The following is a 72,018-nucleotide window of genomic DNA, read 5'->3' on the forward strand; positions in this document are numbered from 1 at the left end:
CAATGACACAGGGGGCCTGCCACGGATGCTGTATTCCCATCTCTATTGTTCTTGTCAGCAGGGACCACTGAGTCCCTCCATTCCTGTACCGGGAGAACTGAGATGTCCTTGTGACAGAGCTCCCTGTTAACATGATGGTGTACATTGGACAGGATTTTTTGCCACTTTTTGGTGTCTTTTTCAAGGAGTCAGTGACTCAGAGGTCTGCGCTTTGAAATCCTTACTCACATTTTACTTGGGCAAACCTCCCACAGATTTTGAGAATGGAGACTTCAGAACTTAGTCCAGAAAAAGGAAGGGACAAATCAATCTCCAGAATTCAGACAGCCAGAATATCTTCCATGAGCCAACTGACATGAGGCAGCATGAGTGGGAAAATATCAAGCAGGAAGTGATCCCTGCAGGATGGACACTTCCCTCCCCCTTCCCATTTTCAGTAGTCGTTACAAGGATGCACGTGTGCGTGCGAACCTTGCTGTGAGTGAACTTGGAAGTGGGAGAATGGGTTGGGTGTGTGTTGGGCAGATAAGTTTGATCAGGAAAACAGGCTGGGCTGGGCTGTTATAAAATATTTCTCTGAGACTAAAAGGTGTTACACTGTGAGTTGCTTGGTTGAGGTAAGAAATGTGTGTCTTGGGTCATTTAAACATACGTGGGAAAATCAGTGAGAACCGTGAGATAGTACGACAGTCATTTTTTTATTTATTTCTGAATTATGATTATCTGATTGTTTTCATCTCTTCTTTTATATGAACATCCATCCCTGGGAAGAATTTCTGTGATTTCTCACACCATGTGGTTATAAGTATATAGATAGCATAAGGGAGGTGAGAGTACTTTTCTCCTACATTTAAAATGAAAAACTCAACCCAAGCAAAAAATCTTCCATCAACATGAAAGGCAGCGTCTTCTGATGGTCATGGTGAGGAAGGAGGGACTGTCAAGATCTCTCTGGATTTCAGCACCTTTCTCATTAAAGTCCAGGAGGCCAGCACCTCTTATCTCATGGTAGCAGATATACCATCCCAGTTTTAGCTTTCTGCTTTGGAGAATGGATGCTGTGGTCCTGAAGCAGCTCTGGTTTTATCCAGAGGCTCAGTTTCCTTGACCACTTTTTAGTCAGGGTCAAGCGTAACAGTTGTGCTGATCTTATTCAGGCTGTTAGCTTTTGGCAGCAGGCAAGGATAACGTGTTTGTACTGGTCTACTTAGATTTGACATCATCCTTGGGTAGAACTGGACAAAGTGGATTGAGGCATCTGTAGATCCTGTCAAACACAGAGCTGTATTTAATTAGCTCAATCTAATTCAGAGGGACCTTTGCCACACCTCGTGCTCACTGAAGACACACAGCCCAGTGACACAGTGCTGTCACTGTGCAGTTGTCACTGAGCTCTGTGTCCTTCTGCATCTACACTAACTGCAGACCCTACGGAAGCAATCAATAGCAGCAATAACCATAGACATTTTTTCCCCTTTTCTTGGCTGGATTATTGCAGTTTTCCATCTCTGGGTTAAAAAATTGAATTTCAGTTTTCCATGACTTTTTCTGCTGCAGATAGGACTTTTGTGCTACTCTACTGAAGAATGTATCTCTTTGTTTGCTTGTATAGGGGAGTTTTTCATGTACATCAGACCAGTATTTTATAAACAGAGTTAGCTTCTACACACTTTGGGTGCCATCAAGACAGCATTTTTGCTTTGTAAACATTCTACAGGTCTCTTGTTCTTTCTTGAAATCATACATTTGCCTTTCCAACTCAAAACTGGAAACATCTTTCTGATTATTTCCTGAACGGTGGATGACAGGAGGAGAATTTAAAACGGGAAAATCCAATAGTGTTGGATGTTGTTTTCATAATAACTCAACTTAAATTAAATATACAGACCTTTGGGATGTGTCGTAATTTACTGAAAAATGCAATCTATTCTTTGAGGATGCTTGTGAATAGCAAACCAAGTGTGTCTGTTGTAGTATGAGAATACCTCTAATTGTTTCCCCTTGATTTTGTGTTAATGCATCTAGACCTCAGGGCAGAGAAGAGTGTATTGTATCCACTGCAAATAAATCAGTAGAATTAACTGCTGATATATGCAAACTGACCTTGAGAGCTAATACATGGCTGCTTCTAATATCAGGAATCTAGTTTAGAACAGGCAGCATACGGATCTGGCCCTGGATCAATGAAGGAAATGTCTTGAACAAATTGGGACCACAGAGGTCAGTCTTCTGAAAAACATAATTAAATTGGGCCTGACCTGGAAGACTCACACATCAAAGAACTGTGGTGATCAAATGATTAGGGGATGAAGGAAGAGGGGGCGCAGCAGAAGGGGAAAAAGGAACAGCAAAGAGTGTAGGAGACAGCAGCTTTAAAGATGATGTTTGAGAAGCAGAGAGTGTTTAGAGGTATAAAAAAGGAAATTTAGTCAAAGACAGGTTAAGTAAAAAAGCCAAAATGTTTGAAACAAATACCAGGATGTGTTGGCACACACTAGAAAGCAAAGAGCATGTAAGGAAATGAGGAACAATAAAGCATGCAGAAAGACAATATTAGGAATGCAACGAGAAAATCTTTGGGTAATGGAGCCTCTTGTTTGCAATATAAATTTAAATGCAGCATATAGCAGCTGGCCACTCTTATCTGATAAGACTGTCATTCTGTGAGTAGTTGGTGAGCAGAAACTGTGAAGTGAAGCAGAACATATATTTGAAATATTTGAGGCTTATATGTTTTATTTTATTGCATGTTTTCCTGTCATTTTAATTTTAAGAGACTTGTTCTTTTTTGCTGACTTAGTGCCAATGAAAGGTGCTATATGGAGAGCCCTGGGGATTGAAGGGTTTTGTTTCCTCGTAAATAAACATAGCAAGTATAGCTGAAAAGCAGTTATCCTCATCTTGCCTTCCACTCACCTTCCTCTAGCCTCGCCTGGAAGTCTTCCCATCTTTCCTGGAACAAAGTCCCTGCAGACCAGAGTTTGACAGGAAAATAGCAGTACCTTGTATAGTTACACATTCAAAACCTTCAGCCTCATCACCTGACTGAAACATCATGATACACTTGTATTATTGTTATTTATAAAGCAATAGACTAGGGAGGTTTTATGATTACCTTCCATTTGCTCTCATGGTGCTGTTTCCCTGTGCGCTCATTTGCACTAGTCAAGTTTTCTCCACAGCCAGGAGAGTTAGAAACGTACTTCACTACACGTGAACTTACTACTGGCGAAAGCTGAGACTCTGAGCTCTGGTCAAGTCACTGCAGTAGAAGAATGTGAGATGTCAGGAAAGCAGGCAAAGCTTCTTTCTGGGGCTTCTGTGCCGCAGGTATTCAGGACAGGAGATGTGACACTGGGGACTAGAGTCACTTCAGCCCTGCACAGACATCCACCGCCTCTGACTTCTGTCGACAGCCTTGGGATGATAATGAACCAGTGACTGAGCTAGGGAAAAGGCTGTAAAAGCTGTCTCTTACCTGTCATCTCCCTTCCTGTGCCATGACAACAGACTTCCCCATGAACTCTCTTTACACACACACACACACACACACGAAGTCTCCAGGTACCTTGCAAACAACTGATTAGTAGAGGTCAGTAGATATCTTTATCTCTATCTTACAAAGGAGAAAGAAAAGTTAAGTGAAACTCAGTCAAGGCTGTGTATCAAGACAGTGGTAAAGTCATGCAGGAGTTACTGTTAAGGCCAGATTTCTTACCCAGAGATGCAGGCACCATGGTCTCTCCTTTCAATGTAATTACACAAACACTATCCATGACACTAGATTTGTATTAACAAATTGTATAGTGACATTCCTTACATGTGGAAACAACACTGTGCAAAGAGAAGATACGAGAGTTGAGAGAGCTGGGTTTTCCAGGAAGGACTTGGTGAATAATCTTGGGCAAGACATTTGAGGCAGATTGTATCTTTTCTTACTCACCTGTAAAAACGAGGTAGTAGCAGTCTCTTCTGTAAAGTGCATTAAGAACCTGACATGAAAGAGCATGTATTACTACCAAAAGTCCATGCCTCCTTTCTCTTTCCCATCCGATGACACAGCAGTTTGGAAATATGCAGCTGCATAACCAGATGCAACATAGCTGTTTGCACGGTAGAAATAATGGGAGTGTTAAGTCCTCCAGAGAAACAGTGAATTATCCTCCTGCATGGGAATCAGAAAGTGAGAGTGACTAGAAAGAGAAATTTAGCTGACAAATCTAGTTCTGTCCAAACTAAGTAAAAAGCAAGAAAATACCGTAAAAAGTTTACCAGGCTGATGAAAGAGCCTGGAGGCTGTGGAGGCTACGTATTGTGTCATGCAATGGCATAGCAGCGGTTTCACGTTTCCTTCTCAGATCTCTGCTAATTTCTTACCAAACTGTTAGCCAACCGCAGTGACAAACCATTGGGGTTGTACTCCCTGTAACAGGAGACCTCTGCTACCGAATGCCCCGGCTAACATGCTTAGGAATCCTAATCTGAGGCATTCAGCAAAAGTGATTTTTTTTTAGTGTGGGCTTCAATTTGCCTTGCTTATGTTACAAAGCATCTCCAAATCTTTGCATTGAACTTTCTATGGCCAATTAAATTTAGGAGAAACATCAGAAAAAGATCTTTTTATATGTATCCCTTGTTTTTCTTACTACTGCCTTTTCGTGTGTAGGTTGTATGTGAAGGGAAAACTGCAGTCTGTATCGCAAATAAAGAATACTTCCTAAGGAATATTGGACAGAATTTGTGTCTAGGTCTAAATGAAGGATCAATAAAAAAAGAAGGTAAGAAGCCTAGATAGAGAAAAGGATCACAGTTTTAATTATCCCCCTTTTCCTTTGATGTGGAAGGAAATAAGAATATATGAAGTCTTTTATAAGAATTAAAGTAAGCTAGGGATAAAGAGCTACCTGAGGAGTTTCTGTTATGGCTCAGAGCCGAGGGAAATTTGGATTGAGATTATGAGAACAGACCTTTAATGGTATTTGCAGAAAGCAAAAGGGTCTGCTGGTGGACATTTATTTTTCAGACCATAGGCAACATCTCTGACAGCGCTGCTCCTTAGTACCTTTGCAGCTTCTCTATGTGTTCAAAATGAGTAAGAGATGGAATAACTGGTAACTTCTCTATTGTGCTGATAAAGCAAAATACAGGTTTGCTGTAAAGAACCAGATAAATAAATGAACTGAATGGCTAAAAATAGCTAAGGGGCTCAGCTTAGCTGACTCATGAGTTTGTAGACAAAATCTGATGGAGACTGGCACACAGCATTTAAGTAGGAAGCAAAGATAAATGTTGGGGGGCATTAAATGAATGAACAAAAATGAATGGACCTGCAAACGCTCTGGGGGGAAAAACCAAACCAGCCCAAGCCATTTCTAATAAGTGCTGTTGAAAATGCTGTTCTGCATTTCCTGTATCCCTCTTTTTGGGAAATCACCATCCACCACAGATGTGGCTGCACTGGAAAGCTCTAGGAAACGGGTCAATAGGCCTGTTGTTGATGCAACACACCCCCATGCCTGGGGATTGGATTATTTCTTCCCCTGGCCAGGAGCCACTAGGTAACTGCTCGAATGCTTCAGGGCTTCTCTTACCCCCCACCTGCAGCTTCTCATCAGTTGGCTCAGGCAATTGAGGGACAGTGTCTTGCGCCTGAATAAAAGTACGTTGTGTGCAGCTGAAGTAAATACAGATACACATGCACATACCAAGTGGTGCTACCTAAGTCTGGCTCTTTGCCCAGTGTCGACACTTGGATGTTCTAAATGGCCTCTTTCTCTTCAGTTTGGTTTTGTATACTTACAAGTAACCGCATGTTTAAATTTTTGTACATATTCAAAAGCCGCACAGATACCTAAGCAGTTTTTTGTCCCAAGAAATCAGGCAGTTAAAGCCTGTGCTTTCCAGTCAGTGAAGGTAGAAAAATGTAAGTGCAGCTATTTTCACAGGTAAAATCACACCAGTCAACAAAATCTGGCTATGATTATTAAGGTTATCATGTGCCACTCACAAGTTCTGACTAGAGCTAGATAATTTTTTCTATTTTGCCAGGAGTTTCACCCACTGATGTGTATCAGTCCATGTTGACAAAACCTATTTGTGAGACTGTTCAGGTTTCATGAGACCTCTTTAGGAAAGGTGTTGAATGAAGTATTCAAAATACTTGTTTCTAGTGTTTCTGAGATGTAATGTTTTCATTTTGAAATGATATGTTTTCTGTAGGTATTTGCCTAAAGTAGCATGATATTTAATGAATGAGTAAAACTAACATGGCTATTGGATTCATGCTACAGGACTGAATTAATTTAGTTACTACAATCAACCTTCAGGAATTAAAAATTGAACTATAAGCTTTAGGACAGACACAAATGAAACTGACCTTGGCATTGAAGGTAAACATAAATCTAGAGTGAAAATTTCCATCTTCTGCAGCACAAGAAATTTAGGCTAATTGCTAAGTGGAATTTTAATCCCATATTTCTTTTCCTCTGTTCTCTGTGTGTGCATGAAGGCTTCTCAATCCAAGCTTCAAGTGGCAAGATGCCAGATCAGACAAGGTCTAGAGATTAGTTATAATGAAGTAGCAGCACCTGTACCCTTTGGGTGGAAACTCTCTTATTTCGTTAATTAGATCATTAAATAATACTCAGATTTGTACAGTGTGTTTACAGAAACAGCAGCCCCCACTATAGCAGCAGTGTAGCTATTTTCACAGAATGGTGTTACTATCTAGTGCCAGTTCTTTAAAACCATCTCCAGAGTATGGACCTTCAAGGCCCATTGAAGTGAACTGGAATGGGACATCCAGCTTCCTTGAAGTGTTTTCCAGGTCCGCATCCTCTTCAGCATTTACATCCCTGAGCTGTCCGGAATGCACTTTTCTGTGGAAAGTAGTAGAAAGTCTGTCTTCCAAAGGATGTGTGTCCCTGACTGACCTACTCCTGAATTATATTAGGACTGTAGAGTGATCTTACTGTTTATTAGACACTGGAGAACCTGTGTGGCTCAGAGCACCTTAACAGCAGAGTGGACTGCCTCTTGTCTAAAAAGGCTGAACTCAGGTTAAAGCCTTTTCAGCAGCCAGGATATTAATAATGTGATTTCTCTGATGCCCAACAAGAGGTGGACTCACAGTGCATTATTTCCTTTGCAGAAGTCTAATAAAGATAATGAAATCTCTCTCCTCTACTTTCACAAAATTTACTCTGTATTCTTGAAATGCATAAGTAGTAAATATTTCTGAGGCTTCTGCACTTCAGATTTTATCTGAAGAGATGAAAATGTCCCAAATGTATTGTGGGGAAGTGCCAGACAGGCAGATGTTCGGAAACACACAGAATGTATTCACTAAATTTTATTTTCTCACAAAATAAATCTCAAAAGCTTGACTAATTGTGCATATTTCTTAAAACCAAATGGCTTATGATGATGTCTTCATTTCAGCAATGTGCTAGTAAATGTGAGGTGAGATCTAACAGGCTTACACCTGGTTTCCTCTTGACTTAAGATCTCTTGTTGCATTTCCTAGGAACTAGGATGTAAGCACATCCTAGGATGTAAATTCTCTAGGGTCACTAAGGCTGTTAGACATACACACGGTCCGGCAGCCAAGGGTCCATATCTTTGGCAGAGAAGTTACAATTATATTATGTTTCTCCTGGGCTAAAACCACTGTGGAAAATGAAAATCCTCATGCACACATGTATGTGAGCACATACACTTTTTCATTAGTGCTGAAAATGCCCTTCTAGGTGATGTCTATATACTGCAAGAAAGCGACTCTAGGAAGTGAATTTGTATCATGTATTTCAAGAGCTCACCTAAGCAGCACTTGCTAGTAGTGTCACTATGTCAAACAGAAACAAGGTGCTGATATTTTTGACTCTGAAATTTGTCTGATAAGATTTGGGGTTACTATTGTCTTTCAAGTATTACAGATGTTAAACCTTCATCGAAGTGTCCAAGGTTTTTTTTTTTTTGGCCTAAGTAACCTGAAATGTGAAGACATGACTAATTGTAAGGGTTAACTGTGCTGAAACATTAGCATAAGGATTTGTTCTTTTAGGGTGTATGGAAAGTACTGCTTTTAATGGAAGAAATGAGATGCCTTAGTAAACTAGGAGACATGAAAGGATGAAAACATTTATCTGCATTAAAGCTGTGAGCTCCTGTGCCAGACACCATCAGTGTTACAGCACTCTACTTCAGCAGAAGCTGCTGTGAGGTCAGAGTTTCCCTTACCAAAATCCCATAGTGAATAGAGGTTTACAGTGTGTAAAGTAATGTATGTTCCACTATGCTCATAGCCTGGTAGTACAAGGATGCTCAGGTTGTAAGTGAATTACATCTGACCTAGCTCTGCACCTGATGAGTTACATTGATAATTTGGGCTTTTGATAAATGCATTGCTTCAGTCTTGGCAATGGTAAAGGAATTGAGTAAAGTTAGTACTTAAAAAAAAGAAATAGCATGACTATTCTAGAAGAAAGATCAGGAAAGCATTATGAAAAATAAAGAAAAGCCTCCCAAAAATGCACACAATAGACAAAAGTTTTGCAAATGGAAGACTGAAAGAGATCGATATCTTCCTGTGTGAGACAGCTCTGTCTAAGAAAATATTGGATTCTATCCTTGGGGATCTGTTGGATGAATTAAATCAGCCTTCACAGAGTGAGCCCTCTTGAAAATTGCCTTTTATGGATTGTCCTGACCTCTGTTCTGGATCCAGTTACAACCAGTTCTTTAAAGACTGCAACCGTAACAGAAATGTTCTTACATTTAAGACCATCCTATGAGTCAATTTCTTTTGGAGCCATACACCTCTTTAGCCTAGCTCTTCCTAAATACTACCAACCTAGACTGCTTCCAGGCCTGGGGCATACAGACCAGGTAGGACAGACCCCCAACTGCTTGGTAAGGTCAAAATGAGAGAACAGCACTCAAATGAAGTAAACCGCATAAATGAACCTCGTGATGGTACAGGAGTAGCAAAATATTTTTGGTTGCAACCTTGCTATGGCTTCAGTATTCAACAAAAAGTTGTGCAAAGGGCGATTAATTTGTTACACTTCACCCAGAGTTCCTTTTTCTCTGTTATTGTGGAAGCAATACCAGTCAAATTAATATGGGTGGAGCTTAGCAAAGACAGACACAAATACCTGGAGAAATGTGTGCTTGTAAACGTTCCCCCTCTATGATTTATAAGATATAAGGTGGCTGGAGAAAACAAACATTTCATGTTAGATCTATTAATTCTTTTCAATAAAACTAGCTCCTAAAAAGGCCTAGCCAAAATCCAAATTGCACTGTACATACGCACACCTGATGACGAGCAGTTTTAGCCCCTAGGAGTGCAGAAGCCTAGACAAACACAAAAGTCAAAAACTAAACAAAAATAGTGTTAGTTATCCTGAGTTTGAGCCTGTAAGCACATAGATACCTAACTGACTTTGAACACCTGGACAGTCTCACAGATGCCCACAAAGCTTGCAGTAGCGTAACACCCAACCCATGTTTCAATGTATGTGGTACTGAGGACAGCTTCAGATGCACAGACATTCACTTTCCTTACAGCCATTGCCATTGCTTGGTGAGTTAGGCATAAACTACCTGCATGGATCACGGAGAACACGAGACCTACCCTTCCCACACAGTTTTTGGCAATGCAAGGGATTAAGGAGCAATTTTTGTCCTGACATAGTCCCATCCCATTTTACACATTGTAGATTAAACTGCTTCAGAGAATATGCATGAAACTTCACTCATTGCTGCAGTCCTTCAAGCTTTGCAGCTGGGGACTAGATTTCCTAGTCACAGAGGTTCACTGAAAACAGAGAAAACAGAAGGTTAAGGAAAAGCAAAATGGCAGCTCCTAGAAAAGAAAAACCAATTCTTCCACAGCACTTATAAAGCTGAAGAAAAATATGTTAACCCACCTATACAGTCCCTGGAAGCTGGGTCCCAGGGCACTTGGAGACAGAGGAATCAGAGCCACTATACATCCACCTCTCTTTTTGTTTTCTCATCTTTCTTTTTTTTTTCCCAGCCCATATGCTGCAGCTATAGCTTGTTTGTCTGACAGTTACCTTGTACTTGGTGCTGTGATACACAAAGGTTATTGGAATTTATATGCAAAGCTCAATGAATATAGAATTAAAAAATGCCTCAGAGACATTCCTGAAATGAGATGCCAAATCTCAGATGTTGTATCTTTATGAGGAAAATTTGAATACAAAACACCAAGGTTTATGACTCTTGCACATATTAATTCATACCAATCCATGTTATAAGAGGACTAAAGGGGCTATTTTTCATCTTGGGCTGAGACAGGAACTCTGCCAGATTTACTTACTGTGAGAAATCTACTTTATCTGGCTGATAGATACCTTTAAAATGTAAATCAGAATGGTGAGCTTATCACAAGGCTACCATCAGCAGCCCATAAAATGCTTGGTGTTGCAGGTCACAAGAGATTTTGGGAACAAGGTGAGCAAACTGGTCGGCAAAAACAGACCCTAAACTTGACACTTTATTTTCTGTCTTAGATGAAATTTACCAGAACTGAAATAAAAACAATTTTTATTGTACATCCATCCCCTTGGCAACCAGTAATTATCATGACTTTGTGGGAGAGTCATTATAATTGTGCAGACTCAAGATTTCTTACCTGATCTGTGGCCCAGGTGCTTTGCCTGTCTGGAGAGAAAAAAACCCCAAAACCGGCTGCCCTACTGAAACCCCAGATGTTCTCCTTAAGGAGCCCTATCAACCTCTGTTCTCTCCAATGTCCTATAGGTAGCTCTTTGGGTTTGTACCCTTTTTGCTGTGTTGTGAACCAGTCACTTCAGGATTACATTGTAGAGAAACCCAAGGCTCAGAAGGTTGAAATACCGGTGCTGGCAAAAGATCACAAAGGTTAGAAATTTCCTCTGCAGACAAACAATATTTACATTAATACTTTCAAATGCATTCAGTGACTGAAAGGACAGCAGCCATGATATTTCCATCCTAGTACGGTTGTTACTGATTTGTCCTCCTGCTGGTAACAGCACATATTGCTCTCTCTGTGTCTTTTTCATGCATACAAGCAAGCACACTCAGGCAGATGATGCTCTTTCAAGCCATCCACAGATGGTTTCCCCATCAGAGCTTACTTTGCCATTTAGACCTCCTGCTTCACTGCCTCCTCTCGGTGTTGCAGTCCCTATTTTCTGTAATTAACTTCTGTTCCTCCCCCCATTTTTTTTCACAAATGCTTTTCACTCTGATGCTTAGAGTCAACCATCTCCCCAAAGCACTGTGATATTTAACAGCATCCGGAAAAAATGTGGTTAGAGAATTGGGACACTTAGAGGAGACACTGCTCTCGTAAGTGTGCATTCACATTTTTGAATAGATATTCAGAGGGTGGGAATGTAGATGAGAGAGAAGCTATGAAAGGGCTTATTACTAATTAACTGTATCTATTTCTCCCCCTTTTAAACTGCTTTTTGTTTATAATTTCAGCTGGTGGGGTAATACACTAAATTAAAGCTGCAGAACACAATTATAATTAAGATTCAAAAAGCCAATTGCCTGTTAGTAAACTACCAATTGATAATAATGTAAGGGATATTTATAGCTCTTGGCTAAGTATGCCACAGATTTGCATCAATAACATACTTGCTAATCTCTAAACATTTTATTCAGTAGCCTTTTATTTACTATTGAAGGTAAGATTACTCTTCCTAAGCCATCCTTTCTAAAAGTATCTCGCTTTCATCTTGTTTGCAGAGTTCAGCAAACACAGATGCTTCAGTTCTTTCCTCTCCTACGAAATAGTAATAACAGTATATAATTACTAACATCACACCATACAGAAAACCTTGCCATAAAGAACATACTATACATAGTTCAGCCCTCATAACATCTTGCATTTTTACAGCTTCTTCTTTCTGAGTCATCTCATGTGTTCTGTAAGGGAGAAACCAAACCACCTTATGCAGGAAAGGAGTCTGCCAGCTTTGGGCAGAGCCCCAAACACAGGACCCTAGTTTTTGTTCCTTTCACAAGGAGGTAGAGCAAGACCTATTTAAAGAGTTAAAAAAAAAAATTACTGAAGTGATAGGTTTTATTGTGTGTTTACTGTGTGTTACTAGGGGCTTAATAACTAATTTTTATAATTTCTTTTTATTGTTATAAAACATATGCATAACTGTCATTTCAGCTGTGTGATGAAGTGTAAATAATTGGGATGTGATTTTTTTCTGAAATGTGTTTCTCGTGTCGTATATTTGCTAAAGTTTGAGTGGCCTCATAGTACTAATTATTGGAGTAATTATGAGAGACCGTATTATCCGATCATGTGTACAGTAATAAGAGACCCAGCTTAGACACTGGTGACTGTCTGCCATCCACTGCTTAGGCACCGGAGGAGCAATTGATGAAGCATGAGGGTGTCTCATCTCTTATTGTGCCATGACTGCTCCTGAAACACAAGAGCCAAAAAACTGCTAAGCATATGAGCACCTGCGTGATTGAGAAGGGATATGGCATATACCAAAGACAGAGGACAGTGATGCAAGGTTATATGGTGGTGTGATGTAGATTAAATAGAGGCAAAATGGCCACATTGGAAATTATAGCCTGAATTGTGCGTGTAGGTACTGCCTCAAGTGAGGGGTTTGGAGACTAGAGCACACCATCTTGGCAGAAAAGCCTAGGAGATCCCCTACAAAAATATAGCTTTTTGTCAACCTGCCCCTTTCCTCACAGGGAGAACAAAGGTTAGAAATGTATGACCTGCCCATTCCTCAGCCCTCCTTGATAGCAGAGTCTGGGCCAGGGAGAGACAGAAAGAAAACAAATTTACCTACGTCCTGCACATTTGGGAAGGATGTCAGCAAACCTATGTAAGAAGATATTCCCAAACCTGAAGCAGGGCTGCAATTTCTCCCAGCCACAATTGGCTCTCTGAGTCAGCCTGTGAATATATTTTGTTTATTCTTCAAAGGCACATACCTTACAGCTTAAGCTGGAAAAGTATGTGAGAGCTAAAAAAAAAAAAAAAGGAGATAATGTTGCAAAGAAAAATGGACAGGATGCAAGGGATGGCCGTGGATGCAGGTGAGAGCTTTGCTGTCACTACAACAGAAAGAGTTGCAATGTGAAAGCATGAGGTCATCAGAAAGCTTGCCAGGAGTCTAAGGTAGCACAGGTTTCCCCTGCATCTCTTTTTGGAACTAGACGATGTCATGCTTCCCATAGATTGGCTGAGTTCAGGGTGAATCCAGGTGATGATTATGCAAGTGATTTTTGCTTCCTCTGCTGCCTATCATGAATTTTATTATGGTGGGCAGGTGAACTGACTCGCCCCAGGACTGGCCAGATAATTACATGGTCATTACTAAGCACATTACTGAAGGGTAAATATGCAGTTATTTTTATCCATGAAATCAGGTCTTTCAACCCTAAGACTAATTCCACATTATTCTGCAGCAGTATATAATTACTATAAGACAGCTTCTACCCTCAAAGAAGCAGGCACTATTCCAAATGAAATCTTTCAGGGTTTTAAGTAAGCCATGCATCCTGATGGCAGGATTTGTCCTCTACCAGCTACCCAATAAAAATTATAAAACTGTAACTAGAAAACAGGTAGTCACAAGACCCTATTACCGGGCATAAGCAGTAACAACTCCTATTCCATTCAGATTTGGAAACAAAACCACTTTTTTTTTTTTTTTTTTTTCCCTAGAAAGAAATGCATTATGTGGAGAAACATGTTGTTATAATATTTAACCTCCCCATCTCAGAAGGCCGATCACTTTAGTTGTGACTCCTGACAGGAGGCACTGCAAAGTCTGTCTGGAGGTAGACGTTCCGTAAAACATAAGAGGAAAAATTGTATCATAACTCCTGATGTTCCTTGTAACTCTTTTCATTTCTTGCAGGTACTGTTGCGTGATTTACCATGGAAAAATTGCTCTGCAGCATCCTGGTGTTTGGAATGGCTGTCATGGTCAACGCTTGTCCCAAATACTGTGTCTGTCAGAACCTGTCTGAGTCACTGGGGACTTTGTGTCCCTCCAAGGGTCTTCTATTTGTACCGCTAGACATAGATCGAAGGACTGTTGAACTCCGACTTGGGGGCAACTTTATTATTAATATCAGCCGACAGGATTTTGCCAATATGTCTGGACTTGTTGACCTTACTTTGTCCAGAAACACCATCAGTTACATACAGCCCTACTCTTTTACTGACTTGGAGAGCCTTCGGTCTTTACATCTGGACAGCAACAGGCTGCCTGACATTGGAGAGGATATTTTGAGAGGCTTAATTAACCTTCAGCATTTGATTTTAAACAACAACCAGCTAAGCAGCATCTCTGATGAAGCCTTTGAGGATTTTTTGCTGACATTGGAAGACTTAGACCTTTCCTACAATAACCTCCGAAGCATTCCCTGGGAATCTATAAGGAAGATGATAAACTTGCACCAGCTTAGTTTGGATCATAACCTGATAGATTATATTACAGAGGGGACATTTGCAGATCTTCAGAAATTGGCCAGATTGGACCTAACATCCAACAGACTTCAGAAGCTCCCCCCTGACCCTATATTTGCCAGATCTCAAATAATTCCATTAGCTGTTACCCCGTTTTCTCCACCTTTGTCTCTCAGTTTTGGGGGCAACCCGCTGCATTGCAACTGTGAGCTACTGTGGTTAAGGCGACTTGACAGAGATGATGATATGGAAACTTGTGCTTCTCCTCCAGGTCTAAAGGGAAGGTACTTCTGGTATGTACGGGAGGAAGAATTTGTTTGTGAGCCTCCTCTTATTACACAACACACTCACAAGTTGCTGGTTTTAGAAGGGCAAACTGCCACACTGAAATGCAAAGCCATTGGGGATCCTACCCCCATCATTCATTGGGTGGCCCCTGATGACCGTCTCATTGGGAACTCTTCAAGGACAGCTGTCTATGACAATGGCACATTAGATATCCTCATTACCACCTCCAAGGATTACGGGACTTTTACATGCATAGCAGCCAATGCTGCTGGAGAGTCCACTGCAACGATTGAGCTCTCAATTGTTCAGCTCCCCCATCTCAGCAACAGCACAGGCCGAGCAGCCCCACCAAAATCCAGGCTCTCGGACATCACAAGCTCCAGCAAGTCTAATCGTGGGGAAACAAAAGGTCCACCAGAAAGAGCTGTCCTGGTGTCAGATGTGACCACTACCTCAGCTTTGGTCAAGTGGACAGTGAGCAAGTCGGCCCCTCGGGTAAAAATGTATCAGCTGCAGTATAATTGCTCGGATGATGAAGTCCTGATCTACAGGTAAATACAATTGCTGTTGGGTGTTTTGATGACGGCAGGGAGCAGAAAGCAGGATATGAAGTCTTTCACTCTTAGGTCACTGGTTTGACTTTGAACTGAGGTAGCACTGCCACCAGTAGCATTATAATGTTGGATAAATTTGCACTGTGTCTGTCAGTTTATCTGTTGGTCTGCTCATCGCTTTTCTAAGTCATGCATTACAAACCTCTGTAGTATTCATTCTCTGACAACAGCTGTTTTCAGTAAAATTCAGGAAGAAGTAGTACTGCAGTGTCATGGTTTAACCCTAGCCAACAACTAAGTACCACACAGCCAGTCCTTCACTCCCCCCCAATGGGATGAGGGAGAGAATTGGAAGGGTAAAAGTGAGAAAACATGTGAGTTGAGATAAAGACAGTTTAACAGGTAAAGCAAAAGCTGTGTGCGCAAGCAAAGCAAAGCAAGGAATTAATTCACCACTCCGCATCATCAGGCAGGTGTTCAGCCATCTCCAGGAAAACAGGGCTCCATTACATGTAACAGTTACTTGGGAAGACAAATGCCGTAACTCCGAACATCCCCCACTTCCTTCTTCCCCCAGCTTTATATGCTGAGCATGATGCCATACGGTATGGGATATCCCTTGGGTCAGCTGGGGTCAGCTGTCCCAGCTGTATCCCCTCCCAACTTCTTGTGCACCTTCTCACTGGCAGAGGATGGGAAACTGAAAAGTCCTTGACTTAGGGTAAGTACTATTTAGCAACAACTAAAACATCAGTGTGTTGTCAACAGTATTCTCATACCATATCCAAAACACAGCACTGTCACAGCTACTATGAAGAAAAATACTCTATCACAGCTGAAACCAGGACACATAGTTGGTAGCCTCCTTACTAAGCTTAACAAAGAAAGAAAGACTTGACAAGCTAGAAATCAGAATTTTCCCTTTCCACCTCCTGTAGGTGGGATTGAAACATACTACTGAGAGAGGAAGCAACGTGGGAGGAAGTTTGTGCTGTCTACCTATAACACAGGCTCTAATTATTCTGCAATTCAAGATTTGGGGTTGTTAGCAAGAGATTTTTCACCTGTATGAAAGAGCTCGTTTCTTACTTCAGTAACATCTGTTTTACCCAACAGTAATGGCTGACAACTTTGGAGCATTTAATGTTTTATACAATATTAAATGCAAGAAGAGATAGAGATAATTTCAAAAGCAAGCCCTGAATGTTCATTATGCTCCTCCAGTTCTACAACTCCTCTGATTTTTAATGATGTAAATCAAGACTCACTCTTGCAGTGAAGAAGCAATAAATTTTAGGGATTAAAAATGGGTAGGAGTAGTACAGGAAAACAATGGTACTGCTTTTTCCTTCTGTCTTGGAAGACTGATTGACATAGTATGTTCATGCTAGTGATGAATCCCTAGAAACCACCCTTTCCTGCCTTTTTGTTGCAAAGGCAGCAATATCAGATGTATTGAGAGGCATGAAGTCTCTCTCTGGCTAAATGTGAGCTACCAGCAGAAGTCAGAATCTCATGGCAAAGTAGAAGCAAACACATGAACTCTTATAGCTTTATAAGCGTCCTGAAGCCAGTGGAGAAAAATTGGATCTGGTAGAGGTATAATGGGATTTGTGTTTTGACCCTAATTTGAGAACAAAGTCTGGCCCAAACTTAGTCAAAGCCATTGATTTCCTCTATAGTCTTGGGGTTGTTATCTGCTGGCCTGCAGACTACTCTGCCCTTTTCCTACTGCCTGCAGTGAGCGCTGAGGCACTAGTCAAGTCACGATACTCACCCTCCAGATCCCAGACAGACCTTCCTATTTTCTTCTTTACCATAGTGTAGTTTTCTTTACCCTGAGAAAGTGAAAACGAGGCAGTAAATGTTCATGGGATGTTTTTCACTCACCCTTCTCCTACAATGAAATCTAATTTTAAAGTTTTTTCAGAACTGAATGTTTGGTTGACATGGATGAAATTTTGTGCCAGCAATACTTTTATCTCAATAAGTTGTAGAATAGAAATAATAAAGTGATTTATTTAGCTATTCCAAACATACTCACTCTTTGCCAAAAGTAGGAATATTGACCAGTAAGTTCAAAGAACAATTTTTTTAAAGGAATGTTTATTCAAATACTGAAATAATCTGAGGAAATTCCATTCTGTTCACTTTCATTCCTCAATTATAAAAATATGCTGAAATAATTAAATCAATTAGGAGGTGGAAATTATTTGCCTTGCTCTGGCTAACGTACGGTGGAACTGGTGTGTTAGCTTTGGGCCTTGCAACTATGTGGAGCTAAGTAGCATGAAAGGATAAGGTAAAACTAAGTAATGATAGAGTATTAGGAATAGTATGAAATAAAATATGCTAGTGTCAGTTTTTCCTGAGGCAAAGCTTTTGGCAAAAACTCAGCAGTATTTAAGATCTTGAGCCCAGTGGAAGTCTGAAAAAATACTCTGAAGAAGGTATATAGTCATGTGACACCGTGTAGTGAATTTGGCCCAGTGAACAGGAATATCCCTGCAACCAGAAAGAAAAATTTACAGAGGTGTTAGAAGTGATGGGATATGTTGATTTGCTGAGGAGGAGAATGGCCAGGGCAAATAAAACAAACAATGCAGAAGTGAAGACATGCAATCTATTAGCTGGAGGAGTGGGGAACCGGGTGCTGTGGGCAGAAGTGAGAGAAGGATGCCCTCTTGTCAGCCTGGTCGGCAGGAACAAGTGGCTGCCAAGGAGTCAGGCAACCCTAAATTCTTATCCTGTCCCCACTGCTGCCTGTCAGTGAGGTTTTGGCCCTTTGTTGCTTTACTTGGCTGTTACTCAGTTTTCCAGAAGCACAGTAAGGACAGTCATATTTCAATAAATCTCCCATCGGGCCTTTTTGAGGATTCCTTGATGATACATAGCTCTTTTCATTCACAGCTCTCAAAAGCACTTCACCAAAGAAAACAAATTTTATTTCTCTACATTTTGCACCAGGGAAACATGAAGCATAGAAAGATGAAGTGAATTGTCCAGCATCTGAGTTAATCAGTGGCTCTCATGATATCAAAACTAGCTCTTGTGAATTTCAGTCAGGAAACCACTCGGTCCCTTAGAGTTAATTAACTAAAGCTGTTTTGCTTTAATCGGTCAGATGCGTATCACTGCAATGAGTGTGTAGATAAACCTAAGGGAAAAGGATTTCTACAGCGCTCTGCTCTATAAAATGCTGTGTGTATGCTAAACGGGATGGGATACTGCTTAGCTGCTGAAATGATGGGCACTTGCTATATGTTAAGATACGCTGGTATGCCAGGACTGCGGCACACTGGCTGTGCTCAGCTTGAAGGAATCCTGCCTCACTAGTAAGAAGTGTATGCACAGAAGACAAAAGTTTGCTGTGTTCTCTGCTAAGAAATTTTCATGAACATTGTACTTATAGTGAAAGAGTGAAAACAGAAGCTCTTCCCTCCCCATTGATATTAATGTCTCTCCTAATCATTACCCAGGACACCAGTCGTACTCCTGCTTCCACCCCTGCTGTGGTCTTCCACTTGCAGGAGCTGCAGATGGTGCAAAGGGGACTACAATGGGATGCAATGGCCCCATGAAAATTCAAAGGTGTGGGAGACAGTGGCAAGTGTTGTCTGTTGGGCCTTCTGATTTCACTGAGCTAAAATGGTATCAGAATCTGCAGTTTGGCTCTGGCTACACCAGTGCCACCGTAATGAGGATTAGCAGGAAGAGCACTGTTTGTCTGCTTCCACCATCTGACCTTCCCTTGTATTTGCTGTCTCAGGGCCATTGCTGAAGCTAGCAGCAGGCTTTTATCTCTTTCAGTGGATTCAGGATGCATGTTTCTGATATTGATCTAATGAGCATGGTCCTGGATGAGCACTCTGTTCCACTTGGCTTCCCAGAATGAGAAGGAGAAGCTGAAGGGAAGGAAGTGATAGCTTGTGAAAATGTCTCAAAGAGGTAGCTTGGTCAATGTCAACTTGCAAAGACAATGACTGCCCCTAACATTGGCACCAAATTGGTAACCTGAGGCTGCTCAAAGGTGACATGCTGTACTACCTTTTCCAGATCATTGGCAGAAGGGAATGTTCCCTCTTCAATGGAGCATGCACTTAACTTTTAGTGATATCTCAGAGCTTCCTTTTTGCGCCTTAACCTGTGTTCATATTGAAAAAGATCCGACAACAGGGGCCTGTGCTGAAGGTGTGTGTCACACACAGGTGAACATCATTGCTTTACTGATCTAGGTGTGCTCACAATGAGCTCTCTTTCTCTCTCTGACTTGTCCTTGTACTGTTTCTATTAATCCTGCTGTCAAGATAACGATATTGTTTCACCTGGAACAGAACCAGGATTCCTCTCTTTCTAGGTAGAGTGAGAGGAAATATTGTATGGCTTTTTGACTTTTTTATTTTCTACTTGCTTTTCTTATTTTTTTCTTGTTTTGTATTTTTTCCCTTTTCTGATTTATGTTGCTTATTCATTCTAACTTTTCTTTCCTCTTCACCCTCCTTAACTGTTCTACTTATCTTTGTGCCATTCAAACCCATGCTACCCTGGATGGAGAAAATGGAAATTATTGGTAATGTTATGAAGCCACATTATGGCCAGCAGATGCCACAAAGAGAAGATAATAGATTGTTATCTACGTCTTCTGTTCATACACACAGATTATAAGAGCAGGCTCTTTTAAAGTGGAAATTAAAATTTCTCTGAGAACTGCAAGTAATTTTTTTTAAACTGCTTTCACACAATAAGGTTCCTTGGCTGGCACATGTAGCAGTGGTTCATGCTGCTCCAATCCAGCAAACTGGATATACATGGGCACTGATGGGATGCGCCCGTGAGTGCTGAGGGATCTGGCTTAATGTCAGTGTGAGGCCGTTAACTTTCAACACTCATAGCCCTTGGGAAAGATACCTGAGGACTGGAGGAAAGCAAATATCACTTCTGCCTTCAAAACAGACGAGAAGGAGGACCCAGGGAACTACAGGCCGGTCAGCCTCACCTCAGTCCCTGGGAAGGTGATGGAGCAACTAATCCTGGGAACCATTTCCAGGAATGTGATGGACAAGAAGGTGATTGGGAGTCATCAGCATGGATTCAGAGTCATGCTTGACAAACCTGATAACCTTCTATGATGAAATAACTAGGTTGGTAGACAAGACGAGAGTAATAGATGACTACTTTGACTTCACTAAGGCTTTTGACACAGTCTTGTAAGAAACTTGTAGAGAAGCAGTTGAAGTATGGGCTGGATGAGCAGAGAAGTGGATTTAAAATGAGCCATATGGCTGAGACAGAAGGGTTGTGATCAGTGGCATGAAGTCTAGTTGGAGACCAGTAACTAGCAGTATACTCCAAGATTCAATACTGGTCCACAACCTATTTGACATCCAATCCTATTTAATATCTTCATTAATGCCCTGTATAATATGGCAGAGTGTACCCTCAGCAGTTTTGCCAATGACACAAAACTGTGGGGAGTGGCTGATAGACCATTCTCATGCTGTCATCCAGAGGGACCTTGACAAGCTGGAAAAGTGGTCCGAGAAGAACCCTCAAGTCCTGCCCTTGAGGAGGGATAACCCCATGCACCAGATATGTTGAGGCCACCTGGCTAGAAAGCAGCTTTGCAGGAAAGGACCTGGGTGTCCTGGTGGACATGAGATTGAACATGAACCAGCAATATGCCCTTGCCATAGATAAGGCTAATGGTATCGTGGGCTGCATTAGCCAGAGTGTTGCCAGAAGGTCGAGGAAGGTGATCCTTCCCCTCTGCTCTGCACTGGTGGGGCCACAACTGTGTCCAGTTCTGGCTCCTCAATAAAAGAGACATGGACTTACTGGAGAAAGTCCAGCAAAGAGCCACTAAGATGATTAAGGAACTAGAACACCTCACACATGAGGAAAGGCCGAGACATCTGTGACTATTCAGCCTGGAGAAGAGAAAGCTTGGAGGGAACTCATCAATGTGTACAAACAACTGAAAGGAGGGTGTAAGAAGACAGAGTCAGGCTCTTTTCAGTGGTGCCCAGTGCCAGGACAAGAGGCATTATCTGAAGGTGCACAGATTTCATCTGAACATCAGGAAGTACTTTTTTACTGTGGTGGTGACTGAGCACTGTCACAGGTGGCCCAGAGAGGTGGTGGAGTCTCCATTCTTGGAGATATTCAGAAGCCATCTGGACATGGTCCTGGGCAATTGGCTCCAGGTGGCCCTGCTTGAGTGGGGGGGGTTGGACAAAATGACCTCTGGAGGTTCCTCGTGACCTCAAACATTGTGTGACTCTGTAATCCTGAGTGCCACTCAGGTGGGCACTTGTGTTGACATTGTGGGCTAATCACTGAAGAAAAGATATTTGTAATTGTCCCTTTAGAAAAAGACAATATAATTTGCAAAGGCCAGAACCAAGTGAATTTGGGAATGCTTAGACAATTATGTGGGTTTTAATGCAGCAGCTTTTCTACTCTTTCATCTTTTGCTGTAATATAAATCACGCTTAAACACACGTCAATGACAGTAAATGTGTATTGTACCCATTACTTCTAGCCAAGACCAGAAGTTTTTTACAAAATGCACAACCGAAAATCACTTCTTATTTGAAGGAAAAACAAGCAGGAAGAGTAACCAATGTCCAACAGAGAAAGGGATATAAGAAGACCAGAGGCCTGCAAAGTAATGTCTGTCCTTAGACTCAGGGTTAAAGGAGCAAACACTGGGAAACTTGCTCTATCATAGAAATCCTTCCTGCTCCTGGGAAAGTTAGGAGTATATTTTACTCAGTCTAGGCTCTCCTTTCAAAAATGTTTTAGAGGTTTAAGAGCATCAGACTTAGGATCAGTGCAAGTTACGTGCTAGCACACTTAATTCATTTTTAATAAGGGAATGAACTCAAATATAAAAATGTTGAAAATAGTGTCTCTGCATCTCAGTTTTGCCTCTGTAAGCTGGGATCACAGCACTGCCTTGCCTTATAGGGATAAACACATTAGAAAATATGGTGGAACCAGGAGCCCACATAAATGAATAGGGAGACTGTTGCTTTGAAGCCATTGTGTGGTCTGCAGCAGCAGAGGTAGCCATAAATGATTAAGATGGAGCATTACATAACTGCAGTACTTGAATTCAAGGCATCTGGGGACAGAAATTGTGGGTTTTTTATATGTAGAGCACCCTAAAAAAACACGATGCGAGACCAAATCTCAGTTTTGGCCATCGGGCATTGGTGTAATATATAAATTCACCACTATTTCAAAAGATGAATAAATCTGCAAGTGTTTTGTAGAACTTCCCAGGTCATACTGAGCCTGCTGGCTGTGTTTTGAATTAAAGCAATGATGCAGCCACTTAAAAATCTACATCTGAAGTGAAACACTGCCATTAGATTTATGAGAGATTTAGGTCTGTTTTATTTTGTGGTATTTCGTACCAAGAGTGATAAAGACAACAGTACAAATTAAGAATTACTGTAGAACTATAGCCTCCCTAGCTTATAAATTCAGCACTGAAAAAAAAAATATTTTATATATTTCTGAAAGCTTATTTTTTCCATATATATTTTATGTAGCAGGCAGCCTAAGCATTAAAATATGAATAAATGGCTCCACATCTCCAGTCTATTTAAACAATGGTGCCATGGATTTGATTACTTCAACAATATAATAATGATTTACATTTACACAGCTCCTTTTACTGCAAGTGCTTTACAGACTGGCTGAACAGACATCACTCCAGCAACCACTGCTATCCTGTCACCTCTCAGTTAAATATTAGCTGGAGTTTGGCAGTCAAGTGATAGTGCAACTCCATTTTATGAGCAAAAAATGACTTCAGCATTTGCACTTACAGATCGTTTAACCTAGGTAGGAAGCAATTAACTGAGTTTGAATTTCCCACAGCATAGTGGGATAAATATATCCATGCATTCTTCCTGTCAATTGCATGTCAATAAGAAAATGCTTTATAACTAAGGTGCTGCGAACTTCAGAAATATCTAAGTTGTGTAAGGACGTTCTCTCAAACAGCAGTGCCACACTGAACACCATGTCATGCAACAGAGAGGATACCACTGTGTAATTGCTAATGCTTCTTGCAATGAAAGCCTATTGTGTGGAGGTCTACCAGCTAAAGACTCAAAACGGAGGAAGCCCTACCCTGTTGCTGTTAAGGCAAATAATCTCAGCAGCCTGATGCTGTAGTAAAGTGTGATTATATTATTTTCTCTCTGAGGAAAGTTAGAAATATGTAGTTCTGGTAATTTTAGAAAAGGCAGAGGATTAATTTATTCTGAAAGGCTCAAACATCTATCCTTACTCATGATTTGGACAGTGGGTTCATACAAATGAAGGCTTGCAGGTAAATGCCTGCCAGTCTTCTACCCCTTTTTCAGTTCCATCCCTGTCTCCAATCTCGCTAGGCACTGACCTTCCTCCATGGTTCACCTCAGCCTCACACGTGAGTGAAGCTATTCCAGTTGCATTGTATCCAGGATACAAACCTTGATTTGGTCAAAGCTTTTATATATTTAAATGCTGAATAAAACAACTATTGGGAGGAAGGGCATCACATGAAAACATTAATCATCATGTATTAATCATTTGTATTTGGCAGGTTGAGACAGCAACTGTATAAAAATAAAAATGTGACATCACAGCCCCAAAGGGAAGCAAAATTTATATAGGCAGAGCAGGAGAAAGTTTGACGTGGACATTTGGTACTTCAGGTTATTTGAGAGTGGTTTGCAGCAGTAGTGTGCGTTGACATCTAGAAGACCCTCAGCATGTGCAGGCTTGCTGAAAGGCATCAGGCATAATGAAGAAGCTGCTTCACAGAAGCATGCATTCTGGGACTGTGGGGTTTTATTTGCATCTGCTGAAAAAGTTTTCATCTAGCCTTTTCTTTTTATTTTGTCTGTCTTGCTGGGAGAAGTACAGGGACAAGGGTTTTTTAAGGTTGTTTTTTGTTTGTTTGTTTGTTTGTGTTTGGTTTGGTTTTTTCTTTCCCTCCCCCTTGCAATATGAGAAATCTTGGAGGAATAAGAAAGAAAATGCGGTGATAGTGAGAAAAATTACATGTATTGCCAGATAATGAAGTGGAAAATAGAAATATAAAATATGAAATATGAAATAAATAAAATACAATAAAAATATAAAAATAAGCAAGACTTAAAATAGTAGATGTACATCTTAGTATTGTCACTAAAGTCATCCTAGGTTGCTGTGACAAACTGTCATCCACCTGATGCTTGTACAGAAACTGATAAGAAGTCCATTGATCAGAGCCAGCCCAGTTCATGAGCCGAGGCAGACCATGCAAACACTTACCCAAACCAATACTTTCTTGCTTGATAACTGCCACAGAAAGGCAAAATACTAAATGGCCACTTATCCTTATAGGAGATAAGTCCCTTTACATATGTGACACATATGTGAGGGTATGCGAGAGGGTGCTTGCATTACTGCTGCCCACATTGCAGTGCCCCAGCAGAGCAGAGAAGGATAAGCAGAGGAAGGCACGACAGCAGGTTTTGTTGGCTTGGAGGCATTCCCGTTTCCTTCAAAGTTTAACAACTGTAAAATAACATTTAGTGAGGTTTGTGGAGAGGTTGTATGCTACGGCTCTACCCCCGAGCTCAGCCTCAGGAGCTGAATACAAAGGCAAAGAGCCTGATTCCCATCTCAGACCCTGTTGTGCTGCTGGGAATTAACCCCACCACAGCCAGGGCTGTTGCACAGAGAGAAAAGGAAATCAGAATTGATTTTCAGCATAAGACAGCAGTACTCCCGTTTTATCTCTGCTGCTAATTATTTATTGAGCTTATCAAAGGCTCAGCATTTTTATTTAAGGGGGATTTGGGGTGAGCTAATGCTTGCCCATAACATCTGCCACATCCCCTCCCTCAGCTGCTTCAAACCTAAATGCCAGGAGCTGTCCCCACCCATCATTGCAATAAGGAGCTACACGTCTGATGCCAAATGAACTATTGAAATAAGATTTTGATTGAGTTTCAGGTGAGTCAACAGTTTGATGTCTACAGGAAAAGTTTTAACATATTCAGACTCATACCAGTCCTGAATATTAAGAAGCCAGTACACAGCTGCACAGTTACCACTACCTTTCTTATTTTGAATGTAGGGCAGATTTATAGCAGTTCATGTGCTGCTTCATGCAAAAATCTGTTGCCACTTGCTGACTGCTTGACAGTAACAACCTCCTATGTCATTTGTAGTCATGCAAAGTAATAATAGTTAGCACTGGTAGTTACAAATATTAACTGATCAAATACTTGACTGAAGGCTTGACTCAAAGCTCTCAGAAATGAGTAGCCACCATTGACACTGATGGGCTTTGAAAATCAGCCTGACAATCTTGCATTTTAGGGATTACCATTATTTTCTAGAGAGGCAAATGGAGGAAGAAGGAGGTTAAATACTTTGCTCAAGGTAATTCGGTAAGCTAGGGGAAGAAACAACATGCCTACGGAAGCACAGCTGGGAGCAGTCCTGATTTAGCTTTCAATGTGTTCTTAAAGTCCTTCCTCACATTTCAAATCTGATAATTTCCCCTCATAATGTCATGATTTGAGGAGAAGATGTAGCATTCTTGGTATCATTTGTTAGATATAGGTTATAAATCTGTTTGACTAGACATCTTCAATAGCATCAAACTCAGATCAGAGCTTCACTGTAAGCATGTACCTATACAACAGAGGTGTTTCATCTCCTTAAAGGTATAATGAAAACAATGAAGCTTGATTTCCTCCATAGTTTGTACATGTAATGCACATTTAAGCAGCCAGGATGCTCCACTTGATGTCCAAGTTTTCACTTCTTCAGGTGGTGCCTGCAGCAGATTCCCAATACTCCTTGTCTCTCCAGTGCTGATCTGTTGAGTTCCAGATGGTGTCAGAGATCCACCCTAATCTATTCCTCATTTTGGGTCACACCTGCTGACATCTGGGTCCTTTTAGACATGGAAAAAGTATCAGTGACCACAGAGTGTGACAGCTACTCCTAGCCTTTTTAAATCTATATCTGAGAACTTCCTCCCTTCCCTTACTTCACCCTTCATTTTAGCTGGAACAACAGCAATCCAGGTAATCGCCAAACTACTAAGAGATCTCCTTCAACAGCGGTGAGGAGGAGAGGGTGATTTCTTCTTATCCACAGGTGTTTTGCAAAGGAGTTATAAATAAAAAAGCAAAACTTAAAAGCATACTGTATTCCTAAAACATATTCAGTTTCTAAAATTTGCCTTGCCAGTTTGAGATCATTCTGCTTAGCTTAGCTCCCACTTGCCCACGTGCAGGCTCCAGGCTGTGGGTAGGTGAAACAGGGTGCCTTGACAGCTCCTGCCTCCCCAGCCATCTGACACCCAGCGCCATACAGCTCCCCTCTGAAGTCAGAGGAAGCCTCTTTACGGATTTCAAAGCCATCTTTATTTTAGATTTTTGGTAGGAGGGACTTGGAGGAGGGCACCTGCTCCTCCTGCACCAGGTTCGTGATATTCTGTCTCTCCAGCACTCACCAGTTAGTTTCTGACCGTGGGCATTGTTTTGGGGTTTGTGCAAGAAATTATGTTTAGTTTTTTACGTAGGACTATTCTATCTATCAAATTCATGAAAGAGGACAAGGAGAATGGCGGGGGGAGAGTAACTCAAAGTTACAAACACAGGCAAAACCTAGTGTGCTACTTCACTGCCGTAGCTGCAGACCCACCTGCCTAACTGCTTGTTCTGAATTTACTATTATACCCTCTCTCTTTCATACTAGGCTTTCTGCTTGTATGCTCAGGTTGTTTTCAGAAAAAAACCTGTTTTTTTGTACAATGATTGCACTGGTTAACTGTAACATATGATAGCAACGATAGAGCTTGTTTCCTTATTGAAATGATGTAAGACTTATCATTTGAAAAATATAGAACTGAAAAAGACACAGCACTGGAAAAATAAAAAAGAAGAATACACTGAAGTAAATAAGTTATATTATAAAATCTTCATTAACTTTAGCTCTTACAAGCCTGATTTTTTTGGATTTGCCAGTAATAGGCAGATTTTCTGAGCAAAATATATGCACTCAGAGTGAGCAAAAATCATTCTTTTCAGGTGATCTAGTATAATGTGAATGCAACATTTGTTTCTCATTTAAACCTATTTTGAGGCTTTAATTGAGATGTTGATGGTGGGTAGTCCTTGTGTTAATGTTCTGGTCAGGGAAGGATGAAAGAGGAGGATTTCAGACAAGCTGAGGAACTTAAAACTTGAGGCAGAAATCAGATTCATACTCCCATGTAATTTTTTGAACTTTGTACTTGTAGATTTTCAATGAAGGCTTGTACTACAAGGAAGTAATTTATACTTTCTTTGTTCTTAAAAGGGCACAGGAGAAATGTACCTCAAATTTTCAATGGTAAAGAAAGGCAATGTGAGGTAATGGATGTATTTGAAAACATGATATGGGTTATTTCATTGTCATATTACCCTTCTCCCCCAAATGTGTCTTGTTTTACAGTCTAATATGAGGGTAGTACAGACATGTACCCCATAATCCATAATAATCTGTAATAGGGCCAAGCACAAAATTAATCCAGTCCTAGCTGAGGATAACAGGCTACTACTACAATCTAAAGAAACCTTGAAACTATAATGCCATTGAGGAATTTCAGTGCTTAAAATGAAATGTTCTGACTTTCATAGCAGAGAAAAAGCAGCCCAGCCAGCAGGCTGATCTGCCCTATTGCCACAGCCCTGCCGATGTCCCAGCATCACAGCGTGATCATATTAAGCCCCAGAGCATTTGACAAGAATCCCACAAAATGGTGCTGCCCAGAAAGGAAATAGGAATTGGTGTCAGCCTTTGGCAGAGGGCACTGTAGAGTGGAAGCAAAATCACCTGTGTGCTACGGCAACAGGGAGGGGTGCACAGGTGCTGGGCAAGGGAGAGAGATACCTAACCTGGCATCCTCGGATGGGAAAGAGCCCATCCACTACAGGCTACAGCTGTGCTTTAGTGTGGCTGAAATATCCCTGTAGACAGCAAGGTAAGGCTATACTGTAACCTCCTTCTGTTCAGCTGCTCCTGGTTTACAGATTAGTTTATTTGCAGAGATGAACAGTTTGAGACAGCCAGCACTAACTGTGAATTTGAGCTGAATTTGCCCATCTGTCCTGCCCCCCCTTCCCCTTGCATCACTTTGAATTTGCCTAGGTTTAAATTTCGTAATATATTTATTAGCTCGTAATTTACTTCATTTTGAAAAGAAAACAAATAAAAGAGCTGTTTGCTCAACCCAAAACTTTTTTTTTTTTTTTAATTATCTATTTGCTTACTTAATCGGCTTGGACTGTGGAATTCATTCTTATGTAGATATCCCAAATCGTGCTCTGAATTTTTCTCAGAGTGGGGATTGCACAGGCAGTAGCTGCCCGATAGACATATGGGCAGCTGACAGCATCAAGGCACCCTACCAGCAGCTCTGTCGTCTGGCAGATTGCCTCAGAGAGTCAGGCTTGATGAATCAGTCCTTCTGCCGGTGCTGGGAGGGTGGGGGATGCCTGCGCCTCTTCTCCAGAAGGCTGCTGCAGAATGAGAAAGATGCACAGCAGTGATCGCTGAGCCTCCCCACGTGTTGTACTGCAGAGTTGGGAGGGCAGTGTCCAAGTGAATTTGAATCTTGCTAATTTGAATACGTAGAGGCAGAATTTCAGCTTGGTCACTCTGGGGCAAGGATGGGTCACTAGCCTGGTGCCCACTCTTCTCCCTGCTGTGTGCAGAGGTTTGTGGCCTGGGAGTGCCATAGGGAGGAATTTGACAGCGCTGCCAAGGTTGGGCAATGGGAGAGGGGAGGAGAAATGAAGGTAACTGGCTTGAAACCATCCTGTCTTTCTGTGCCTCTTCCCTTTCGTCCCTAAAAGGAAGCCAGGTATTCGAGTAAGCTGAGCAGGCAATAGAGCCAAGAGGACCCCTGTTTCTCTCCTCCACATCTTGATCCTTGCAACCTCCTCTGGTTGCTGTTTCAGTCAATGATGTGACAGTGCCTTGCTCTCTGAGCAAGCGGAAGGAGAAACGGCCACCATGGAAGGAGTCACCTTCAGAACCTGACTCCCATCCAGGTCCTCATAGCGCCCAGGGTGGCTGCTGTCCCAGGCTGCTGGCTGAGCAGAGGGCAATGACAGCCCCATCTTCTCTGGGTACTGTCAGCCAAATCTCCTGCACTCTCAGTGGCACTGGTGATGCTGCAATTTCTTTGCTAGAAAAGCAGCACAGAAGTATCTCTGGTAGATGCTTGGCTCTTGTATGCTTTGCTTAGGGAGGTAAGCCACATTGAGGACACAAGGCTACATGTATGGTTAGTAGTTTAAATTCTGTTTTCTTTCTCTAAGGACACTAATGCCCTTTATGTGGCAAAGGACTGTTTTCAAGGGGAAGGATGAAATAAACACTGGAAGCAGGATTCATGCCTGTGAAGTGTGTTAACAAAAGCCTGAGGGTCTGCAACAGTCCCATTTCAGGGCTCAGTACTGCACCTCTGTACAACCCCAGGTTGGAGTGGGATGAAAAGGTGGCAGGACCTTGTGCTCTACAAACTCTGCCTAATGGATGCGTACAAGGTTTTAGCTGCTTGTTTTTTTCTCTACTAAAACATAATATTGTTGTTTGTTTCACCTTTTCTCTTTGTTTTCCCCATCCAAGCTCTCTCATGGTAGATAATTATATTGGCTGTGGTTTAATTAGCCAATTATGCCAGAGCTGAAGTATTTTTCAGAGTAAATCCTTTTATTTAGTTGTTCTTAAGCAGCTTCCACTTGGGTTTTCTCCTAGAATTTTCTTTGTATTTCATTGTGTGGTAGTACAGCTGTTTATAACTGGTTTCATTGGGATTTATGAATATGCTAGTTATCCAGGTGGAGTGAAAGGAATAGCACTTTGAAGGGCAGAGGTGGCATACTCCTGGGAGTGCCACACTGACATACAGCTTCCTGCAAAATTTAGTTAATATTTTGGCTGTAGAGTAGAAAATAATTATGATACAGCTTTACTCCAGAAAAAGTGATTTTAAACTTCATATTCACACCTTTAAAGGACATATTTTATCTAGCAAGTATAAGGCTTTTTTAATTTGGCCTTTGCGTCTCCAAACAACAAAAAAAATTCCTTTTTCCTTAGCAGGCTTAGTCTGTCAGTATTTAAAGCTTGCTCCTTTTGCTAGCTGTACTGTAGGCAAAGATTTAGGTGCTCACCAAGGTGCTGAACTAGAAGTTACAGGTGAATAGAATCAAAGCTTTCTGGTCTGTCTTGAAAAACGCAAAGAAGGCAAGGAGTATCACAGAGAAGCCAGCAAGGAGAGCTACTCCTTGGCCTGATTAGCACACATAGTGGTAAGGTTTATGTTGCTGCAACGTGGAATTGTAATACGTGTTTTTTCCAGTGGTGCCTAAGTCCTACAACTTCCTGTCCAAATCCATATAACCTTGTAGCAGCGATGATGACCAAACTTCTCCATTCCTTGCTATTTCATAGCTGTCCATTTAGAGTCACTAGATGTTGTTCAACTATCAAAGGTGGTATTAAGCAAAGTCTTAGTAAGACTTTTTGCTGTCTCACTGCTTTCACTGTGTGTATGTGGGACTCTGCTGTAGACAATTTTCTTTCTTCTTTCTTGCCCCCCCTTGGGTATGACTAGTCACAGTAACAAGGCCAGGGCTTTGATGCAACATTTGGGAACCTGCATTTACTATGGACTTAGTCAGGATCATACTCTAGCACAAGGTGATAAGCTGTGACCTTACAGCTGCATGGTGCTGAGAAGTTTCCAGCTTTGCTAGTCATGAGGACCCATCTTCTGAGAGTTTGGTGGTCCCCATATTTCCTCAGTTAAGATTGGATTAACATGCTTGCCGAGCTTCATGTCCATCAGATAGTGAAAATGTCTATGTTTGCACTAGGTTAAAACTTGTTTTCTACTCCTCTTCACATGATTTCAGTCCAGAAACTTTCCATGTTTTTAGGGTAACAAAGGGAGCCTGGGAAAAGCCATAGAAGCAGAGTCCCTCTTCCTACTTAGAGAAAATCCCTGAGGACATGATCTGCAAGTGTTTTCCTGGCTTGTGCTGCTTTCTTCTCTTCTGCTTAAACTTGGTTAAGCTTATTGATGACCAGGAGGCATATACTCAAAAGAGTTGATGGCTGCTTTTCAAATCAGGTCATTTTTACTAGTTCCCAAACAAGAGATATTATCCTGGGGAAATTTTGAAGCTAGTGCCTCAGTTTACCCAAAGTAAACCTTAATCTGCCATATAATGGGACAGAACCACAAAGTAATTGATTGGATACTTACATTGAACAAGGAGCAGATTTAAAAACTAATTAAAAAAAAGATCCACACTAGTTAGTCTCACAGTCATTGCAGCAGTGTGCAACATCTGTCTAGCACACCCTCCAACCACCTGCCTCTGCATTGGCTATGAAGAAGCAAACCATATATCAACTCAGTTTTATTTTCTTGCTCTGTTTAAAATGGAACAAACCCTGGAATATCTGTCCCATGGGAAATTCCAATATTGCAACATCTGTTTCTGTCAAGAATCAGGCTGAAGAGTCTCCATAACACTTGCTTTGTTTGCTTATGGAAAGAAAACTTTAAAAGTATTTCACTTGGAAACGTGGAAATGTTGCTATCGATCTCTTTATGGATGTTACAGCTTTGGGAGTGACAGCCCCATCCCCACAATACATCATGCCCCTTGGGGAGTTATTCTCCTCCTGGAAGTAAAACTCCCTAAATTCATCACATTCACTTTGCTCTCTCTCCCTTCACCACGGAGGTCTTTCTTCTCTGCATATTGTCCCTGCTTTCATCCCTTGGAGTGGTGAAGGGATGGTCAGACTGTACAAGGAGAAGAGGCGACTGTCTGTGGGGGAGTGGGGAAGGAGTGGAGGACGTGGTGGAGCAGCAGAGCAAGGGCACCTTACAGGTGCCAGGGAGAGGAAGAGCATTGTAGCTCCCCACAGCTGTAGCTTTCATTTTAATTTTCCTGACAAAAGACAAGAAAAAACTGGATCCAGCAGAAACCCCTATTTTAACACTAAAAATGTGTTTCATTTGAGGTATCCGACCAGCTTTGCTGTCAGAATATCAAGGTTTTACATCTAATGTTAGTGCCTGTAAAAGCTTTGAACACGTGGTCTGAGAGACATCCTATTAATGCAAAATACTTCTGCACTTTACCCAAGCTCCCTCGAGGAGGGGATGATTTGGCTTGAGTAATGAATCCCTCTGCCAGACAGAAACTGAACAGCTCTGCCTTACGCAGCCACAGCTGTAGGAGCTGAAAACCTCGGGCTGAAGTTTGTACCCTTGAAGCCATCATATTTTTCAGTCATTCTGTGACAGCAGAAATAGATACCGCACTTGTCCCATCCCAGCTGCACCTTCCCCACTAAGGTTTGCACTTAGGTGAAACAAAAAGCCCCTCTTACATTTTCAGATATTTTGCTCAATTTTGAGTGCATGATGTTTTGTCTTTTTCCTTTGCAAGAGCATAACTTAGCAGGTGATGTGTATTGCTGTTTACCTGCAGTGCTGTCTCTTGCATGTTGTTTTAATGACAGTTCAAAAAAGGAAGAGCGCTACACAACATTTAGCTAAAGGCAGAGGAATGAAGGTGGAAGATACATTATGAAAAGGGTGACATATGTGAACACATAAAAAAGTTCATGAAGGCAGAGGGATCAATTTGAGGAAAAAAAATTCTTTATTGTTCCTCTCCTTCTCCCTTCCCAAATATGAATTAAATGTAACTTTGATTAATGCTATCCCTTTTTTTAAAAAAAAAAAAATAAAATATGTGTTTGCCTATGCATTTTGCTACAAATCAAAAGCTGAATAAAGCTAAGCTAGAAAGTCACAACAGACCACTTGTTGGGACTGGATCCTCTTTTACCACTTGTAGTTTAATGCTTGACCAGACTGAGATTTCTTCAGCATTATGTTCTATTCAGAATTATCAAGCTGGATGTTATGTGAAACTTTTTGCTAATTAGTGTAATTATGAGAGCTATGACTTTTGACTTTTCTGTGCAGAGATTTTTGTTTAAAGGTTCATTTGGGACTGTGTTTTATGATCTGACTGTTTGCTTATCCTTATGCTCTGTCTTCTCACCCCACCATTTTGAGATATGTTTTATTGTAACCATTATTTTACTGAGCATAGGAAGATGAATATATGCTTAGGACATGGTTTTGTCATGAGATGTTCCTGATAGATGTAACTATCCTATACATAATGGCTGCTACACCTGACATAATCAGGTAGAAACAACCTGCCATGAGGACTCAGAGATAAGAAATACAATATTACTTCCAAAGATGAGTTAATACAGACAGTTCTCTAAAAATTCAGTATTTTCTCTACTCCAGCACAGGAGTAACATGAGGTACTTTTTTCTGCTGTAGAGCATGCCAGAAATGGAAGCAGAACAGCCTTTTCTGTGGGTTCTAGTTCTATTTTGCACCCTCAGAAGCTATGGAAACTTCACTGCTGTTCAGTCAGATTTGGATATAAGCAGCAAAACTTTGCAGAGATTGACTATTCAAAGAAATGTTTGAGATTTTCTTAATTAGGCCATTGCTAATTCTAAATATCTATAGGTAGAACAACTCAGAAAATGGTAGACCTTTTTCCCTCAAAATGAAAAGTGAAATTATACCTGTAAGAAAAATATGTAGGAAATAATATTCTATTACATTAAAATTTTGAAGGTTTTTCACTGAAAAACAAGCAGTAAAAAAGAGCTTCCTAAGTTCTGCTTTTGAAACTGGATAGCTGAAAAGGCTATATTTTTTTTCTTGAACCTGTGAATACTCTTATTAAAGATAAAATACACAAATAAAACTACTTCATTTTAATATTTTTATTTTTTTTTAAATAAACCATGGCTTCTAAGAACTTTGGGAGACTTTTCTCTTATAAGTCTAGAAAAGCTTCAAAGCAGAACTTTACATCGTGTGGCTGAGAGTTCCTACAGTTAGCATTTTGGCAATCTCACATGCCTTCTGTTTTGTTTACAAAAGAGATGAGTGTAGTTGACAATCTACACAAACAGACTGCCTGGCTCCCCAGGAGATGTTTCCGTACCACAGAACCCCAGCATCTAGTTTAGACAGCGGTTGCAGAGGCAGCTGAAGGAGGGTTGTCCTTCCTCCTCTTGCCAGCTCCAGCACGCAGTCAGAGCAGGGTGACAGCCGCTCTCCCTTTCCCTGGGGCTCATGTCTCAGATGGACCTGTGAACTGCACTTACCACAGCCCCAGGCAGCAGGGCTGGCCCTCCTTGGCAGGATGGAGGCAAGAGTCTGTCTCTCCATAGTGGTAGATTTTAAGCCCTGGCCAGCCAGGAAGGTGGAGCTTTTAGAGGCTGAGCCATCTGTAGATGATGCACTAGCCTAAACATAGTCCAGGTCTCTCTGATACATTAATTTGTTCTACAGAACTATCAGAAAAAAAAAAAAAATTGGTGGCTAAAATCGACAGATATATCTGCGAATGACGTGACTGATACACTACTCCCACAGGCAGTCCTTTTGAAGGCTGGTTCGTGATGTTATTATACAGCTAACTGCTTTTGGGATAAGCCGTGTGCTTCAGAATGCACTTCCCAGCACAACTGCCAATTAAGTGACTGCTGCAGATGCAGATACTGTGGACAATAAGTGATGTCTGCCTGTCTGACATTTTCTTCCTGTAAAGTGAACAACAGTGAATAGAGTACAGAAAGTGACAATAACCAGCCTCACATTACTTCTGTTTGTTAGTGATCTGTTTTCCCCCCTCTTGTGTTACATGCACATATTAATCTGAAAACTATAGCGTGACTTGTGAAGAAACTCCTAGAGAGCTGGCAATTTTTTGTTGGCTTAGAAGGATTTATGGATTTATCTGTTCCAGGGATGTTCCATCATTCTCAAATGCTGAAGCTGTGAGTGAGTTATGGCCCTGTGGAGAGTGAAATGCAACTATTAATCATTGGCAGCAATGGCATATCCTCCATGGGCATCATGTGGCATTGTCAGTAGATCACAGAACTGTTGTTGACCTTGAATGGAGAAAAGTAAAGGATAAAGGTCATCTTTATTTCATCTACACAACAGAAGTTTAGAAAATGGCTTGTCATGAAAGCATTAAAGATCTACTGCACAAAACCCTTGGGCTGAATGATACTGGCTTCCCCCGTAGACCTTCTGATGATCAAAGTGATAGCAGAGGCACCTTAGAACTGAGTAGTACTGTAGAAACTGTAGCTAACATGCTAAACTGAAAAGACATTAGTTTTATATTCTTCTGTGTTCATGTGGTCCCTTAACCTTCAGGAAAAGCTTGTAAATGTTTGGGGTTTTTTCTGTGTCTCTTTTAATAGTGATAATAACACACAGAAGTACTTCACAGTCACAGGCACGTTTCAGGTGGAAGTGGCTGCATACAAAACAGATGACCCATCTCTGGACACTCCAGAACTGGCTTTAAATATCTGGGACTATCTTCTTTTTTCTTTTACACGAGAAATATCATAGTCTTCCTTTTTCCATGGTATCTTTGCATGCTCTTCAATTTCAACCAGTTGTCCTAGGTCTTTTCCCATAAATAAACTCTAGGTACTTCATGTTGATCATGGCTTTGGGTAGATTGCCTGTGGCCACCTGGGCTTTCTCAAGCCTATCCCTCAATCATTTTATGAGGAGTCATTGACTTTTTAACCAGTCATCTTGGCCAATAACAAGACCATCCATCACCCATGACATTATTCTTTATATTCCAAATCTCTGCAACCCCTGCCCTCCTCCCCCAAGCATAGAAGTTCATACCATCCCCTGACTCTACCAAAAGCAAAATTCACAGCTTTAATAATTCACAACAGCTTTAAATAGGCTGAGTTTGTCTCCATCCTGCCTCAAAGTCTGTGGTTTGCTTATTGATTTGTCTTTATATGCAGATGTCTTTATATTTCTCAGGCTGAAGTGAAGATGTATACATTCAAATTGGAAATGAGCGTGACATTTTAACCTTGTGGTATGAACAAGTAGGAGGAGGTGAAGTTATCAACTCCTCATTCCCTGAGAAACTCTTAAGACTCTATGTCCAGTAAACCACTGTACTGGGGCTCAGTGGAAGAGTCCCTGGATAAACTCCTCAGCCTAAGTTGGACTCTGCTGTCCACAAGGTCAGATTAGATCATCATGACTACTCGTACTACTCTTAACATTTGGGAACTAGCCCCCTACAAAGGCAAGAATATAAAAGCAGTCAAACTGTCAATCAAAGTCTTCTGGTAAAGTCAGCAGGTTCAATAAAACTGAACATCTCTGTGTACACCAATGCTACAATTGTATGCATTAAGATTTCAATTGCCTTAACTTTTGTGGGTGTGTATACTCATTACTTTAACTGGCAGTCATAGCACAGCAGTCGTATGCTGAATGGATCTTCTTAGGCTGTATCAAAGATAGGTATTACATGGCCTCATCTTCTTTGAGAACTAAGAGCCTTTTTAACTGACACAGTAGAAGACTGTCAAGTTTTCAGTCAGTGCTTGTCTCTAAGTACAAACCGTCCCCTTACAGTCCTGAAAGTAAGGCTGGTGGAAACAGGTACTGACCATTTCAGAGACGCCTGGTCTAGAACTCTGGTAGGAAAGATCCTTAAGCAATGTCCACAGGGCAGAAAGCACATGGCAGGATCAAAGTCTCTTTCTGTCATTGTTTATTCCCTGGGTAAGCTATTAAGCTATGATCCATTAAGTCTCTCCTACCCTGTTCCTCTGGAATCTCTTCAACAGATTTTATCTCAGCAAGACCCAGCTTGCAAGAAACATTTGTATTTGTGAGTAAACTGAGAAGTTTATTATGATACTTTGCACTAGGCTGCAACTGAAAGGGAAAAGTATGAAAATGTATACTTTCTTACTTGACTGTAGGGATGTTCTTTTCTAGCCAGTCCCTTGGATAGTTGTGTCCAAAGATATTTTGAGCACTGCAGACGCATCTCTCCGCTTTTCAGCCTGCCTTCTGTGCTGCTAATCATTGTGGAAGAGATTTGGTCTAGATCTTTCTTTTTGAGTGTATTGTTGTCTGGGATGGTTAATGGTCACTGGACTCATTCGTCAGTGTCTTCCTCTTTGCTGCTTCTGCTGGTGTTATTGATATGCCTGTGTCAAGGTCTCAAGTATTGCAATGCCAGCAGGGCTGCAGTTGAGAGATTGCGGTATCAGGTTTCTCTTAAGAAATAATCACACACTCAGTGCCATGGTGCAGGTTAGGTCAGGTTTAGTGAGCACAAGCATAGCCTTAAAACACTTCTGCCGATATTCATGGAAGAAAGTGATAAGGCATAGTATGCTTCTGGCTGGGTGAACAGTCTTAGTACCAAAAGGCTCCCTAGGACCACTGTGCTCATCCCTGTGACTCTACTCTGATTTAAACCAAGATGAAACCAGCTGACACATTTCAATTTTTGCTGTATCATCTTTTATGGCCATACTGCCCTATATACTTCCATTTCACCTTTATCTGAGTCATCCTGCATCCATGGTAAAATTTTCTTCCTCCCATCCTCAAACTTGCAGTTTCTGCTTAGGTAAGGGGTTTGTGCTTCAGTCAGGTTTCCCAGCTAGGTCTGCTTTTGTCATGCCTTAGTAAACTTCTGTGTGGGTAACTGCAGCAGCTGTTGTTCTACCAAGACTTAAGTCTATTTTAGCCAGTGCACAGAAATATCGGAGGAGCCAGCTCCACCTGTATAGGATTGTCTTATAGCCAAAAATAGAGCCAGGTGTTCTTTCAGCTCAGGGTAGGATTTCCATTAGAGACTATTCTAGTTAGATACTTCTGGATATTGGTTAAAGCATTCTGAAGTCCTCAAAGTATTTGCTTAAAACTGTGATGAATTCCTGTGAAATAATGGCCTTTGGCTTTCATCACATGGGTCTCTCTGAAGATGTTTATAGGTTCTTAAGGATGACAAACCTTGTAATCTGAGAAGATTGCTTTGGGATAAAATATTATGCTAACATCTTCTCTCTCAAACTAGAGAGCGGCATAGAAATTTGTAACTTTGAAAATCTGTCTTTTTGCATGCTTACAGGTTGCTCTCTTCAGAGACAAAAAACTGTGTCATAATGTCACACAGAAATGATGAACATAGAAAGGAGGATAACTTCTGTATGTTTGCTTTTGCATCTCATACAACTAGTCCCTGGCAGTGGAGTGAGTCCAAGTTTGCTGAGCAGTAAGTAAAGGCCACTTGTAATGGGAGTGGGCTTTCCTCTCTCGAGGAATCATAAGCATGTTGGAAAGCAGTAGACAGAAAAATGCTGAACATGAGCAGTTTGAGAAAGAAAAAGTGAAGCTATCTCCTAAATCCTCTGTTGGGGACTGTGTGATAAGTGATCCATACAGTTACACTCCTACAAGATAACCCTTTTTTTAGGCTCTACCATATGTTCAGGAGCAGCAATCATATTTGTCTTCGTGCTGGAGGGAGGGTGGAGTGATTCATTCCATAGCAAGGTAAAAAAAGTAGAAATCCACATGGCAGTGGATTCAGAAATATGTCTATGAAAGTTCTGGGACACTTCAGAGAATAAAGAGGCCAGTATCTGCAGGCAAACCCGGAGTGTGCATGAGGAAAAAAGACCTAGGTGAAACCTGTGGCAGGCCACTGTGTATTTACACTATGGAGCAAGAAATTGCACTGATGGCTACAAAAACATTTCTGTCCATTCACATTTTCTACGGCACTGCAAAAAGTTGCCAGCATGGTCATTAAAAACCAAATAATTTTCTAAAATGTAGTTATGGAGTTTAGTCATGACAGAATAAATTCATTTATGCTGCTGAGAAGTTAAAATTAATTAATCGTTCTTCAATATTTCACTGAAATTTAGTCACCGGGAGTCAATTATACATTCATTAGGTGCATAGCCACATGAATTTAGGACCAGACTCATCTTTGACTTGTGGCTTACAGTCAGGTTAATGTGGAAAAGAGAAACACATGCATTGTGGGGAGTCATTTGGCTGTGTCTGTAGTTTCTGTTGGCTGAGATAAGTTAATTTTAATCTGCCTACGAGGCACATTAGATAGTAACTTCTCCAAGTTATGTAAAAGGCAGCAGCTCTTAGAAGTTTTCTGCAGTGCCACAGCTATCTCTTCTTCATCCCTGAATGCAGCATTTTCCAAATACCAAATAATGATTTGTGGCACCTTCACAGTAGGGCCAATGTTTCCCAAGTCAGGTCTAGGAAAAAGATTTGCACAGAACATGAGGGGATGGTACAAATACACATCTGCAAAGCAGTGTACACATGGTCAGGAAAGGACTATACTCTAAATGTCTCTTCTGAAAGTAACCCTGAATCTTAAAGTGGATAAAAAGCCCTTGAAGTGATTCAGCACAGGGTTTTTCTTACCTTTATGATCTACTGAGAAAGACATAAGGAATGAAACAGGGGTATGTTCTGCTTGAGATGTCTCTAGGGACTGTGGAAACAAAGGCAGCTTCCAAGCAGACTTTAAGGACAGAAGACAGCTCTTGTTAGATCATTCCCATTTTGCTGCTCTTGCTAAATCTTTTGGGGGAAATGTGGGAATTCCTCTTACAGACACCTGGGTACAGGCCACATCCTCCACTCCTGTTTAGTCAGAGTTGCTGTTAAAAAAAAAAGGTTTGCAGCTTCATTTCTTCTGCTGGTGACTATCCCTCCCTCTGTCATTCTGGTGAGGCAGCAAAATAAGGAAGGAAATTAAACTTAAAAGAAAAAAAAAAAAAATCCCTTCTCTCCAAAGCTGGCTGACTTCCCCAGCAGGAAAGTAGGAAAGACCATCTCATCAGTCAAGATGCTCAGGTCTAGCCCTCATTCTCTCCTCAAGCACAAAGACAGACAGTGTGCTTTGCTGAAGCCCTACCACAGACTGATGGTAGTGCCTACCCAAATTCCACGTCATGTGGACAGCGCTGTCTTGGCAGAGCCTAGAAAGGGGACTCAATCATCATTTAGAGAAGGGAACTTGGACCCCAGCTGTTGTCGTGCAGAGGCAAGTCTAGGGCTCCTCCCAACCCAGACCACTGCAAAGAAGCCAAGATCAGCAGTTCTGCTGGTGGAGAACAGCTTTGCAGGACTTCATAAGGGAGTAAAATTCTTGTCTACTTTATTCCCGTGCCCACACACTCTGAGCTGCACTCTAATACTTCTGGGGTGATCATGTATTGAGAAAAGCAGGGAAAATGCTTTACTGAGGGCAAAAGATTTTGTTCTTTCTTGACTACAGATGTAAGGAACTCTCCCAGCCCATATAGTGGTTAAGGAGGGAAATGCTTAAGTTTCCTCTGAAGGATTGCATTGGCTATTAGAAATGTTGTGTTGAAAGCCCTTATTGATAATATTAATGATAAATATATGTATGGGAAAACAGAGTCATAGAACTAACATACCCTGGAGCGCAGTGCTGGCTGTGATGTTCAAGAAGCCTGGAATCTTATATTTCTATTTAATTATTTTTTTTTGAGTGTTTATTCTACCCTACTTTCTAGGAATGATGAAGTCTGCCTTTTTACTCCTTAGTCTTTTCAGAGGGGTCACACTGGTGTTTTGATGCTGCTTGATGTTACGATTCAATGTTCAGCTCATCTTTTTTGCTCCTAAATATCGATGAACACTTGGCAAATTTCTGCTACTGCTTATTTTGACAGGATGACAGCAGCATTCCCTTGTCTGATAGTAGAGGTGACAAATGATTCTGTATTCTTCAAGTGGGCAAAAATTGTAGGTTTAGTATAATTGTGTATTTGATTTGCATTTTATCCTATGCTCTCCTTTTTTAGCTCTCAGGGTCATTTTTGCATGTCCTACTTACTTATGCTGTCTGCAGTTACAGCAGGAAAGCTCAGAGAAGATTTTACAGAGTGAAGAAGAGAGAGTTTTCCAGGCTTTACACTTGAAACTCTGCAGAGCAGTGCAATCTGCCAGTCTCTTCCTTCATTACTCACTGCTTTGAAAGTTTTTCAAGCAAAGATAAAGAAAAATCTATTCTTTCATTTCACTTTCAACCGTACAGGGCACTCTTACACATATGAATCCATAGTATCTATAGAATTTTTCAATGAAATTATTCACAAGCTATTTTCTGTTATCTGTAATGATCTCATATTGATGCCTATAACATGTATAAGCTTTTGTTCTACTGGTGGACAATGAAATATCCATGACCGCAAAAAACCTTCAGGTACGATGATTAGTAATTAATCATGGTAAAGAAGTAATAAACCTAGCAGATCTGGATGTAGCTATTTCAACAGACTGATGGCATACCTAGCATTTGTTGTAGTTGGTTTTCATGTGAAAGCTTATTAACTTGCTGATCAGCTGCTTGTTGTTTGAGTCTATTTGATCCTAAAACCATATCCAGCAAAACTGTGTAACTTAAGCTGTAAGTGGGTAAATCTCAGAAGCCAGGTGAAAATTTAATCAATTGGAGAAGCTGAAACGTGAGAATAAATTCTAGTATTTTCTTAATATTCCACCATCAAACCTAAACAGATCAGTTGTGTTTCTTTGAAATAAAAGGGAGACACCAAATTTGAGCAGTCTTATATTTGTAAACTCATTTAACAGGTAACCTTGCTTAAATATAGGATTTAATTTCTTTCCAAGCACTTCCAAACCTTCTGTGTACTTTCTGTAAGTGAGAAGTAACATGAGGAAGGCGAAATACGCATTTGCAAAGTGTACGGCTAGTACCTGGAAAAATAAAATCCAATAAACACTGCTCATACTTTCCTCTTTGCAACGGGTTCACTATTGGGATGCAGAGTGGGATTCTGGATTGCTTACATTCAGTTTTTGGGTCATGCCATTAGCCTGTCAGGTGATTCATGTCAGCTTCCTTCTTTTTTCTGGGTCTCATTTGTAAGATGTAAGGAATTAGTAGACTAATTTTTAGTATACTTTGTTCATATACTAGAAATCTGTGGCACTTACATGAGATCTTTTAGCAGAGAAATGTATTTCTAGGTGATAATACCATACTACTACTGGAATCTATCATTGACTTCCTTTTTTCCTCCTGAGGCCATTATACAATAAAAGTTGTTTTCTTACTGGATGGATTTTAGTTTCCTTTTCAGTAATGTATTTATCACTCTTCACACAGTGTAGTTTCAGTCCAGGCTCAACTTTGAAAGAAGCAGGGTGTCTTTGGTTGCTGAGAAATGCTTTGGTCTAATTTTGGTATCACAAACTGAAAGGATGTAACTGTGTTCTGGCCTTTTGTAGAGCATTCAGAAATTCAATGCCTCCATGTCTTTCTAGCCTATATAGTTCTTCTAGCCTTCCTTTTCCTTTGCTCTATATATGCAATACCGAGAAAGTGGCAAAATGTCAAACCTCTGCTTTAGGAAATGCCTTTATTTCATATCTATGCCGCTTCCTGCCCACCACCCCTGCCCCCCCCAGGAGACAATGCTTTTGACCATTAGTGGGTTTTGCACCCCATGTTCTCATTCTGCAATTGAAAAAAAAAACATTTTCCTCCCCAATGTTATTGCAAAACTCACCCTGAATCATCTTGGTTCTCTTTACCTTGTGCATTGTTGTGCATGTTTCACAGAGATTTTTGTTGTAAGAGATTTTCTGCCTCTTCTAACTCAGAAACTAAAAGCTTGATGGTTTTTACTAAAAGTTTATTATTCAAAGTTTCCCTTATTGATTTTCAATAAGTTTTCTTAATTTACAAGAAGCAAGCAATTCTACTGTATCCATTTTAGATAGTAAAAAGTATTGAAATGTTTGCTGAGAGGCTAGAGAGTTGGGTCCTCAATCATATAGTTTTCCTGCTTAATTTTCAACCTGCCTGTGATGGTAAAAATCTCTCGAAATACACACCTTTTCATGTTTCTAAATCATGGCTATGTTCTTCTCTGAGTGCAGGTGTACTTTGGCTGTATCTTTGATGAGCTGATATTTCTTTAGCTCATTTTTGAAGAATTGGCAAATGCAGTTTTTCCTTCCTCTCCACTGGGAATTAAACTAATTTTTTCAACTTCATTATGAGAGAGATGCTTGAAATTCTGATAGATAACCATTCCCAATCTCCTGAGACTATCCACAAGTTCAATCACTAATATGGGGGAAGACTTACATGATATGCGATTAAACATTTTAACAACGGATGAATTGTGTCTTAAACTGATGTTGAAACACTTTTTTATACAGACTGATATATCAGTGTATACATGGTTTCTATGGGTAGTGAGACTTCCAATTCACTCAATAAGACTTTCTTTTGGTTGGAATAGTTAGAATAGTCCTGTTAGCTGTTAGCTGGCATCACACTTCTTCCACCAGTGCACAAAGATTTTGTGACAGAAGAGCCTGAAACAGCATGCTGCAGTTTGCTTTGAGCAGTCAATTACAAAACACGGGCAAACATAACTTCAAGCAGTGCCTGGAGTTTTTGTCATTCCAGCACATTCTTCCAGATGTAAAATTGGCCTGTGTGCTAGGACACAGAGTTTCTACAGGACATACAAGTTGCAACCTAGCATAAGTGCACTGCATAGTAAGCATGAACGAAATTCCTAGTAAGTCACTGAAAATCCTCCTCTTCACCTCAACTCACATGAGCTCTTCCAGAAAAAGGGGATGGGCAGCTGTTAACCATGATAGGATCCCAGTCAGCTTTCTTTGATCCTGTCATTATAATTTGCACAGATTTCACTGCCTGGAAATAAGTGGAAAGCCCCACTTGTAACCCTCAAGAAAGGACAGCGTATAGGTGAATCTCACAGCTGTGTTCTGCAGGAAAACAGCAGAATCCCTTTTGCAAATTAATTTCCTCTGAGCTCCTAAATGTGCTCATTACTTCTAATGCTGCTTCTCTTCTGGGAACCTCTGTTGGTATGATAAGATGACCTTTTCTGCTGTAACTGTCCAACTCTACATAAAAGGGTTCAAAATTACTTGAGTCAGAGAGAATAATCATGACGCTTCAGCCAATTGTATGGGTCATTTGTCTATAAAAACATGGGAAAAGAGTGTTCCAGGTCCCACACCCTGCTTCATGACTTGAACAAACCTTTAATGGATAAATTTTATCTCTTCCCATCTTTAGAAATGGGGTAGTTGTGTTGTTGTGAGTACCATTAGAATAACTTAGATATTTTTTGATTAATCTCAAATTTACTGTCTGGCTTTTTGAAACATTGTTGCGAATTATGATAGCTTTCTAGCTCTACATTAACATGATACGGAATGGATTTAATAGTGTGGCTATGCATTGTTTCCATAAATACTTCAGCTTCACATTTACTAACAGAAATATTGTGTGGGCTTTCAATTACTCTGCTAATGAGCTTAAATATGTTTTAGTTGGGTTTGAATTAGTGTGAGGATTTTTTTTTCTGAGACAGTTAGTATCTCAGATATATTGATGTGAAAATGTTCTGTGTGTAGCTGAATAGCTTGGGTGTGACTGAATTTATCTTTTGTGCTGCCAAATGTTCCTAGGGTATGTCTGCATTCTCTTTAAATATAAAATTTAATGATCAGGGCACTAAATGCCTGCTGCTGTCATGTCCACATGAAAGGAATGATAGCATAGTCCAGGGAGCTTGAAAGTCTAAGTTTGTGTCGTCATACCAACATTAACCAAAATGAGGTTGTCCCTGTGCAGTAGCTTGCACCTGGACATCTGAACTGAGCACCTTCCTTGATTCAGGGTATTACAGGATGGTTCTGCTGGTCTTCATTCATCCAGAAGTGCCTCACCCATTCTGCCTGCCTGCAGATCTCTATTGTTCACAAGAATCTGTTTGGGAATAATAGAGAGAGGCATGTTTCCTCTTAGAGCAATGGCTAATGGAGGGGAGCAGAATATCTTGTACCATGGTTCTCCTTTCTCAGCCTTCTGCAGCAATGTCCCCTAGAAGCCTACGCTTTGTTCTATGACGTGCTGAATGACTTCAGTGCATTCCTGGGGGACACCATTCAATAGCCTGTCAGATATCACCAGAAATTTATATTCTCTAAGCTAGTAGTTTAATGTTTGGGTTTTTTTTTTTTTTTACCTTTCCCCTGTTGCACAGGGGATGTATTCATTATCAGTATCTCCCTGGCTCACCATCTTGTGACAGACATATCAATTGCTTTTGGCTCTGTCTTCTCTTCCCCACCTCCCACCCCACTTTTCCAAATGAGCAGAAAAGAGCACAAGCAAATTAGGAAATAATAATGAAACGATATGTACTATGTATTTCATTTGACAAGACAGATTCTCTGAAGGGCAACAGGATGCATGAGTGATGAGGAGAAAAGATTCAGAAAAGCAGGAAGGGATTTGTGTTTAATAATAAATGTTCCATCTGAAGGCAAAATTATGATTGTGTGTCATAAAAACCCCAAAAACTAATAAAATAAAAAATGCAGGAAATTATTCATGCTGGGTTGAGTTAGTGTTTACTGAACAAGTCTGTCTACCTCCTGGTATTATCTGACATTTCCTTATGTTGACATGACTGACAGAAGAATTACACCCTGTTGCTAATACTAACAACTATCTGTTTTCCCCGGACACCAGAAATACAACTGTCATTTTTTTCAGATGCAGGTCATAGTAGGTCTCTGTCTTTCTCAGATTCTTAGATTAAAAAATCTTGAATCAGGTGCCAAAAGACTGTGAGATCTCACACAGCAATATATCTGGTACTTTGTGTTTGGTTTTTGATTCCTGAGGCTTTAGGGTGATCTGAAGGTATATATTCAAGGGGTTTTTGGAAATTTGAAGGGTCAGAATTTAATGTCCATTGTTAGCTTAATTAATTTTTAATAGTGTTTTAGATTCTACTTTCATTCCATGACTGCAGAAACTGGGGCTTTCTGGGATAATAGCACAGCAAAATATGACACCAGTATACACCATAAAACTTTCAAGGAAATTACAAAAGTTGGCAGCAGAGAAGAATGACAAGTGTGCAGTCCAAATTTGTCAATTACTTGCTCTTGCTCCCAGGCCATACATCATATGTGACATTTTCACTTCAATTTAGATCGTTTTAGTCTTCCTCTGATCTTTTTTTGCCCTTTTCTCCAGCCTTCTCAATATCTGTCCACCACCTGAATTCTTTCCACTGCCTTGATTCACTTCACTACCTTTCTAATAGTCCTGTTTTCGCTGAAAGATCTCCACCTATGTTTGATTGCACTCAATCATATACTGAGGTGTTTTTGTGATCTTGGTCCACATTCAGTGGCCAGCTGGACTTCTTCCATCATTTAAATGGTAGCCATGTGCCTGACAGTGCCCTGCCAATGGCTATGTTGAGTCTGTCTGTCTTTCTGTCATTTTCTGCTGCTCTGACACTGCTAGAGCCACCAATGTTCATTATCCTCTTTTCTTCTTGCATCCTCTTGCCTTCTCTTTCTTCTTGTTTCCTTACCTGTCCTCAGTGAAATAACACATCATTACTACAGCTGTCTGGTAAGAAGCAGGATCCATGTGCCATTGAGCTACATCCACCAGGCTTTAAAGGATACTTTATTTGGTCCTTCTTCAGGCAATGAACATCATCCTCTGATTACCCACTCTTTTTATGTGCTCTTTAGCCAGTCTTTCTCCAGTATGTCACCACTGATATACTTTCTCTCTCCCTTTCTCTGTCATCCTACTTTAATCCCACTGGGACTGAAGGTGGACATTCCACCTGAAAAATAAGGCTCTATCAGATCCTTCTACAATACTTTAAAGGAAGATTAGCTGGAATCATCATTTTTTTCAGAATTACCTGTGGAACTGGAACAAAGAAAAAAACTCAAAGATTTTAAAATAGGGGACAAAATTATTGATGAAATAAGTGAACATTTTTGTCTTGAGATTTTCACTGAAAAATGGAAATTGTTTAGATTCCAGTGTTAACCTTTTCTGGATCGATTTCTAGTTCTGAGAGCAATCAGGGTAATATTTTGCACCTGTGTGTATTCAACTTTGTGTAAGAGAAAGTTTAAGAACAGCAGTGTATAGTTAGATTGATTTTTTTCACACAAAGGCATTACTATACAGGAAGGTTAGTGTCCTAATTAACTGGTATATGATGTTACAGAACACTAGCTATTTCACCCTGGCATCCCTTTCCCATTTCCTTTTTTCCTTTCCCTTTTCCCTTTCCTTTTCCTTTTCCCTCTTCATTACAAATTATAGTGCATAGTGACAATGTTTATCACTACTGTTTAGCAGTTGCTTCATAATTAGTGTATAAGCTACAGCTGTGCTGGTAAATTAATGAGGGCCCAGAAACATTCCCATGCACCAGAACCCCATCATCTATGCTGCTCACGGCTTTGTACTGTTCCTTGCATGCTTTCTCCAGCATGATTCAGGAGTTAACGTTCCAAGGGCTATTTTTGATTTACAGCTTTCTGAAGTCACTCTGGAAGAAAAGGGAATTTACCAGCAGAGACATGGACCATTTCTTGTGAGGTATCTGCCCTGGGACATGGCATGTAGTCATAGAATCTTACAGGAAGAGTTTGGGTTGAGCAGCTAAGGCACAGAAAATGCACACCCAAGCAATTAGTTGTTTTTGGTTGTTTGTTTGTTTTTTGTTTTTGTTTTTGGTTTTGGTTGTTTGTTTGTTTTTTGGTTTTGTTTTTGTTTGTTTTTTTTTTTTTTTTTCCCTGAGCTACAAGCATTTAATAAATTAGCATGACTTTCCATTTTAAACTCCTAGCATTCACTTCTAAAGGAGACATCACATTGCAATACAGATAGTGTATAGCTCTGGATAATACAAAAAAAGCACCATGAGAAAAGCAATACAGTCTAGCAGGTCAGTATAAAACTGAGTCTTGGGAGTTGCAAGTGCCTTCCCAAAGAAATTGTCTTGACAGCTCCCTGCAAGTTCTGCGATTAAAGCAGTTTCAGGCTAAAACTAGATGGTATCATACCCCTCTTGCGTGGAGAAAAGAAACAGAATTGCATAGCCAATTAGCCTAATCTGTCTTTTCTCTAATTTGTCTGTTTTGCATAACCACAGTATTAGCCAGCAGTTCACTCCTGCTAATCCTCAGTGCTACAAAGAAGAAAAGAACCCATTTGTATGTTACAGTGTAATCACAGTATCTCCTAATTTCCTTCCATACACTACAGGCCTCTTTTGAAAGGAGATTGTTGGCATTATCCCCATTTTATAAATGAGGAGACTTACAGTACAGCAAAATGATTTCTCAGGAACTGAGAGTTACTGATAAAGTAGAGCCTGATATCAGTGTAACTGATAAAGTAGAGAATAAACCTCAGGTCTCCTAAATTCTCAGCACAGTTCATCCCTGCAAGCTTCAGTGCTCACTGGCATCTGGGATTACAAGTGAAGTCTGCAGCAAACCTTTTTCTCCTGCATTTCTAAGTAATTTATTTTCTAATTTTCTTAATATCACCACACACTGAAGTGAGTAATTACAAAATTGCTTGCTTTCCATATGTTGTGTCTACAAGGACATGACAAGGACTTTTTAGTGGTGGTGGTAGAAATTAAGTTGACTTCAAAGAAAGGTGCTAGCACTATCCTTCCTGTTTTTAAAAAGGACCTCATAGTCTCATTTTGGTGCTTTCACAAAATGAGACATACATCTCCATGGATTGAAGGGAATGTATTGTTTACAAAAGCCCTGCAAACTTTCATCTCAGCTTCACAGCTCTTCATCACACATAACACTCGTAGGAGCATGTGTCTATTGCTGTTCTATTTCAGATGCTTATGCCATGCCCCAGTCCTGGCCATAGGTCTCCTCCTCTCCTTGTGCCAAAGGGTGAGAGAAGAGGGCTTTTTTGTAAATTAAGACTCTGTGCTTATTTCATTCCTTAGAGGCAAGATTTTCAGACAGGTCAGAACCATGTTCTTATATGAATAGTTTTCCTTGGAGTGTTTTGACCTTCAGATAGGATTCAGAAACTAGTTTAAGAAACAAGTAACAAAATCCTGGCACTAATGTGGAGGAGATTTGCCTGCTCCTCCTACCCCAAGGAAAATAAACCAGAGGAGAAAGACAGAAATTATAATGTCTTATGTGTTTGACAGTGAAATTTCTGTAAGGAGATTTTCAAATTTCTTGTTGTCCTAGCTGGGACTACATTTACACTTACAATGTCAACATATTTGAGTATTTGTTTGCTTTCCCAGTCCTCACTGTTCCTAGGCTCCTTAAACTGTACACATTAAAAGCTATCATAACTTATCATTAGGTAAAAAATAAGCGAATGTTTTACTAGTTGTTCTCCTCTTGAAGTTAGTCAGTTGTTACTGGTTTTTACTGTAAAGAAAGGTTAGTATCAAATTTAGATCTCTATTCCTCTTCTGTGATAAGAAGCATCTCTCCAAGTTCGCACTGCCCTGAAGAACAGGTGGACAATATCAGGTTCCTTGCCTCAAGATACTGCTGCAATTTAGGGTGTTTGCTATCTCAGGGCTAACAAGTGAGGACTAGGATCTTCTGAGTTTCAAAAGCTAACAACTTTCAAAAGCTGTTTTTGATCTCCAAGGAACCAGGCTATATATTCTTGCTACCTGAAACCACCTTTCGTGTTTAGCTGATGAGTTGACTGAACTGAGACATGGTTTAGTGGGTTTAGTGGACATGGTGGCATTGGGTATACAGTTGGACTTAATATTCTTTGAGGTCTCTTCCAACCATAATGATTCTATGAGCAAAGCCTTACAGGATCTCTGCCTAGACCACTTTTAGTTTTGTGGCATCTCCTAGCTATTGAGTCCCAATGGCGAGTCATGGTGGTCTATGATTAATGTTGCTAGACATACAGAGCAGCCATGAAAGACTCCCCCTGTTAGGCAGCAAAGCAAAGATTGAAGTGGCATCTTGCAGCTACCCGTATTGGGGACAATCAAAGAATCATCAGTTTCCCAGACTGAAAATGTGTCTGCATTGATTTTAGGTGTGGGGAATGTTAAGAGATATCATCTATCATAGCTGACTGGCAGTATGTTTGGGGAGGGTGGACTAAAGCATGGAGGAATGCCAAGACACTCATACAATTTGGCAACTTCATGAAAACAAGATCATCTTCCCTGGAAGCTAGAAAACTGAGTCTGAGATTAATTACTTAACTCCTAGTGCTCTTAAACTTAGTGCTTATTTCTATGCTCAGCTGTTCTTTAACAATAACATTAATTTGAATATTTTACAAGAACTTTTGAAGTTTATTTATGGAAACATCCAAAATTCTTCATTTTAGATGTATATGCAGAGTTGATTGCTTTTTCCGTAATTGGGATTGCAACTGCAATCTTTTATAAAGCTATTATTAGTCCCAATATTATCACAGCTGTAGCTTCCAGGACCAATTGAGTTTAGAAATGATTCAGTTTCTTTTTAAGGCTAAGATTAAATTTTATGGCAAGTTTCAATACAGTTAACCTGGCCAAGCTTTAGGACTGCTTATGGCTTCACTGCTGTACACTTAAAAATGGACTGGCTTTACATTTTGTGCCACTATCACTACCTGCCAGTCCTTGAAATATTCCAGGCAGTTACATTTCCTTGGAAGCTTGTGTGTAATTGTATTTGAAGAAAACAAGTTGTAAATGATTGAAGTTATCAGTGTTCACTCTATATAAATTGGCATAGTGTGCTAGGCTGAAAGGCTGTATTTCTATATGCATAAGATATGTGCAAAGCTATATACTGTGTAAATTCAGTTGTTTGCTGTTTGCTTGGAGAGAATATAGAGGTCTCTCTGTGTTTCGTCAGTGCAAAGCAAAAGGAACCACTCTAACAGATGGTGCTGTAGCTCTGTTTTTCGAGAGTTATGACCCAAGTCCAAGACCTAGTTTATAGGGCTGACTATTCTTTCTGCTAACAGTGCTACTTGTTCGTAATGAAGTTTCACAGTGAAATAATTTCTGAAGGACTTACGTACTGCAGAATTTTTTAAGCACATGGCCGGGAGTGATGGCGAAAAGTGGAGTATAGCACTAGGTGATACAGAAGGAGATATGAAGCAATGGCTGAAACTGTTCAAGAGTTTGAAGATCATACATTTGAAGATCAATAGTATTCTGTTATTCCATATATCATCCCTGATGTGTGCATTTGAAATTTCTTTAGCAGTTCGAGTGTAAAAATTGCCCCAGATTCTGTGGCCAGTGGTTTGTTGTTCTCAGAGCCACAGGGAGAGGAGAACAATTAGAAATAATTTGAGACCAAACATTTCGACTATTAGAAACCACTTTAGCAACTGTATCTGGAGTTCTCCAGGAGGGCTGCTTTATGACCTCTCGGCTCGTTCTGAATAGCTCGTCTATGTCTGTGCAGAACACCTCCATTAGGATGATAAATGTGCCAAGGATCTCAAATATAACATTAAGCAAACCTGCCAGGTGATGTTTATATTCCAGGTGTCTCTCACCGATATTTCTTTCCTTATAGAATTTTTTGTGTGTTTGCTTTTTAAAAAAGAGCCACATCCTCGCCTGTGGCCAGACTGAAGGGTTGTGTAAGTGGTGTGAATGCATAAATGAAAAGATGTTCAGAAGCTCATCTTTGCTGTGCCTTGACATTGCTGCTTCTCTGTGCAGGCCTGTTCCCTTCCACTGCATAGAAGGGCTTCTGCAGAGCTGCAATTTATGCTAGCTGGGATGATGATTGGAGCCTAAGAAAGCCTGGCAGTCCCACAAGGAGTATGACTTTTTCCTCTGGCCAGGCCTTACTGTCCCAGTTACAGTCACACCAGCTTGCTGTGTGGTGTAAGTCCCTGTAGGACTCCCTTGTTGCTGGTGATAAAGATCTGCAGGTCTAAGTCAGAATGGGCTGGTTTTAATTTCAGCTTTTTTCTCTCACTCAAGCCTGTCCTGTGGAAGTAAAAAGAATCATGCATGGGGTATCTCTTTGGTTTTATTCTTGGCTACCCACCAGGTACCAAATCTGTGATTCTCCATTGTATTCCACTAATGTGCTGCAATTTTCACCAGTTTGAAGTTGAAGTAGACCACATTCATTCCCATCTGCTAATTCTGAATGCTAGTGATGTTCTAATATTGCATGAATTCAAGTGGCTGCTTGAGTTTTGTGGCAGCAAAGAGTAATAACCATAAATGACCAAACTTAGAGCACAGCTTGGGCCTAGCTATTTGGTTTTTGAAAATGGATTTGTATTTTAGTAGAATTTTTTGTTTTAAAGAAACCTTCTTGTTTCCATCCCTGCATCTTCCTACCTCTCCTCACACTTCCACAGCCCATACTGCCAATGCCAGTATTTCTTTTTCACTCACACAGAGGAAGGTGACTGTAGGAAGAAATTTCTGGCAAAGAAGATGATAGTTGCATTTCTAGGAGATATTTTACACAGCGGAGAGTAGGAGGATAGGGAAAGTAAGTGAGAGAGTGGAGAAGGAAAGAACTGGCTGCCTGCCTTGCATTCTCAGGGAATGAGAAAACTAAAAGTAGCTCCTTGTCTTCACAAGGTAAGCAACCTGCTGATGTTAGACAGTAAATGTTCAGGCACCTGTGATGTAGCAACTGCCAGGTTCAGACTGAGCAAGTGCAAGGGTCATTTGCATACTCAGAAAGAACTGCTTTTTGTAGGCACATATTTTTATTCCGAGTTATTCCTTCAAGTTTGAATACGTTTAGGATTAGGACATATGCAAGTGAGGAGAAAAAAAAACCAAACTAGTTTGGTCTGCTTTTTCTTATTCCCCTTATTGCACATTTGGGAGATGGTCCTCAAAACTTGTGCGTTACTGAATGCTGGGATGTTGGACACATAGGAGTCGAGAAGTTTGAACGCTTGTTTGAATTTTATGGATCTGACTCCTCTCTGCCAGTACTCAGGACAGTAAACACCACACTGTTCTTATGTCTGTTCTCCTTTCTTTTCCCTTAGTGTCAAGAGTAACCGATTTCTTTTCCTCTTCTTTTGTTTCTCTGTTTTAAAGGATGATTCCAGCTACAAACAAAGCCTTTGTTGTAAACAACCTTGTTTCTGGAACAGGCTATGACCTCTGTGTCCTGGCAATGTGGGATGACACGGCCACGACCCTTACTGCCACCAATATTGTGGGATGCGCCCAGTTCTTCACCAAAGAAGACTACCCTCAGTGCCAGTCGATGCACAGTCAGTTCCTGGGTGGGACCATGATTCTGATCATTGGAGGCATCATTGTGGCAACTCTGTTGGTATTCATTGTAATACTCATGGTCCGCTATAAGGTCTGCAACAATTCCCAGGGGAAGATGTCTAATGTCAGCAATGTCTACTCACAGACAAATGGAGCACAACCAGTTCAGAACGGAGTCTTGCCCCAGGTCAATCCCAAAGTGGTGGTAAGAAACGAACTTATGGAATTTAACTGTCAGTCTGCACGGAGTAGCATCTCCTCTTCTTCCAGCTCTGCAAATAGCCGCGACTGTGACGACTGTAGCCTCCAAAGTGAACAGGGCACATTGTCCAGTAAGTGGAGGCCTCCTTCCAGGTCAAAACACAATATTGACCGGCTAATGGGAGCTTTTGCGTCCCTGGAACTGAAATGTCAGAAAAAGGAGGAGATGACAGACTCCAGAACTTCCACGGTGGCCCGCCACTCGGACAAAGAGCCACTGCTGGGCCAGCCGGAGTCCAAATTTCGCAGCCTCCTCATGTTGCCTCTGGAGGGCAAAACTAAACGTAGCCATTCTTTTGACATGGGGGACTTCGCCACATCTCAGTGTTGCACCTACCCAAAAAAGATAACAAACATTTGGACAAAGAGGAGCCTCTCGGTGAATGGCATGCTTTTGCAGTATGATGACAATGACCTAACAGGGGCGAAAGGAACTTTTGGGAGCTCAGAGTGGGTAATGGAAAGCACAGTGTAAATATCAGTGTCTCCCCCCTCCTCTTCTCCCCTCATGTGTTATAAAACGTGGTTTGCTGCAGGGCCATGCATTTGTAAAGAGAGGGGAGGAAACGTTTCCAGTTGTGCTGGCCAAAAAGAAAGGTAAACAAATAAGTAACAGGAATACTAAAAGAGAAAGAAGGTCATGAAATGTGAATAGGCACGTGTGGCACCATTCTTGTATGGCACCATTCTTGTCTGGCCCCAACTAAACCATGCGTGAATGTTTCAAGGAATTTGCTAGTTGTATTTAGCATTGCTTTCCAAAAGTTACTCAGATTCTTGGTGAAACATCACACAAGATTAAACAAGGAGGATGGAAAGGGGTTTAACTGCACAAATTTAATTTTACAGGGTTTCTTTTCTTTTCTTTTTTTTTTTAAAGGGCACCTCTTTCTCTTCTTTTAACCACAGAAATCCACTTCTGTGGATATAAGACTGGTGCTAGGATATATCTGGTTGTCATTGCAAGTGACTTCCTCAAAAGTGCAGGCAGGGCATCCACAGGGACAGATCAGAGCAAATTGCTCAGCATAATCTCATGGTGTTAACTGTGATATCTGGGAAAACAATACTTGTTGTTGAGTGGGTTTTCGGTTGGGATTTAATGATTTCTGTTCTGTTTTGCCTTGTTACTGCTTTTGAGTTGTTTTTTCCCTGCAGCAGAAAGTATGTTTCCATGCATTTTCTTGTTTTTGTTTTCAGTCTTATCAAATCCCCCATATGAAAAGGAGGATATATACAAAGGTCAAATTGCTGATGTACTGTATAACCCACCTCCAATACCACCCCTTTATGTCCTAGGAAAAATTAAATCTAGGGGCTAATAAATTTAAAAAAAAAAATCCTCTTTCTTCCATCTTCTTCATAGTCTCTGCTTGTCGATGCTCAAGGCAGATTGCAGCAGCTATTGGTATCTGTAGGAGTGTTGCTATCAAAGATGGGAAAAATACTAATCATGGTTTCCTATTAAAGGACAAAGAAAAGGAAAACAAAAGTAACTCCCATGAACTCTCCACATTATGAATACCAATGGCTTCTGGCAAAGGTCACGCTGTCACTCCGTTCAACTGACAAAGAAAGCACAGACTTTCATCCTATTGTAACAAAAGCTCTTTGTCTGTACAGTCATCATGACATGGCTTGACTGTATCGGTGGCATCACAGAAAATGTAAGGTTTTGTGTATTTCAGGGGACTGGGTGTGTTCCCAATTAGCCACAGAAACCGAGTTAAATTTGGTTGTCCCAGAGCCTGGGGGCTTCCATGTGTCCCCTGCATTACAGACAGCCCTTCCCCAGTCCCCAGTGTACTCCTGGCCCCTGTCTTTCACCCTCACTAAGGTTAAGGTACTTGCTAACTAGGAACTGGAGCTCTTTAGGGCTTGTAAATTGGTTCTTCAAATTTGTTTTTGGGGAGCATTGGTGTGGTTGTGAAAATGCACATGGCCCATGCAGCTGAGTTCATTGTCCTTAACGACTTTACTGTGATTTCCAGCATTCTGGTGGCTACTGCAACTGTCCTTTCATTTGTTTATTAATTTCTTGGTTCCCAATGATCAGCTGCTGGGAACCACTCTGAAATTGCACACTGTTAACTATGATTTTGTAAAAGACATGTGGATAAAGGGTGCAAGGCACAGAGAAAATAACACATGAAAAAACTCTATGTATATTTTTTTTAAAGGTGCAGAGATATATTGTGACATGGCTGTGTACTTGATCTTGTATTCGTCATGTTTCCTATTTGGAGTTTTAGAAAATGACATCTCTGTGATCAGAATATTTTTTTTCCTTTCTTTTCTTTTTATTTATTTTTTTTTTTTTGCTACAAAATGTACAGTAAAAAACATTCTTGGGGAAAACTACTTGCTTTTCATTTATTTGTTGATCTGTGGTCTGCTTTGGAACCTAAGTAAGGAGCAGTAGTTCATTTTAAATATATTGAAAATTTAGATGTTTACTTTCTCTTTCACTCAAACAGTCTTTGACTTCAGGATTTTAGGTATAAAGTAGAAATCAAGAAATACATACCTTTTTGGAATGGATGAGAAAAGATCTTGTAAAAAGGCATTTCACCTCTTTTTCTGTGGTTACGTTTGTACAGATCTATATAACTGATGTATTTTAAACCCTGATCCAATATCTGCAGAAATAAGAAGCAGCCTTTTTAGGTTTAGGACCTGACTTTGTAGGTTTTTGCTCAGATCACTGCTTACCACCAACATTAATGTATTTAAAAGATATCTAGTCAAACTTTGTTTGCAACTTCTTTCAAAGTCTCTGGTTTTCTCATGCTTTCCAAGAGGAATGACACCTCTAGTGCCAGAAACTACATCATCCATCTGTCCAGATGGCACCTTCGTATTAACCATTAATGACATCTACATTTATGTTGTACTGAAGATTCTTAAAGACATTCATGTAACTATTTTCTTTTCCTTGTTGCACTGTGGTGCAGTTGGACTTTTTTAATATGTTGCTGCTTTGCTTTGAACATGACATCTGGCTTGTTTTTAATTTAGCCGTTGAGTTCATCATCAATATTAGCAGCATATGCAGCTGTGAATTTTCAAAAGCACTACCCTATACTTTTTTCTTTATTAAAAAGAAAAACATCTCTTTCACTTTCTCATACAAGATTAGAGGAAGTAAGCCAACAGGTGCTGTTTTAAAATAACGGATAATTGCCAAAGAACCCAGGTAATAAAGTCCACAATCTAACAGCTGCATTTATTACTGTTAATCATGATTTTAATTCATTTAGTTTTAATGAATGAGGCTCAATCCACATCAGCAAATTTGCAAATACTAAGCAAAATGAAATACGTGCCCAGCAATTACCTTTGGTGCTCACGGCATTTGGGAGGAAGAGGACTCAGAGAGTCACAGGTGAGGCAGAGAGCCCCACCACAAGTCAGCAAGCGGCCAGCCCTGAGAGAGGGATGGAGCCAGCCCAGCGTGCTGGTGTCAGTGCCTGGGCACCTGCTGGGTTGTGATCACCCTTCAGGTGCTACCAACCACTGCCCTGCTTACACAGATGGCCAGGCAGACCTCTGAAATTATCCTGTGGCTTCCCCTTTACCACTTTGAGAGCTGCTGAAGACAACTCTATCTTTTGGGTTACATCCTGAATCCATTCCCTGATTGCTAATGCATAAGTGTGACCCCAGGGTCCTCCACACACAGTCAGACCAAACTCTACCTTGTCTTTGTTTTGCCTCCATTTTCATGAGTGCATCTCATTCAGCATCTCTGTATTTGATTATTTTTCTGTAGTGCTGCTGCATGGTAGGGCTTCTTCCTTGCTCCACTTCTGAGAGCAACTGCACCTCAGTGTCTGGTGAAATGATATATAGATATTCACTTACATGGGTGGAATAAATATTTTCACACATCATTGAGGAGCTGAGCTAGCTCCAATGGCCTAGTCTTCTGGTCTCACAACCGTACACTGAGAAATTTATACAGGCCTCAAGTGACAGTGCTGTCTCACAAATTAACGTGTAGTAGTTTGACGTGCAGCTGCACCAACTGTGCTTTAGATGCAAGCATCAAGTACAGCAGATAGTAAGGAGGACAACAGAGATCAAAAAGAACCTTCTGAAAGAGAAGCCTGGGAAATTAAAGGTGCTACAGAATTTAAAGTGAAGCCTGTGGGAATAATTAAAGACAACTGCATACGCATATGTGACTCCTGTAAGTTAATTTTTTTACATGTTTTATAATAGTGGAATAAGCTTTTTTTCGAAAAATATATGCCTTTTAGTTGAAAGAACAGGACATGATTCCACGGTGAAATTCTGCACACAGTTAGTCCTGCTAAAAAAACCAACCCAAATCCGCAAAATATCATCCTGGAGATGATGAAATGGAAATTTCTGAAATTAGTGGTGATGTGGATTTCATTTGATGTCTGCTAGGAAGCAAATGGTTGTATGAAATGAAAATAAAAGTGCGTGTGCGTGTGTATGTCTGTGTATGTACATATGCAAAGCAGACTATATTATTTGCTTACAATTTATATCCTCCTTACAGATTTCATTAATTGGAATATATTTCTGGATTCAAATGTCTTTTCCGAGTTTGCCAGCTTTAGAGAACGGCAACCAATTTGCTTTCCCTTTATCCTTAGAGGAAGATAACTTAATATATGTCTCCAAACTACACCCAGTACTTGGTTACAATTTTAATTAATTCACTTGTAAAGCACTGCGTAACAACAAAGCAATGAAAGTACCTCTGCCCTGCATGATGCAAGACTGAAAAGGTGGTAGCTTTTCCTTTGCTAAACCTGTTTACATCCCACACCATGGGACTGATCCACTCTGGAAACAGAAGAAAATAATATTCCAAAAGACTCTGCTTGTTTCATTCTCACTCTTCACCCAGCAAAGGGTTGCAAAGACAGATGACCAAAAAGAGCCCTTTGAGGTCTCTGAGCGAGTGCAATAAATGGAGCAATCATTTAAGCACTTTCTAACCTGGAGGCCAATGAATAATTCCACCTGATAACCAAGAAAACATTTTAGTCTTTGAGTAGTTTGAATGTCACATCTGTTTGCAATGCTTTGTACCCATTAACCTGTGGGTAACCCACAGCACACCACATGGTGCATGCAGGATCCCCTTCTACCCTTTGCAGCCTATTTCTCTGGAACCTTTTCTCAATTACTCTCTCTCCTCTGTGTTCAGTGTTTGTAATTCAATACTTGGGCAATTCTGGTTGTGTAATAATTTTCTGGATGTGGAATTTACAAGTGATATTATTAATATCTTACATGTTTCATCTTTAAATTCCCCTAAACATGATGAGGGGATCCCTCCGAAAACATTAAATTAAGTTTGGTTTTAGACTGTAGGCCAGATGAAAACTAAATCAGAGTACCTTGAAACTCTTGCTTTTAATATAGGAATTTAATATAGGAATTTTATGTTCTGCAGTATATTTTCCTGGTCCTAATTAATTACTCCTTAATCCCCAAAGGTACAGCATTCCCTAGCATCAGCTGTCAAAAGGCCCTACTATATGAAACAGTGCCAGATGCTTATTCCTGGTATTACACTCCCACAGATGGCAAATGCCACAGATATATATATATAAAAATATCCAGATATAGATAAATCAGCAAGTGCATGTATTTATATTCATGCATACATGTTCATGTGAACACATGCACACGTGTACATGTTGTGCTCTTTAACTGTATGGTTTGTGATGTACCGAATTCTTAGTTTGGTAATAAACGAACATTTACATTTTTTTATTAAATACTAATGGGAGAAAGAGAGAGAGGGAACAGAAATCTTCTTTTTCTAGAAAGCAGATTAGTTGATAATCTGGACCTCATCCCAGCTGGGAGAGTTCAATACTTCAAATGAACTTAAATGGAGGTGAAAGGAGTCATTTGTTTCATATGACCACAGTGAAGGCTCAACTCCTACATTAGGGCATTTATTCACCTGATTCTCCCATCACATGCTGCAAATAAATCTTCTGTCCATGAGGACTCACATTTTGCAGGGAGGCAAGCAGCTGTAGGAAGCTACTGTTCTGCATTCACTGCCCCATTTGTGCTCTTAAATGTACTGACAATGTTGTGCTTTAGTTTGTTAGTGGGTTTGTTTTTCGGGAGAAGGTGGCATCACATGTTATGCTCAGTCAAATGAGGAGTCTGAACACAAGGCTAGAGAAACTGTTGGGAAACAGAAACATTGAAAATCAATGACCTGTACTAGGAGAAAGTAAATACTGACTTTAAAATCCATAAATCTTAGTTTGGAAATAGGAAAGGAGAATGCTCCATTAATTGCCTCTGCAGTTACAGAGGTGGGCATCAACTTATGGTTAACGTTGCTCAGCCATGCTTGCCCGTAATATTTTTCATGCAATAAGAAATTGAATGGATGTGTCTCGTGACACTTTTCAAGTTCCTTCTGTGGGACTAGTTTATTTTTAAATTATTATTACTCCTGTCTGCTTCCCTACAATGAACAATGCAGCAATATTTTAATACTGAGAAGTTAATTACCACCTTTATGAGTCAAATCACAAGATGAGTGTCTGCATAGAAAAAAAGAGACACATAGTTTCAGGAAAGTTGGTCCTCTTTGCCAACGTTATTGGTACACAGGAAAGAAATGTAGGATCTAAGAAGGCATAGGCAGGGCTGCATGTGGTGAAACGTCTACTTTTTACCCTGTGGTAATGAGGCTTAAACAGAAATCCAGAGAGAGGATATGTTAATATTCCTTCCTTTGAACATGACTCAGAGATGTGAAACTTCAAATAATTATACTCATAAATCTGATGTACCATAGACAGAAAAATGGCACTCATTGGACTGATGTGATCCAAGTGTTGTTGCAGCAGAGAGTTGTGTGCTGGTCACTGGTGGAACCGGTGTCACGCACAAAATCTGGGCCTGGTGAAGCAGATTCCCAGGAGGGGATCACTGCACAGGTCACAGCACGAACAAGAGGGATGGCAATGTAGGAACCTGTTAGACCTGGCTAGTCCAACAAATCATTGTTATCCTAGTATCCTGTGATAGTGTTCAATATTAGTTACTTCAGAGCAAGTACCTTCAGGGAAACTTCAGAGTTCTGTCCCAAAGCTTGGTGGGTTTCAAATATGAAACTCTGTGCCATACTGCAGAAAAACCCTCCACCATCACCTCAAAAAGTCCCTTTCTCACATGGTTTTGAGAAACAATAGACCAGATATTCTCTCTTTCATTCAAATACCCCTCTGGATATGCATATAATATTAAATTTGAATAGGAAAAAAAAATCACATCTTCCAAGAGACCATTGCACAGCACCAGGTTGTGTGGTAATATTTGGAGATGAGACCAGAAACACTCGGTATAGCACCAATTTGATCCTAAGAAACTGATGTCCTTAGATTTAAGGTCAGTAGATGTTATCTGTCTTCCTGTTTAATACAAGCCATAAAATGATGGCTTTCTATTGAAGAAACCCCAGTGGGATTGTGGACCTTTAAAGTCAGGTTGCGAGGCCAGCGCAAAGCTCAGTGGATGCATGAAAATGCAAACAGTCCTGGGGCCATTGGTACAAATGCTTTTAACAGCTGCCAGAGAGCCTCAGCTTGCTATACAGTTGGGCTGCTACACAAACACATTCAAAATGACTACACAGACTCAAATGATTGAAATGTAACTGCCCGTAATATGCTGAGTGTTGCCTAATGGTTAACATTGGTTAGAAGTCATGAAGACAGATGACAGCAATACAGTTTTGGCTGCAACTTCTGGGCTACAGTTATCTGCATGCTTCTGGGTGCCTAAATCACTGCACTGCTGCTGGCCTTGGCCACCCAGAGTCTGAGGGTCAGAGCCACCTGGGTTACACTTCCCCTACAAAGACCACCAAGCATGATCTTGAATGAGATTGAGGAATTTTTCCCACCCTGGGGAATGTAGGTTACAAATCCCTCCAAGACCTCAGTCCAGAAGGAGTCCCTCTGCTTCTGCTATCTTGATCGGCTTGAGGGGGAAGGACCATACATCTCTAGCCTGACCTTCTGGGACCCACCATCTTCCTCTTCGCCCAAGTTTCATACCTCCTCCATTCCCTTTCTGCACTGATTTATTATTTGATTTCAACCAAGAGGCTATTTTTTCTCTATGATACATCTCAGCGTAGCTTGTGCTATGAAGTAACCACACACTACAGGAGAACAGGCAGGCTGAATACAGCTGATGCGCTTTCTGGCTGTACTCCTTTCTCAGTTACCTTGCTGCAACTTTGCTGTTGACTACAGTGACTAATGATTACAATTACAGTTGTTTGAATTATTCAGTGTAACAAGACAATCAGATGAACTGAGCTCCTTCATCACTCACAAAATGAGGACTCAAATTTCCTGAGGTATCTGTCATCCTTCAGTGTTCTCCAAAGAGATGGCATGAACAAAGTTCATTATTTGGGGCCTTGCTACCATTTCACTCCTGATTTGTAGGTCAGGGATGGCTGTTTCAGGATGATTTGTTCAGACCAACCACAAAACAAACAAACACATTGACCATAAATACACCAACTAAACGGCTCCATTGGTTTGTCTTTGTTCCAGCAGGAGAGGAAGTATAGCCCTTAGGAATATCAAACTGGTGACCCATTTTTCAAACAGCTAAAAGGTATTACTGTGTCAGGTATGTTAGATTTACCGTTAATGCCACTATGTTTAAATTGTATCTGGCATTAATATGGATTACACCTGGTGAAGAGCTTCAGAACTAATCACTAGGACAGGTGACCTGGATCTCATTTTAGCGAGGAGAGGATCTCATACCCTTCAAAGGCCTCATCCTCTCCTGGGTGTTTTTGAGAATCTGCTCTATCTGTTTAATGAGCTAATTATTGTATATATTTATTTTATATATCTGTATAACTTCACCCCTATAAATAAAAAAGTGCAGTGTGGCATGTTCCTATTAGCTGTACTACTTGTGGTGGGTATAGATGGGCCATACTGCTGTTCAGAATTAAATCCTGTACATTAGAGCAAATATCCTCCAAAATCCACCAGGGTAAATCTCCAGTCTTTCAAGAATGGATTTATTTTGGATTTATACCCCAAGCACAAAGTGGAGTGGGATAACTACAACTAAATATGAAATGACACTTGACAGAAATAGTCACATATGCTTTTTGCACAGAACTTCAACTGCGTATGTGCTGAACAGAGGTGGATCTGCATTCTTCTGGTCTTAACCTGCCTCATAACCTCCAGTATAACCTAGCCAGTGCTAGAGACCTGTATAAATTATAGCAGTTCTACAGGTCTAAATTTTTGTCTCCTTTTCTGTCATCCTCACCACACCCAGCAGGATTTGTTTAGCAGCCCTTCCCAAAAGAGCTGAGGGACAGTCTTTTCCTGCACTGGTAAGAGTCCCCCTTGACTGTTTTGTTCCTTGTTATTTTTCACCTGGTACAAAACAGCTGATGAGGGAACGAGGCTCTTTTTACTACCTGTGTTGGTGAAAACACAGCCAGACTCAAAATGTGTTTGGTTCCAGTGTGGTTTGTCTATCTCATGTAATCTTTAACTCATAAATATTTATGTCAGTTATTTTTCATTCATATGACTGCGTGGGGAATGGTCCTTCTATGACTGCCTGTATTAGCATACCATACTCCCACATGAGTACAAGTATTCTCCGTTCATTATTTGCTGTTCATCATGTCGTCTTCATTACTTGGCCATAGAAAAATTTATTCTTGTCCAGCAAGGGAGTAGAAGTAATAACATTTGATCTAGCACAAATAGCTATGTAGGGAATGTAACAGCTGAAATTAGCAATATAATCACAAATCCTAGAATAACATATCTTTCTCCAAAATTATGTGCAAATGAGACGAAGATTTGCTAACATTAGGGTGGGTCAGAAGAAATTCATGAATGAAAACACAACAAGAACAAAACAAATCAAATTCATTAGATGATTTCTTTGGAAAAATGTAAGTCTAAGAGCTTTAATGGTGAGTTAAAATGGAAATGATGAAGTTTCCTGAACTGCACAGCATCTACTCCATGTGCAGTCAGAGCAAGAAAATCGGCTATGTGGCTAACATAGAGTTATAGCATGCAGTTTGCAACTCAACGCTATGTAATTTCTAAAAGGATTGTGAAATTCTTGAAGGAAGAATGCAATTACCGGAACTGGGATTAACTAATAATAGTTAATCAAATCTGAATCCTAATTGGAAAGGCATTTCCTTAATGTCCCTTATGGAAGGGAAAAGGAAGGTACTGTATTTAAATGAGTTTTGAAATAAATAAAGAAAAAAAAAAAAAAGCTGAGAGTGGATTTGCAATCCAGGCTTAATGCTCAGTTTGCTCCTAGTCTCCAGATTATAGGAGATTATCACAGATCAAACCCCTTTAACAGAAAAGAACCTTTTAAATCCACCTCAGCATTGCCCTTATTAGGAATGAAGGAGAGAGGGTCCTTCCACTGGGAGGAAAGAAGCCCTTAATTCATGGCTTGTCAGAAGAAAGGTGCTTATTTCAGCACCAAATCAGGTTAGTTATAGCCTTAATTTACCCAGCAGCATGTCATCCTGGTGGAAGGGACGACACCTTTAAGTAATAATGAACAAGCTCACGTTGGCAGAATAATAATCATGGATTGAAAAGGTTACAGCAGAGAAGGTGGTAAAGCTAAGTGGCTGCTTTAATTCCACTGGGTGCCATAATACCAGGAGTTGGGAACTGCACTTACAATATAAAATAACATTAGTGTGGCAATTAGGACTTAATGGTTTGTGGAGAGAAGTCTGCAAGACTTTATAAAAACAGCCAAATTAGTCTGTATTCAAGTTTTACTTCACTCTCATTTTTTTCTGGCTGTATTGCCATCTCCCTCAGAGGCAGACTTCTCTTAAAACACAGTGAAGAAATGCTAGAGGCATCAGGGCCACTTCTCTGCTTGTATATATGGGTATAATCTCAAGAACACTTCTGCCAGTTTATCCCAACTGAAGAATCTGGCCTTGGGTGCCTATGAATGAAATTACTGACCTAGAAAAACTCGTTTGCTCAAGTGAGAACACAAAACCAAATCACTGGGCTCCTATTCACAACATTTTGACCTCTCTTAAACTGCATGAAACATCTAGTCGTAGTGTTCAAAAATCACTACAGACACCTTACAATACTTAGAAAAGCATGATTCAAGAGGCTTTTGAGTGAATTCAAATCACACATATTTTGTTAGGACTTTCCCCTGGCCCCAGAAGTAGGGCATCACCCAGATTTGTGGGAGATAATCTGCATTGTTTACAGTTCTCTGTGTTTCTTGGGGGTCCCTGCCACCATGAGAGCAGAGTGTCAATGGCCTGGCAGCACTGGGCTTGGCAGGAAAGTCTGGAGTGAGAGCACATGGAAATTTCTTGATGTGTGCAGGATAGGGGGTATAAAAAAGGGGGCTTGTTTTTTTCAGTCAACTGCATGGTACAAGAGTTTAACTTCTGTGAAAATATGTTTCTTTAATAGTCTTCATATATGATATGCATTTATCATGTCAAACACTGCCCTACAGACTGAACAAATCTCAGGCACCAAAGCGAAAGTAAAACAGCACTGTCTCCATTCCTGTCTGACCACTGCACAGTTCTGATGTTGTCTGAAGACTGGATTTACACGTACTCCTCAGATCACTGGTAGCAACAGAAAGACTCCAACTGATTTGCTTGGACATTTCCATAAACTTAAGATAAGAACTGACAGAAATTAAGTACGGCATCGCCTCTTCATTGATTTCTGTTCCCTTTTCTTTTACACACATACAAATTTTCTGTTTCAATTTATTATTCTTCTTACTGCTGGTAGATATATTTATAAGACTATATGTCCTCTGTCTGAGACTGAAAGCTCACAGACCAGACCGGTCTGTATTGATCCATGTACTGACAGCGCAACTGTTGTATTAGTTCCAAGGGAAATTTCAAACCACTCCTTTCCTTTTAGGATACCTTTTATTTAGGTTTCCTGTGAAACAAAAAATGATACATATGTGCAGGTTTTTGTTTGCTATCTTTCACTGTGCCCATGAAAATATACAGGTGATTTGGAAATGTCTGGAATAAAACCGACGATAAAAAAAACTGTGCGTGCATTCATATGTATGTGTATATGTACATACACACACATATAATAATTATATCGGTCTCCGTTGCCAGTCTGCCCAAGTATTTCCACAGCATTTTAATTTTTCTGCACTGAAGTAAAATGACCAAGCACACAGAAGGAGACAGTGTCAGAGGTGAGAGACTGAATGCAGACACACTGCACTAAAAGCTTTCTCCCTCCAGTGCTGACTGCACTGTTCCTTCCTTACTAAATATCAGGGACTGAATTCACCACTGCTGCATTCCCAACAAATGCATTCCTCATTTTTAGAAGAGATGAGAACTTCAGACACTATCCCGAACAGCCCTGTAGATATCTTTTCCTTCTTCGTTTCAGTGGTGACTGGGTACCTAAAAAGCTTCAGGGATCAGGATCTTAGTTTTGGTGCAAGACCAGCATGAATCAGATCTGTATGAGACAGGAAAAGGAGAATACAGCAAGATGGGACAGGACAGGTGAGCTTAATGTCTCGTGGGTGCAGCAGTGATACTTTGCATAGATCTCCTCACCTTCACATCTCATACATCCCTGTTATCACACATCATCACACACCTGCAGTCGGCAGTGCTTCTTGCAGGCTCCTCGCTGCAGCTCCCTCCGCCACATCCAAGATACTGAAGGAAGGGAATGAGGAATTCTGCTACGTTCAACTAAAATGGAGTGCCTTGGAAATGAGTGGTGCCTTTTAGGACAGCTGCTCTCTAATTGCTCTTCTGCTATGCAACCATGAAGCAGCTACCAGGTTACATTTTTTTCAGCTTTAGAGTGTTTTACAGAGGTACGAGTAAGTGTCTGCTTGTGTGTCAGGCTTGGTTTACATGAATTTCCCATGACTTTCTTCCCTTCCATACTATGGGGCAGAAGAGTGAAATTAATAGCAATAAATGCATTGCATCAGTGCTGGATCTCTAAGTTCAGCCCCACCTGGTGTACTGGAATTTGACTATTTAATTACTGACTTTATCGCTTTCTGAGATACACCTTTTAATATGGTATTCTGTGCTTCCTTCCGTCTGCCGTGTGGGAAACCCAGTCTCTTAAATGGATACATACTTTCATATATATATGGCCAATGTATTCTTCTAAGTGGACACCTCTGAAGCAGGAGGGATTTATGTATTAAATACTAAAGAACTGTACTCCCAACTTTTATCTCTGAATCAAGGGAAAAAATGTTGGTTTGTCCAACACAATCACTTGAAAATTACCTCTCAGGGGAGCACTGGGGTTGACTCCTAGAGTAGAGAAAGGTGAATTTGCTGAGTCTCTGGGAATTTGAACATGTTTTCTTGTTAATCCCTGAGGCACAAACTCCCTTTGCCATTGCTGGGACAGCAGTTGAACACAGTGATATTTGGGCTACCCATAGCAAAAGGAAGCTGGTAGTGAGGACAGAAGATGCAGTTTGTTTCCTTTTCCCTGCTTGAGACCATAACATCATGCGAGTGGTTAGCCAAGGAACGACAGCAAACACAGTCTGACAGCCCATGCCCACCCCTGCAGCACACTAGTGACAGAGGATATACATTTACAACTTGTATTTAATGCAGCAGTACCCACCCTTTCATGCAGAAATATCAAGACTGCTTTGTCCAGAATGTCACAAAACACTGATTACCCAGAGAACTGTCCCCCATCTTTTGGGTTAATGTCATATTTGTGGTCCCATAGTATTGAATCCAGTATATTTAGACCCATCTGAAAAGCTGGACTGATACATGAGTCAAGAAGCTCACTGTCCTAACAGGAGGAACTCTCTAATCAAACCTTATTCATGTTTTTTGAACTTTGCATTATGATCACATTCTTGTTAGGAAAGAGAGGGCCTTTACAAAGGCATCTAGGCCACAAAGAAGATAAATAAAGAATAAGATTTACAAAAGCATCTAGATTATTGATTCTGATTGCTTTTCAAATCTCTAAATCCAGGAGGTGACCCACAAAGTATTTATTTAACACTTTAGACATCTCATTGTTCATGTGTATTTGTCTCCTGGTCTCATTTTTCATATCCTCAATGTTGTAGGAATAGGAGACTTAAAAAAACTGTCTTGTCTCTCTGGTCTTTGGCCACTGTTAGCATTCCTGTTCTGTTGTAGCAAGGGATTTTTTTTTCCTCCAAGACAGAGATCATAAATACACTTAAATTTTGTGGAATAGCTGACCTTACTCTGAGCAATTAATGACCAAAATCACAAACTACCCTGATTTCAGGTTCAAATTTGTTCTCTTTGATCCCACGATCTTCTAGCATTGACAGACCACATGCAAAACCAAGTATAGAATCCTATGTAAAACAAAAGAACAATCAGTTCTTCATGGAAAAGAAACGATTTTACTTACTGCCAACAGACAGTGACCTTGAAATTCTTAGTTTATTTTAATTTTACGAGCAGTTCAGATACAGGATTACTGGGGATAGAATAGGTACCTGGGCTGAATCCACTGAATTATTAGGGCTGATTTCTAGCTGAAAATTTTTCAGTAAAAGAATTATACATTTCATTCGGGTAAATAATGATAGGATCTACAGCTACTATTGCTGGCATAAAAATTCTAAGGGCTGTCACTCTGCATGCTTCAGGGCAAAAAATGGGTCCAGTGTCAGTGATTTTTATCATGATACTGCTGTATTTGGTGTCTTTCATAAAGGTCCTATACTTATATTATCCTGACAGATTGTCAGCTTCCATTACAAAAAAAGTTTTTACCCCTCCTGACTGAGGCAAAAAACCTCTTGACAAAATTTGAAAACCAGAAGGTAATTCAAATGTCAAAGCTATCATTTTAGCTCTATAATATCTTGTGATTGGGTTGGAGTAAGTCTTGCTCATGATTTTTGAAAACTTGAGGCCATCCGTCCTGTGTACCAGACTGGATCAGATGGAAACCACATCCTTTCTCCCTTCGGAACAAAGCCCAGTTTAGGTGCAGCCTGTTGACTTTGTCTTTTATAGCATCTAGCAGAGTTAATGAACAGCTATAGGACCCTGAAACTAGAGATTTCAAGAGACCCACTACCTCAGTCAGTCATTCTCAGGGCCTGCTAGAGAAACCCATCACTCGATATTTTCTAAGGCTGCATTTAGTCCAGTTCCGAAAGAGGAAAACAGTGAGTTAACCCACTACTTCTCACTGTTGATTCGATGTCACCTGTCAACTGAGCATCGCATGCTGCACCTGCAGCTCCTTTCTTTGCTGAGGCTTCCAGCCTCCATGCACCCTAAGCCACTAACCTGATAGCATCCCTCCTCCATGTCCTCCAGGTCACAGGATTTTAAGGGACAGGGGAAGGTTTAAGGTTAACTAACCTCTTCCAGAAGATTACAAATAATAAGATGAGGCAGGCATGTGAAAAGACTCTCTGGACTCCCGCAAGTGGGGAACAGAGCAGGGGATCCTCCTGTCCCTCCAGCTGCATGGGCAGCTGGGGACTGCCCTGCTGATGGTGAGCAGGCACTGGCATGGGGAGGGATGGGCTGGTACTACAGGTGCCCCCATGCACAGCTCTCAGAGCCATCTGCTCTGAATTAGATTGGATTAAAGACACAGCATAGGCAAATCCCTTCTTGCTGTTTGTGTGACATAAGTTTATCCCATGTGAAATATGGCTTAGAGGAAAGGGCTGCCTTTCTCACATGCTAGGGAAAGGCAGTTAACCAGAAGAGCTTCTAAAGCCAGGTAAAAGAAACACCACCCCCCCTCAAATGAGAAATGACCCTTTGGCAGGTAGTCTTTGTTTTGATAGCTCCAGCACAAAGAAAAAAATCAGGGCAGATACCAAAAGCTCCATGCAGGATTCTCTGCAGGCAAGGAAAGACACAGGCAGGCAAAGCAATCTGTATGAGTAGCACTGGATTCATAATCGCTTTACAGAGAGGAAGGGTACATAAGGGAACGGGCAAATCGGAGGCAATATGTCCTTAAGCACCATTCTCATAACATGTCTAAAGAAGATAAATATCTCTCTCCTTCTCGACTTTCCTAGGTGGTTGCTTTGGCATGGGAACAACAAAAAAAAGTTGTAGAGCAAGCCTGTTGTTAAGAAGGTTTCAGAAGCCTGTACTTTTTGTCCAGTTCATCACTATTGATTTATTGCTGCATACATATTACTTGCTCTCTGAGAGTCTGTTCTGAACCCAGTTGTCGTTACCCACCATGGCTGCCCAACACTCAAGTTTGTGAGGCAGTAGGTGTGCTTACTTATGCCTTCTACACCTATATAATGCTCCATTGGCCGAGGTAATCTTTGCTTGTTCCTTTTCTAAAAACAGTTGCTGGTTCTGCCTTAAAGATGCCCACTTTTCCTTGTGAATGAAGCACACTAGAAAACGTAAGGGAACAATCAAGCAATCCTTATCTAACAAATGTGTTGGTACCCATGTTTAGTTTAGAGAAACTAAAAAAATACAGTTCTAAGTGAAGTCAAGCCCTGTACCTGCCTCCTCAGAGGAGAGCATGCTTTTCTGTGTTACTTGCACCTGCAGTTTAATTCTTTTAAAACGAAATCTCTTCTTGCCTTTCTAATGTTTGGGAGCAAGGGAGGGGGAATGGTGAACCCAGTGCCCTGCAAGAGAATGAAGAGAAGTTCGAACAAATGAAAATAAAAAGGGAGAACAGAAACACTACAGACAGAGGCAAAGACTAATAATTCAGAAAAAGTCATAAAAAGAAGGAAAAGTGCCTTTTCTTTCCAAAGTGGGTAAAAATAGACCTTTATCAGAGAAGATACATCACTGTTATATCAAGAAGGTTAAATGATTTACACAGTTCCAAGGAAATTTTGATAGACATGATACTGAGCTCTTTTACAATAGTAAAAATTAAAAGCAATTAAAAACAATTGAATTATCCCAGACTTATATACCTTATAGTAACTAGGACTGAAAGGAGTTTTTTGACATTTTTTATCAGGAATTACTGATTAATAAAATAAAAAAAAAATTTATGTGAGTAAGCCATTCCTCTTGAGGTTTTTTACACAATTTTTCAGGAAAATATTGCAGAACTGTCAAAACAGAGCATTTCAGCTCCTTTTCAAAAATAAAAGGCATAGTTTTCCATTTAAAAATGTTTTTTTTCTGTCATGAAGTGAAACAAAATAAAATTCTACAATGAAAAATAATTTAAAGAATGTTTTTTGTTTGTATTCCAGTTGGAAAGGAATGGGAGTGTCTGTTCAGTATTAAATTTTCATAGAACAAGAAATCCACTTCCTGTGAAGTATTAATAAAGACATCTATATGGCTAATCAATCTTATTTGTTTCATTCCCATCATCTTTGAAATAAAAACCACCATATTTCCATAAGCTCTAATTTTATATGTCCCTTAAGACTATATCAGCCACATGACAGCTTTTGGCAGACAATGTGCTGTGCTATGTGGTTTGTTTATGCTGCAAAGCTTAATAGAAACTATATATTTAGCATATGTTTTGACTGGTCCACACATTGTTTGAACAGCTCTGTATATAATATAATTAAACTAGTAAAAAGTTGTGCAGGCAAATCCTTTAAGTATGAGATTCAAATTTTATGATCCTTGTGACAAGCATTCTCTTCTGCTTTAGTTCTATATGGGCTCTAGCAGTGATACTACGCAGGTTTTCCTGCACATTACTGCAGTATAATTAGCTCTATTACTTTACAAAATTTGGAAAAAATGCTATTGTCACACTCCAGCCAAATTCTTACAATAATCCTGGAAATGATGATTAAAATATTCCTGGATGCTATTCACATTTGGCATCTCTATTTGTAAATCAAACAACAAAGATTTTGAGAAATTTTCCCATATTTTATGGAAAGTAGTGAGTAGTTTCCCCATTGTGATGTAATTGCCTACATGGCACCAAGATCATATGTAAGTGGTGCAAGTAAGGTTAAATAAGATTGCTTACAGAGTACAGCAGATATCAGATTGGATCGGAGAAATGTCCGTCTAGCCTTGCTGTATCATCTCTGACAATTTTAACAGCGGTTTCACAGTAGCTCTGTCATTATAAGCTAAATATAGTCCCCTTCTTTGGTTTCACAATAAACCCTATCCAACAGGTTTTACAGGCCTGGTTGAAGACACCATGTATTGGGTTTGCAGGGCAACGTGGTGGCTTCTGTGAGAAG

At 40.4% G+C, this 72,018-nt stretch overlaps 1 protein-coding gene across 1 annotated transcript; it reads left to right on the forward strand.

Annotated features, from left to right (window-relative positions):
- Positions 1-13,948: 13,948 nt before the first annotated feature.
- LRFN2 (leucine rich repeat and fibronectin type III domain containing 2) lies at positions 13,949-54,220 on the forward strand. Its single transcript, XM_009700296.1, has 2 exons — positions 13,949-15,321; positions 53,302-54,220. Exons 1-2 carry the CDS (start codon positions 13,949-13,951, stop codon positions 54,218-54,220), a joined length of 2,292 nt encoding a protein of 763 aa, XP_009698598.1.
- Positions 54,221-72,018: the final 17,798 nt, after the last annotated feature.

The sequence above is a fragment of the Cariama cristata genome, unplaced genomic scaffold (genome assembly GCF_000690535.1).
Source record: "Cariama cristata isolate BGI_N322 unplaced genomic scaffold, ASM69053v1 scaffold3645, whole genome shotgun sequence".
Lineage (NCBI taxonomy): Eukaryota > Metazoa > Chordata > Aves > Cariamiformes > Cariamidae > Cariama > Cariama cristata.

Bases quoted from the DNA above. Each gene is read 5' to 3' on its own strand.
- LRFN2 (XM_009700296.1), top strand. From the start codon at position 13,949: ATGGAAAAATTGCTCTGCAGCATCCTGGTGTTTGGAATGGCTGTCATG. The intron at 15,322-53,301 runs GTAAATACAATT...TCTGTTTTAAAG, and splicing joins GATGAAGTCCTGATCTACAG to GATGATTCCAGCTACAAACA.